General features: G+C 35.5%; 2 protein-coding genes and 1 long non-coding RNA gene across 3 annotated transcripts; 2 read left to right on the forward strand and 1 right to left on the reverse strand.

Moving 5' to 3' along the window:
- The first annotated feature begins 40,369 nt into the window (after nt 1-40,369).
- Nucleotides 40,370-41,807, forward strand: LOC116174149. Its single transcript, XM_031491971.1, has 3 exons — nt 40,370-40,940; nt 41,014-41,349; nt 41,394-41,807. The coding sequence occupies exons 1-3, from the start codon at nt 40,413-40,415 to the stop codon at nt 41,418-41,420; spliced, it is 891 nt and encodes a 296-aa protein (XP_031347831.1). The 5' UTR covers nt 40,370-40,412; the 3' UTR covers nt 41,421-41,807.
- Nucleotides 41,808-43,101: 1,294 nt separating this feature from the next.
- LOC116174713 lies at nt 43,102-44,604 on the reverse strand. Its single transcript, XM_031492683.1, has 2 exons — nt 43,575-44,604; nt 43,102-43,518 (listed from the first exon to the last, which is right to left on the reverse strand). Exons 1-2 carry the CDS (start codon nt 44,403-44,405, stop codon nt 43,192-43,194), a joined length of 1,158 nt encoding a protein of 385 aa, XP_031348543.1. The 5' UTR covers nt 44,406-44,604; the 3' UTR covers nt 43,102-43,191.
- A 3,804-nt stretch (nt 44,605-48,408) lies between these two features.
- Nucleotides 48,409-48,636, forward strand: LOC116173004. Its single transcript, XR_004145826.1, has 2 exons — nt 48,409-48,532; nt 48,586-48,636. It is a non-coding gene; the product is annotated as an uncharacterized LOC116173004 (long non-coding RNA).
- The last annotated feature ends 23,453 nt before the right edge of the window (nt 48,637-72,089 follow it).

A 72,089-nucleotide genomic window follows, 5' to 3' on the forward strand; every position in this document is an offset into this window, starting at 1 on the left:
GTTCAGAGTTTCCTTGATAGGATGTCCGAAATTTGAGGATGACCATTGGAATCTCGCAAAACGTAAAAGAAGTTTGGTTAAATGGTGGCAAAATTGCGAATTTTGGGTTCGAATCTAACGCTGCTTGAAAGTGAAGCATACTTTCGTAAAAAAACGCAATTCTTCATTTGAAGAGATTTTTGTTACAAACTGGCACGATTAGATTGTTCGCCCGGCGCTTCAACTTAATTTTTGCAAAATACGGACCTGAATTTTTAGTTTTTCTCACCCATATATTGCATTTTCCTGCTGGTATAATCAGATTTTACGTTAGACGTTTCGGTTTTTCGTTTTTTTTTTAAATACGGACCTGCATTTTTTGTTATTTTAAAACTGCTTGTCATTTTGAAAAATACATGTGTCCTAGTTACTAAATACTACTATCCTAAAGTTGATAAAGTAAAATTTACTACAAAAAATAAGGTGACAAAAGCATTTTTTAACCAATTCGGACATAATTTATTTGTTATAGTTAATTATTGTTTTCTTTGTTACACAATTCTAAATATTTCGTTTAAATAAAGTTTTATATTATTTAAAAAAAAACTAAATTTTTGAATAGCAATTTGTCTTGATATATTTGTGAAATATGAAAGCTTCAGTAACTTGTTGGATTTGATTATATTGTAGCAAAACGCTGTCTTGTAGAGCTCAAAAAGTGGCAAATTTTTAAATTTTTTGTATCTGTTGAAATAACACCAGGAAAAAATTAAAACGAAATCGACACATTTCGGTTTTTTGGCATATCTTCGGGTGACATCAGAATTTTGTGGTTTTCTTTAAAGAATGACAATTTTCTTTAATTTGACCATCGTCGTATCTTTTATGGTTTCGGAAGTTTGAAAAGTAGTATGTAACGGTCCGGTTACAAATACCGATGCTGTGTATATTCTTCTTATCCTTCGTTTCTCTGTGTCGGCGTCGGTGTTAAGTATTTCGGAATTTACCTTAATTATACTTTTTTACTTCCAGATAAATAAATGTGTTAATAATAAGGGATAATTTAGTTAATTTCGTTTCCACAGGTATTTCGTTAATGTCAATAACTTGTAATCAAAATTTGGGCAAAATGTTACTACAGAAATTGATATGCCTGAAGGAATTACGCAACTTTCATACTTCGGTGTACCTTTAAATTTCAAACTTGCTCCTGTTCGTAAAGAGTAGCTTTTGAAATTACGATTGCAATAGATTACGATAATTAGAATACATTTACTTTGAAACACAAAGAAAGCAAATATTTACGGTGGCCAAAGCAAAATCAAAATTTGACGACGAAAAATTCGAAAGATGAACGGCAATTACAAAATATAGCGTGTACCTGGATCCGCATTTTGGCGAAGTGGAATAGGGAATTTCCAGCTCCTCACTGTATTCAGTACTAAAGCGGTGCAAATAAATTCGATTACTCGGCCTGTAGTTATCGGAAAAATATAAGATGTACATTGGACTTCCCGTCTTTTAAGCGCGCTCATTTTGAGATAACTGTGAACGCCGTGCTTAAGGGCGGTACAATAAAGAATTACACAAAAATGACAACAGACAACTAACTCCTCGAGCAAATAGGTAATTAAATTCCAGAACTCTTTCGTAACTAAGCGACAAACTCGATACCGGGTGTTCAGCAAAGCTGATCGACTTCACAAATGTACGGTGCGGTCATAACTTCGGCCGTGAACTTCGGGGCGGAAAACGAGTGCTTCGTTACACAGTTTCGTTTTGATTGGTTAGATGCAATGGGAATTTGGCGCAAATTTCGTATTTTCTAGCGGGCGTTTTGGCGAAAGGAAAAAGAGAGAGAATAGTAGCAGCAGCTCAAGCGGAAAGATCGCCTAAAAAATTTTTCTCTTTGATAAACAAAAGAAAATCGTTTCAAACGTGTCGTGCAAAACTGTAAACGAAGTTAAGTCAGTTTTAGAGAAATATGTGGTAGAGTTACGAAGAAGAAAAAAATTTATTCCATCAACTTAACCAAAAAAGAAGTATGGCAGGAAAACCATAAATTGTAGTTCTTGATGTGCGCCAAGTCCTTTTCTTTGCTGTTTCACCGAAGAAATTTGTGAATAATTGGAAATTTTGACCAAATTTGGTGATTAGGAAAAAAACTTCTCAGTGCCGAGATCTCGTCACTCACAAGGACGGACGGGAAAACGCCCTTTATTCTTAGCTTTATTTCAAACCCTTTTGGCGTTTACAGAAAACAAAAGGTTCATTCATTTTCCATTTATAGCGGTATACAGGGTGACAATTTGAAAACTTACCACCCCCCCATATCTTAGTAAATAAACGAGATATTTAGAAAAATCAAAATCCGTTTCGGTAATTTGGAGGGGGAATCACAATGACATAGTTGGCGACGCACCCCCTCCAACCCCCTGCGCCCCAGCCACCCCAACTTTTAAATCTTAAATAGTGACCCCCCATGTGTGATACGTCGTTGGAAAGCTCTGAAAAAATGCTTTCCAACCATACCAAATAGCATTACATTTAGGTTAGTAATTATCGTGCAAATCAAAAAATAAACTAATATGATACATTTGAAATCTGTCGTATTTAAAACGCAACCGGCGAACATAGACGAACTAAGACAGAGAATAATTCAAGAATGTCGAAATATTGCAAAACCAACATTTGAAAAGGTTCGACAAGAGTTTGAGAATAGATTATAACTGGCGATCAAAAATGAGTTGCTGTCGAGTCGGCTTTGGAAGTTCAAGTTAAATACGATTTTCCATGTTTATTTTTTGATTTGCACGATAATTACTAACCTAAATGTAATGCTATTTGGTATGGTTGGAAAGCATTTTTTCAGAGCTTTCCAACGACGTATCACACATGGGGGGTCACTATTTAAGATTTAAAAGTTGGGGTGGCTGGGGCGCAGGGGGTTGGAGGGGGTGCGTCGCCAACTATGTCATTGTGATTCCCCCTCCGAATTACCGAAACGGATTTTGATTTTTTTAAATATCTCGTTTATTTACTAAGATATGAGGGGTGGTAAGTTTTCAAATTGTCACCCTGTTATTGAAGAACTCGCTCTAGTCGTAAATTTTTTTTCAGTGAGAATTAGAATAATTTCTATTTTGGATTTAAATTTACGAGAAAGTAACAACAGGTCAGGTAAGAAAGCTCAACTTTGAGGTACTTCTTAAATAACAACAGAATTCGTGCTTAAATCTATTCCTTAGATTTAAAACAGTAATGGTGGTTCGGGTAGGTTTTTGCGTTAAAATATAATGAAACTTAAATATACGTGACAGAAAATATCAATTAACTGAACTGTATGCTTAGTTTTTTGGAAAATTTGCTCGGCACACAATTCTGTGCTATTACATCTGCATTACAATCTACAACCAGAAGCCACTTAATTACATCTTTTTGTGAAAATATACTGTAAATAGGATGGGTCTCTAAATTCGTTTTCCCTCAGTGCTGGCTGGTCATTGATTTGTCTGTACCGCACAACAAAAGAATGTGTGTATCCACCGCGTAAATTTTGCTATAAACAGTTTCATACATTAAATAGAAATTGTATTTTAAAAGTAACAATGCGAACTTTTTTTCCAAAGAATTCAATCAACTTGATTGCCTTTGATGTTTGGTATTGTCCCGGCGTCATTGTTTGTGGGTTACAGTTTTCCTGTATTGCCTTTTAATGCATCTCGTTGTATGAAATCGGGGCATCTACATTTTATTTCCTGCAAATACATGATAAATTACAGTTCCTATTCGATTAATTCTTGTACACTTTACACATATGGAGTCAATAAAAGAAAGTACAAGAAAACGGAGCAACGCATGTGGCTGTACAATTCTGGGTTTTGGATTTCGAGCGGGATGTGAACTTCCTCCCACGTGCACGTTTTACTCCCTCCCTCCACGATTAGTGTCGTCCTCCTCCAGCGTATCTCGTATTTCGTAAACTATCTAAACAATTGCTTGTTCCTATCCATAACAAGCATTAATGTCTATTATGGCTGACATTTACAGTAATATTAATAATCGGTTAAAATCAGCCGGGCTCTTTATTGATGTCCAAAAAGCATTTGATTCTTTGAACATAAAAATACTTCTGTATAAATTAGAACAAGCGGGTGTCAGGGGGGTGGCAAATCATTGGTTTAAAAGCTTCCTTACAAAAAGGCTACAGGCTGTTAGAGTGGGTCAGACTGTGGGATCATGGCGAACAAATGATTGTGGAGTAGGAGTACCGCAGGGATGTGTGCTATCCACAACTTTATTTTTAGTTTACGTAAATGATTTGTGCAATGGAAGGTTTTGTGGAAGGTTAACAGCCTTTGCGGACGACACAGCGCTGTCGTACGGTGCTGCCGATTGGTCTGCTCTAACAACTCTTATTCAAAAAGATAGCAACAAAATTAGTAATTGGTTTACTGCAAATAAATTGAATATTAACATCACGAAAACTAAAATAGTATATTTTAATCTCAAAGGTGAATCTCCATCCGCTGATTTGGTAGTGAAGTGTCATAATCCAAGTTGTACTAATAAGCAGCTATGTCAATGCGAAATAATACAACGTGCAATTAGGGAAAAATATCTAGGATTAATACTGGACAACAAACTAAAATGGATCGATCATATTACTCACACAAGGAATTTGTTGTACATTATGATAAAAAAATTATATTATTTAAGAAACTTTTTGACTCTAGATGCACTAAAGACCGTGTATTATGCAATTATTCACTCACGAATACAATACGGAATTGCTTGTTGGGGCGCTGCTTATGATGCCTCACTACGCCCATTAATTAGTATAAAAACACGCGGTAAGAATTGTTACTTTTCAAAATAAATTAGCTCCCTCTTTTCCCATTTTTCGAAATTTACAAATTTTAACAATCAAAAATTTATTTATCTACAAAGTACTGAAAGAGTTCTTCGAAAGGTCCGAGTGTTTTAGAACTAAAAAATATGAGACATAAGGCCGCTTTACATACTGCAATTCTTTGTGCAATACAGTTGCAGCAAGTTTAATTGCAAAAATACTGTACATGCAATAATTATTACACTTTGGTTTTACACGCGGCAATTTTCTTTTTGCAATAGTTTGTTACCAACATTCGCATTTAAAATTGAACTAAAAGCTTTATTCTATTCAAAATTCATCAGGTGTTGTTATAATTCTGAATGCGTTTTGAGTAAAAATGAATAGACACTTTAATCGAAAAAAGGCAGTCGCAGCTTCAATTTGTGTAGTAATAGTAAACAAAGTCTAGTTTCAACGTTTGGGAATTCTAGAACCTGGCGTTGTCAATACTTTCCCCCAAAATATCACGTGCAAGTGCAATAAAAATCGCGCACGACCGCTAACCTGCAATTGCAATTGAATTGCCAAAATGAATCAGCTGTTTCTCAAACGCGCATGCTTCTGGGCGTATTGCATGGTCTTGCATGAAGAATTGCAGTATGTAAAGCGGCCTATACGCGAGGTAAAGACAAGGATAAAGTAAAGCCGCTCAAACCTAATTTTACGACCTTTCGAAAAACTTTTCTTTATGTCGGTCCCATAATTTATAATTACATAATTGATCATTGTCCGGAATTGTGTAGGAATGTAAAGCAATTAATGAAATGGTTGTATAACAACAGCACCATATATGATAGTATCCTAGCAACGTTATGATGAAAATATCGAGCCATATTTACCAAATTTTTTTTTCCTTTTTGTTGATACCGTATCTAATCAATTCAAATTATGCACTGCAGAAAGCGGCACATACCTGTTCTTTATGAAGTAGTATTTGTAAGTCGGTGGTGGAGTAATTTTTCCCACCATTTTCTCCTAGAGTTAGTTAAGTATAAATGTTTTTATAAGCTTTTTTACAATGGAGAATAAAATTGATTTGATTTGATTTGATTTGATTTGATTTGATTTGATTTGATTTGATTTGATTTGATTTGATTTGATTTGATTTGATTTGATTTGATTTGATTTGATAACCAAAAGCTATTAGTTCGATGCCAAACACGTGAATTTGAGGCACTTTTGTTCACCACACGTAATGTGATCAAACAGCGTTAAATTTTTTAATAAGATTAATTGATTCTAATTGCCTGCAGTCCGGTATTAATATCAAGTCGTTGGAACTGACTGTGGTCTTATATCGCTATAACATAACCATCTTACAATAAGTAAATGAAAATTCACTAGAAATACACCCCAGAAGACTCTTTAATAAACATAGCACGCTCATACAGATTTTTCTGACATTACTCGACTCTTAGGGTTAGCTGCAGGAATTGCTTATGAAAGCTTCAGGAATTGATCAATTTTAGCTAATTTATTTCTTCGCTGTTCGGCACTTTTTTTCCTGTTCTGTTGGAGAACCCACTATGGTATTTTCGTCAATTCTGAGATGTCTGATTTCAACATTTCAAACGACAAATACTGTTGGCGTATCTACAGACGCCGCTGGAGATACATTGACCTTTAAATACAATGCTGTAATTTTACAACAATGTCACAATTTTTCTATTAGCAATTTTTAAACAATGTTAGTATGTACGTATATGTAGGAAATAGTACTTGTTTCACTTTAAATGGTATCCTTATTTTGATTTGTTTAAGATTGGCCAGTTGTGAATGTTCCTTCGATGTTTAAACTCATTTAGTTTGATTAGCTACTTCAATTTTTTGTGTGTGAAACTGCCTTTTTTTAAATGTCGCTAACTGCTTCGTCCGTGCAGAGGGAAATGCTAGAGCGTTAAATTACTTCATTCATTCATCTCGAAATACAACTTCAGTTTAAGGCTACCGTATCCAGGACCTTCAGATACCTTCTGGACTGGTGAAGGTCCCGCTAATTAACAAAGCATTTCAGGTACTTTATGTAAGAGACTTGTGGGAATGTTATTTTTTACAAATGGGAAAATAGTGTATTTGCATGGCTCTTCGGAAATAAAATATTAGTCATCATTTGTATTACGCTTTTTTTACGAACGTTGTATATTTTCCCGTAGCAACGAAAAATGTGTAAATAATTAATAAAAGCGTAACATTATTCATATGAGACGTTGTAGTTACGTCACTGGGCGTGTTTCGAGGCTTACCTTTTGGCCAACCTCTTTACAGACTCCTTTTTTTCATCATCAGAGGTGGAGCATGTGAAGGTCTTCTACACGATCATTTCTTTTCTACTTGGCACTTTTCTGCAACGTGACCAAAAAATTGGCAATTAAAACAACGTACTGGTAGTGGCATGTTTGCTCTGACATTAAAACAGTAAAATGGCTAATGATAAGACAAATTTGCCCTTCTTATACCGTAAGTTACTATTAATGTACTCGTATATTGTATTAGCAAATTTCCACGTCATGTTAAAAAACAGCGATTTTTTAACTTGTATTTGGACTGAGAATATACGGAATAACGTCAATATAACTAATTGACGTGATCGCGGTCGAAATTGTAAAGTGCTTACAAACAACCTAACGAGTTTTTCAGCAGGGTATCCAAACGTACGGAAAAGGCCTATAATTCCCTCGGTTCGTAAGGGAGTTGTCTCAAATTACAGGTTCTTGTCAAGTCTCTCTATATCTTGCAAATTCTGGAAAATGAGTTGACTTTCACATTTACGTAATGCTACTCTACAACTTTTAATGTGCTGCTGTGAATTACTTCGTCAGTATGTAGACATATCGTGAACTGCATTTTTATTAGTAAATTAAATGTATGTATCACGTTTTGATGTAACTAAACTTTTAAAATTAGTAGTACGTGCGCCCATACTGTGGACTGTAAGTGTGTACAGTATTACTCCTTTTTAGCACATTTCCACAAAAATAAAAAAAATGCGCTATTGTGGCCACGTTGTCCGTCCGCTCGTTCGTTGCGGCGCTACTAGTTCTATCTTTATCTTAAGAGCTATTGTTCTACTTTTTTCGCTATTTCGTTCGTTATGGTGTGGAGGCTTGCACCAAAGAAGGAATTTTTCTGCGTTTATTGCTAAAAAAATAATTCTAAAAAAACCAAAAAACCGTTTTTTACATGTTCCATAATTTTACACTTTGGCCGTCTATTAACAATCCTAGAGATCGTTTATAATTTTGTATTGCTGTCTGTCGTCTGTCTGTTGGTCTGTCCGTGTGTTCCTTCGTCTGTCTGTCCCTCTATCTGTCCGTGGGAACCATAATTTTGTTTAGAAATGTTCGATCGCTTTTAGATCTCCGTTAGTTATGAACTGAATTGCATGAAATTCAATATGGGCATAGCTTTAGCCGTATAATACGCAATGCCAAAAGTTGAGTCGAATCGATTCAAAATTCACAGTGCCCTTTTCGCATCTCGACCATTTATAAACCGAATTGCAAACTTTTTTACTTATAAAAGTATTTGAATGAAATTTGATACATAGGCTCTTGGAATAAATGAAAATCTAACGCCAGTTTCAGAATTTGCTTTTGCGCATGCGCAGTGCCAAATTTTTTTATGGAAGCATTTAAACGAAATTTGATACATAGGCACTTGGAATAAAGGAAAATCTAACGCCAGTTTCCAAATTTGGTTTTGCGCATGCGCAGTGTCAACTTTTATATTTATGGAAGCATTTAAATGAAATTTGATACATACGTGCTTGGAATAAAGGAAAATCTAACACCAGTTTCAAAATTTTATTTTGCGCATGCGCAATTCCAACTTTCTTATTTAGAAAAGCATTGAAATGAAATTCTTCTTATAAACAGAAATTAAAGTAGCACGTCAAAAATGGATTGCACATGTGCAACGCTATTTTTCATATTTGTGGTCGGATTTTTACGATTTTAACAGAAGTTGCATCTTACAAATGGCAAATTAATACAAGTGGAAATGCCCTTTTTTTAAATGGTTTACGATTGCTTTTTAACTTGTTAAAAATTACCTTCAATTCACTATTCCGAAAGTATACGATAAGAACCACCATAATAATGATATTTTATGGAAAAATCTGTCAACAATAATATTAGGGCTGTTAAGCTGGCAGAACATTGCCTGCACACATTTCAAGACTAAGTGGATTGGTTAGTGCTACGTTTGTACCGGTTTGTGCTGTAAAAAGTTGCCAGCAAACGTACCGTTTGGAAATTATTTCGATTTTTGGATGTTCTGCTAACGTCGCAAACTTTTTTGGGTACAAATCCCGGAACTAGGTGGATTGGTTAGTGCTACGTTTGTGCCGGTTTGTGCCGCAAAAAGTTTGCCAGCAAAACATAGGTACCGTTTAGAAATTATTTCTATTTTTAGATGTTCTGCTAATAGGAAAATCATTGAGGATTTTTACCTGGAAACAACTCGGGAAATACGGAAATTTTGTAGGCTTGGGTGCGTAGAACTAAAATGCGCAAAATTCACACTTCTAAACTTGCCGCCAGCGCCGCCATTTTGCCAAGATGGCCGCCGAAGGCGGCTTTACGCAGAAATCTCCAAAATTGTGCATTTGTCGAGAAAATATGTGGTGAGCAAAATTAAAGAGAAGAAGATTGACTACAAAAAAATTAATCAATTAATCTATGATCAATTAATTTTAAGATTTTATATTAGTCTTCGCCACCTTCTATGGTGATAGACATGTCAATGTCAAAATGTCAAAATATTTCCTTGAAGTTATTGTTTTATAGACTAAAATCTCTAAAATAGATTACTATAGCATGAGAAGTTCACGGTCTCGGTCAATAACGTAAATTGACAAGTTTAAATTATTGTTTTTCCATTTATGGTTAGAATAAACACTTTCCATGATAGATTATGACTTCCAAATGGCTAAAAAATTTCCAGATAATTATTTAAAAGCATTTGTACGTTATTTGCAAGATCCCAATACCTTCGGTGTATAGTCCTCTTAAGTACGGCTTTACCCAGGGCGGTAGCCAGGGGTACGAGCCTGTCCTGAAAAATTTTAAACCTGACCTAGCCAGATTTCCGAATTTCTCATTGTAATTTACGAGTCGGTTAAAAATGTATAATAACACAGAAAATTATTACTATTGACGATGTTGCGGTTATCAATTAAACGAACATATCTATGTACATGTTTTTTAAAACCTGCAACGCTGCATTATCTATCGGTATAGAATTACGATTTTCCAACGAAGGCAAACATATCTCATATTGTAAACATTAGATGTGACATTCTGCGCAGTCCCAACTTCATTATTTATGAAAATATTTCTTCGAAATTTTAACCATAGATATGCTTCTAGTAAAGAAAAACATATCACATGTAGTAAAAATCGAAAACTACGAATGTCATTCGCAAAGGCAAACACATCGCACATAGTAAAAAATCAAATGCGCGCCTGCGCAAACTGCAAAATGACATATTTTTACTTATGAAAATCTCTGAGAAATTTTGTCTATAGACGCTTCTATTAAAAACAAACATATCACATATATTAAATGAGAATATTTAATCTGGTTAATGACCGCGGTCATTAAAAACTTTTCTCAATTTAAAAAATGCAATGCAAAGTACTACTTTATTTTGTTGTATTTTTTTCGAGCATATTATTAAATATAAAACGTAGAGGTGTGTTTAAAAGTAAGTGACATTTGATATCTATTATCGTCTGTGCTGTTTCATGAGCACTAAATTCATTCCAGGGCACATTTAATGTAGTAGTAGGTCATTTTGAAAAATTTAGGGTTTCATTTTAGATCATTATTGTAATTGTTTTTAAAAAAAAATTGCCACGTGTGTTCACAACCCTAGTAAATTTTGAATTTTTTGTTAATTTAGGTCAGCCGAGTCGTTATTTGCAAAATAAAAATTTTAAAAAGTGCTTATTAAAATAAAGCCAGTAATAGCGCATTTTGTAGGAATTAAAAAAAATGTGCTATTATTTGCGTTTTGTTCGTCCATCCATCCATCCGGATCCACTTCTGCCTTTTTGAACTACTTGTAGGGGAATGGTCCTAGAGTCCTGGAATTTTTTGCAGTAGGTAGCCTATACCTTCAAGGTGTGCCAGACGGCCATCAAATTTTGCTGTCTAACAGGGGGCCCCCACGAATTATTTCCTGAGATGCTGTTTTTGAAAGTAAAACGTGCATAACTTTTACATACGACAACCAATTGAATTGGTCTCAGATTTTGCATACGCATGCCTTTAGTGGTGCCAAAGTTAAACATAGAAAATGGGGGGAGGGGGGGAACATGTTCTACCCTTCATGGTATTCTAATGAAAGGTCTCATCGAAATAAATTGGTTTGCACAAAGTACAACTTTCCCGTGCGACTCTTTTTCGAGATCAGTGACAGATGGGGCCGGGGGGGGGGGGTTAAATCTAATTAAAGGTATCAACGGAAGGAATCGTTTTCTACCAACTACTGTCCTTCTTTCTGTCCTCTTATCAAAGTACGGAGAGGAGGGGGGGTGGAACTAGTTTTATCCTTTATGGTACTCTAATGAAAGGTCTCAACGAAAGGAATTAATTTCTACCAACCATAGCCCTCCTCCTCGACCTCTTATCGTGATTGGGTATATTCCCTTATACCTCAAGAACGGATTGTCGGAAGAGGGTACTCACAAAGGGCGATTGAGACGTCTGCAAGAAATATATCCATTGAAGATGTTAAAACAAAAGCTATTTCGGTTAAAAAAATGCGCTTTATCTGCAAAAGAGTTGTGCACAATTTTTTTTTTTGAGTTATTTGTGGCCTGTAAGTCATTTCAGGGACAAATAACGGGGCGAACTTTATTTTTATATTTTTTATTTTATTTATTATCCCTCAACAAGCTTTCGCCCAAATGTCAAAATGTGGGGGCATATCATTGGAACAAGTTTGTATACACTTGTAACGCAATTTTGACGTAATCTTGAACCAGTGGCATAGCAGTCACACGTTTATTCCAAAAATGGTATAAATGTATGCTACTTTTGTCATAGTTCAGGAATAGGCCGCCTGAATTTTTGTGCGCCTGCCCTGATGATACAGGCTACGGCCCTGGCTTCACCGGTTCTTTAGATATTTTGATGTTCAACCCTGTAATCCACCGCCAAAAAACCGTTCGGTTTGCATTCCACTTTCAAGCTCTTAAATGAGTATTTAAATTTGTTCTTTAATCAATTTCAATATCAACATGAAGAACTTTTTCCACACGGTAGCATCTTTTGAGACCCACCACTTTCCGTTTATTGTATTTACTTCTCATGCATCGCTTCGCCTTTTATTAAGCGAAGTACCTAATCGGTGTAGCAATTAATGCTGTCTTTTTAGATTAAAATATACAGGGTGTCTCACTAAACAAATGAGGTTAGGTCCGATATGCTTTTTCCTGACTCCGTATACATATCTTGTACTATATTGTATATTATACAATGGTGAAACCTATCTTCAGAGATTTTTATCTATTTCATGTGCTGCAATTGAACTTAGCAAATTTGGACTTGACACTTTAAACCATTTGAGGCAATTTAACAATTCGGCAAAAGCTAGATATTTTGGCAGTTCGAGAAACCGTGGAAACCTTTACTACTAAATTTTTTTTAGAACATGAATGGCTTACATTGCAATAATATAACAGTTATCCCCTGAGCTCAATCTAACGAATGACTAAGTACACCACATGCAGATGCTAATTGTAACTTCGATAATTTTGCATCAGGTACAACACGCCGCGAACGGCTGTGATTGGTGAAACGAAGCTGACACACACGTTCTTCTCCAACACAAGGAATCATCTGTAAGATGTATGGCATACAATTGCCAATAAAGGTGCCATCAAAGGCACCCTACACTTGTGTGAAAGCTAATCGCTATGGTATTAAAAACGTGCTGTGAGCTTTCACAAAGTCACTTTTTTGGTCAAACTTTTTACTATACATTACGGCACAAAGGGAACATTAATCCATGCGCAACATTAACATTAAACTTAGTTTCAATAGTATGGCGACAAGTGCACAAGGTTTCCAGAACATCTAAAAATTGTGATACCCTTCAAAGGAAATAGTGTGCTGGCAAACTTTTTACGATATACAAACCGGCACAAACGTAGCACTAATGAATTCCCCTAGTCACGATATGTGTGCCGACAAATGTGTGCAAAGCTAGCAGAACATCTAAAAATCGACATAATTTTCGAAGGGTATGTTTTGCTGGCAAACTTTTTGCGGCACAAACGTAGCACTAACCAATCCACCTAGTCTTAAAATTTGTGCCGCCAATGTTCTGTTACCTTCATGGATAGTATTATAACTAAAGTCACAAACATAATGTACAGAACATAAGCGCAAATAGGACAAATGAACTATAAATACATTATTTGCGATTTTAGTATCCTGCCCATTTTTTACGGGGTTCTACAATGTATGATAAGTATTTTTCAAATGTTTTCACATAATCGCTCTAAATACAGACAGACAAACAGTACTTTTATAAATCAATACGTTTAATTAATTTACTCTGCTTAATTACGCAAACTTATTATGGTCTGCCGTAATCATAGAACAAATATTAATTAAATGTCTGTTTGTCTTTACATAAACAGTAAATTAAAATCGCATTCAACCACTACTTGTTACTGCGAATATCAAGCACTTGCAACGTTTGAATATGTATATTAAACTGAAATAAAACAAACATTACTCCACTGTAATGCTTCTATTTAACCGTGAAATTTAATGATTTAAAATAGTTGAATAATACACGGTAGGTATACGATTTGGTGTGAATTGTTACAAAGAACCTAATGGTTAAAGTTAAATTCGAATACGACACTAAAGGCATCCCCGACATTTGACATCTACATATCACAAAATCCACGTCGTTAGACGTCCCTTTTAAAAGATAACTACTACAATTACCGATTTGTAAGACACCCTAACATAACTTACAGTCCACCCCCAACGTTATTTATTACTGACCACCCATACGGTTAGATACGCGCTACGCACATGTCTAATAGTAAATGATAATTAACGAATAGTACCGCAGAATTAATATTCTACAACGGGGAAATACTTCGTCTACATTTTTGGTTTAAATTTATAAGACAGCGCCATATGTGGAGTAAATCGGTGATCTTTCGTGTTCTCCTGGTTAGACGCATCACTAAACACGGTTCCCGTTTTACATTCGGAAATCTCAGCAATCTGGCAACAGGATTTATTACTATCCAGTTTTTTCGCAGGGACGTATATTCAATACGTGGATGTTTACCCAAAACTACAAATGGCACTAAAATTAATCTTAATACCACGCTGTACGAGTAAGCTACCATTCCTAGCACTAGCATAACTATCGATGTAAATCTTCACGGAAAATATATTATGCGGGGTGTAGGCACATTTATTTCGAGCAAGACTTCGAGCTGATTAGAGCATGTCAACCCCAAACTAATTGCCGTCATTTAAGAAAGCTTTGTATTGGCATTTCAATCGTAGTTAACATATCTCTTTGCATGTTGTAATAAGGACCACTGTTCTATTTTCATTTATAACGACGGGAGGGGTGGTTAGTTTTCTATGTTGTTTTCGTGTTTGCGCTTAATAGTAATAGTATGCCAACGCAAAACAGGAACAGCCATAAACAATTTCCTCACGTCAGTTCACTAGCCAGAATAAACGAGTTGACGCTACTTAAAAAGCCTATTGTGCTTACACGTTTTATAGATTGCATTTTCGTTGTCGCCCTTACGGGCTCTGAAACTTCGAAATCTACGAAAAAATCTTAGCTATTTATTTAAAATAGTTGCACGCAGTATTCGTGCAGTAAAACATTTACCTACTTTCGAAATAGTGCGTAGTGTCCTTTTGTTCAAGTAAAAAATGTAGGACACTACTTCCTTATACATAGATTGGCGACATTAGATTTACTTCTATAGGTGATATTCACTTCATAATCCCCAACGCGGGGAATTGTCCTAAATGCACTAGAAGAAAAGTTTAAGTAATTTTTATTGTTACAATTTAATTCCAGTCCTGATGAAGGGAGGAAACTATAGCACGAATCAACCCACTCAACAAAAAATGTCTCTATTTCTGAGTTTATGTAGTCAGTATAAATTTATACAGGGTGGTGACTTGCGTCGCGCATCATAGGGATTGCAATGTAAAATTCATAACATGCGATTATTGGCTCCCCAAATTATTTTAGAGCAAAAATGTATTAAGGTTTTTTATAGACAACAATTTTTTACGTCAATCAACCGCGTTAGTTTTCAATTTTTTACATAATGAAGACAGAAAATTGGAAAAATAAAACCTGCACCTTTTTCAATAATCTGTGATGCCATGGAATTTTATAATACAAAAACTACAATATCCGTCATGCCATGGAATGTCTGCTATAAAACAAATCAAATTCTATCAAAAAGTATATTTAGAACAGCGAATTCAACATAAAGAAAGACCAAATTACTAAAAACGGTTTGCTAATACAACAATAAAATTGACAGTAAATGTTCGAATAAGTCACCATTAACTATGCAAGACAGTAACCAAGTCGATCATAAAATCCAGCTGCTAATTGACAACTTGACATCTTTTTGTTTTACAAAATTCCATGGCATCGCAGATTATTCAAAAAGATGCGGGTTTTATTTTCTCAATTTTCCGTCTTTACTATGTAAAAAATTGAAAACTAATACGGTTTATTGACGTAAAAAATTTTTTTCTACAAAAAACCTTCATACATTTTTGCTCTAAAATAATTTGGGGAGCCAATAATCGTATGTTATGAATTTTACATTGAAATCCCTATGATACGTGACGCAAGTCACCACCCTGTATAGTGGACGAATTTATATATTAACACTGCTCTAAACTATATACAAAAAATCTTGCAATGACAGCCGTAATGCAAGCTAAGATGGTTTTCAGAAATCTTAAAGGTGCAGGTAATAACGAGAAAGTAATAGAATGGAAGAAAGTTGAGAAAAATTCAAAGGCTCTAGAATTAGCTTCAGAGAACATAAATTGGACGATAGCGCAATCATGAGTATGGGAAAGCTCGCTTTTAACTCACATTTTTCAGTAATAGAATAAATACAGGATCTAGAACACTGGATATTTCTTCAAAATTACATTTAAAAAAAATAGCTTTTTGTGGTATATAAAAAGTTTGCGTATTTTTATAAAAGGTTTTATTCAAGTGTTTGCGATAAGAAGTGTATCGGATGTAATTTAATTAACGCACGTGTTTTTTTATCGCTGTTAGAAGAGATAACGGGAAGTACAAATGCTCAACGAAGCATTCTTTTCGAGGCATTTTTTGTAAATACCGGAGGAAAGAGATTATTCTATAAGGGAAATGGTGTTCCCTTAAATACTAGTCAAACGAAAAAAAGCGACTGGTTCGCGACGGTTAGAAAAGAGTATACGTCTCTTCACGCTATTTTTATTCGGGTAGTTCGCCCGATTTGATTGATTGAAGACGAAGTTCATCATTTTTATAATAATTCTGTACAGAAAAAAGTTAACTCAAGTTGTTACAACGTTGTGAGAAGTTCAACGCGTCTCAATTTTCGGAAAAAATCTGTTAAAAAAGCGATCAGTTTAGGGCACCATGAGGTTTTCTTATTATCAAAGTTAAAACATACCGTTCGAACAGCCACCGATAGTGTAGTAGCAGGCAGCAACACCTTTGAGCTCGAATGGGTCAATTAGCTTACTTTTTTTTTTTTTAATTGCCTTTATTTTATAGTGGGCGGAGTGTTAGCTAATTAGCTATTCTCCCCACTCAACCCACTATACAATCACAAACAGCCATGCCTTACCTGGGATTCGAACCCAGGACCCTTGTAGCCAGAGCTAGAGCTACTAACGTAAAACTCATCTGAGCTACGGAGGTTGGCTGGTCCGCTGGAACGGAAGTTAATGCGAAAGTCGATGAGCCCTACTTGATAAAGTGCGTAAGAACATATAAGGAAAATGAAATGTATTACGCACGATAAACCAGGAAAAAACCGACACGGAAAAAACCTGGCATAAAAAACTAATACAAGAAATCAATGAACTATCAATATCAAAATCTCAAATCGTACAATTAAAATCAGGTAATCGAGTCAAATGTAGTTAAACAAATTAAATATGGACGAGATATAAGTGATATAATTAATACAAATGGAAGACAAGATAAATCCATTTGTTACACAAGCACATCTATAGTTCAATTTAGACAAAACAACTCGAAAAATGAAAAATGGCATGCACCTAAAAAACATCAAAATGGTATGGTTTTGCTCCGGCACTACCATTAATTTACCGCGAAAAAGTGCAGGTGAGAATGGAAACAGTGCTCAAGGTAAAATTGATTATGACAAAAACAAACCCACATACCAAACAGCATAAACGTTAATTAGAGGACCCCCTTCTCGCATTTCTAAGGCACAAAAGCTGTAGCGTGTATAAGACAAAACAGATACATCCGAGAATAGATTAGGTGCTTTCTTTATGGTACAAACGGTTAATAGAATCATAAAGAGCAAATCTCCTCTCTCATGAATACCTAAATAAATTCTTAATAAAATAAATCGATACCACGGAATATCGAAGGATCCTCAGTATTTATTTTATCCTTGCAAAATACCTATAGTAAAAAAAAGCATCAAATTCATGTCTTGAGCATTGAGATAATGCTCTTAGTCTTTTTTCCAACGATCTTGGTGCATAAAAAACGATCTTGACATGTTTTGATTAAGGTACATATGGTCAACAAAATTGTATCAAATTCATGACTTGGGCATTGAGATGATGCTCCTAGTCTTTCCCAGCGATCTTGAATAACGATTTTCAGAAAAATAACTTTGAATCAATCACAGTCGCTTATCAAGATAATGCGTTTGAAATCTTTTACAACTCGATACATGACCTAGCTATTAGGGAATGAAATATGTTGATTTCTATTATATTGAGCCGAGTTTTTCCGGTTCAGTCGGAGTGCTATAACTTCTTTTCCTGTCGAGTCACCTTCCTGAAAATCAATAGCGTTCTACCTTAATGTCCAAAGTACCCAATGAAAATTACAAAAATGTGTACCTGTAGTGCAACGCAACAATTTAATTCGGTTCACTGCGGCAATTCCCGGTTTTCTGGCGGTCCAATCTTCTACTAACCCCACCAACCCTTGTAATCTTAAGTATGACTCTCTTTGTTTGGTACCCATTTCCGACACTCTCTTCTGAAGCTATTTTTCCCAAAACATCACGCTAGTCTTACCTTGATTTATTGACTACAAGACACATACACAATTTTTGAGTGAAAAGAACATTCCTCGGATTGGATGTGTGTCTTCGCCCTCTCGCTATTGGGAGATCTGCGTAGCCCCACTGACTTCAAGTTGTAAACGAGCAAAAGGAAAACTGCATTACTCAGTATTGATAATTTTTGTTTGAATGGAAAATTTTTATTTTATTTTTTATTTATGAAATTGATTTTCAACAAGTAACCCAATTCAACTGCTAATACAAGAGGTACGATCGTATTGCCTAAGGCGTTTCACCATCCAATTTCCAAATTGCTGCTGCCTTCCAACGGCCAAGGCCAACTAACAATTGGAGAAAATTTCAACGCATCTATGAAAGTAAGTATTCTTTGAATTTTTGTATTGTATAGGGACCGATCGTTTTTGGGGCGTTTGTAGTTATTTTTATATTCCTGAAAAGGTTGATTTACGCGCTTTTAGCGCACCCAGACCGAAAATATTGGTAATCTCTTTTTTTTCTCATTAATTGTACAATTAGAATTTAAAGTTCAGCAATGCCGGTCTTTTGTATGGGTTTTAAATTTTTTATTTAGGATCCAAGAGGTGTGTAAATTTGTTTTGAGTATGAATTTATACTAGGTGTTTGATTAATTACTAATATTACAATAGCCCGATATTTAATTAGGTTCAAAACGTGATCACCACATAGGTTAAAGTATTAAAAATTGTCCTTTAATGAGTTGTATGAATTGCCAATAAAAAGAAAGCTAGAGTTGGAGTTTAGTCAATTTATATGAGAATTTATTTGAGAGCATCAGGTTTGAGTTTCAGATTATAAGACGAGATAAGGAACAAACGTTCCGCAAGGTAAGAGTAATTAAATGTTCATTTAGTACTGAGCTAGCCGTGGTATGAATTCTTTCATTGCATGAGATTAATTGTTACAGTGCCGTAGCAATTACATTTTATTTTAGGAGCGCAAGCTGTTCAGTCCATATAAGTTTAACTAGGCAGTTCAACTCTTCATAAAAGAATAAAGTTTTTTTGTGGTGTTAGTACCGACAAATTTTGAATTTTGGAATTAATTCAATACCTATTGTATGAATTTGTGGAGAACGTCGCGCAGTCGGCAAACTTCAAAGTAAAAGAATCTATAAATGAGTAGGAATACATTCCATTTCAATGGTACAGGCATACGTATAAAGTAACATGTAATATAAGTTGATTCATCGTTCTGCTGCTGTATCTTTACAGTATTAGTCACTGCACGGTGGCAAACCATTGGGGTTATAAATTTCTATACTGGAGCTTAAATTATTTTATAAATGCAACAAAAAGCATCTTTTAGCAAAAGCATCTTTTAGCAATTACTAGGGACCGTTTTATTTCTACCGCTAATTATCATAAGGGGATTCATTTTCGATTCATTGTCCGAGAATGGCAGTAACACGTTCACATTAACAATAGATGACGAAATTCGCCTTATAAATGATCTACACTTAGGTAATAATGAGTCACTGACAGAATATATCCGGTCGCCAAAGAAGCCCGAAGCGTTCTACATGTGCTTAATAACACCTTAAATGAGCTGTGTAAACCATTGTTCGTCGGAAAACGTCTAAATCTGCCATTAACTATCTCCACGATATACTAATACTCCATTAAATCTATTACGGTGGACAATTTATTTTGGGATATCCCTAACCCTTACAGATTCTATTCCTATTAAAGGGCATACGACGTGCATTTGAACAAAGCGAATTAGCGATCTAAATGACCGCTGAGCGGACACCTGGAATTGCCACTAAAACTTTTGCTCTTTAATGGCGTAAAAGGTAGATAATTCAAATACCTCTATTATACTAAGAAAAATTAAAAAACCGTCGATTGCTAACATGGCCATTAGTAATGCAACAAAAGACCATAATCGTAACACGATGATTGATGCAATGGGTGGCTATGAAAAAATTACTAGCCAGCACTTAAGCTTTATCGACAAAACCTTTTTAATAATCAGCGTAAGTTGTATTTAGGAGATGCACGTTTTAATAACTCTTAACTTACATAAAGATAATAGTTAATCGGTTTTAAAACGAACATACTCCGTTGAATATTGTACTGATATCGAGCAATGTGACACTTTGGCAATATTGACATCACTCACTCATAAAAACAGAACTAGCCGCTAAAACTTCAAATTTCTCATTTTAAAGATTAGATATGTACGTCATATGATCGTGGCAAGAAGTACCTATACTTACACGAATTACCTATATATTACTTACTTCCATCATTAGCCAAAAATGATCCATAAAAATTAAGTACGGTCGACTAGTTCACTAGTTCAGTTATTTTATGATCTTATCAAAAAAAGCATATGGGCACAATAAAAATAATATAAACTAACTACATTCAGCTTACAAAAAACATCAAACACCACTTTCTACAAGTAATTCCCATAAACTTCCTTTATGTAATTCCTGGCAATAAGTTTTAAAAATCATGCTAAACGTAAGAAGGATCCGGGAAGAACTTATCCCCTAGAGTTAGGGGTAAAATTACAACTCCTACAGTTAGCTTTATAATAAGCTGCAAGTATTACTAATGGCAAATTGCAAATAACTGGATCCTGAAATCTCTGTAAAAAAAGTATAGTAACGGCTTCTATTAGTCTGTCCGTTGGTCGTCTGTCAAATGTCAATTTCGCAATTACTGCTCAGTTTTCAAGATACCAACTTCGTTTTTTTTTTTGCATTTTGCATACTTATGCCAACGAATTATACAGTTTCGATTACAATGTACTTTTTGTTGAAATGATATCATTTTATAGAAACCATTTACCGTTAATTTCGTTGTACATTGTGAAAACGCCGTCTAGTGGGCGTTTTGTTTGACTTCAGCACCTACAGTAATGTTGGGTCACCCTCTATATATGCATTTCAATTATTATTTACGTTAAAAGTTGGGTGTAATTTTAAAATAGACACATAATTCGACCATATTCGAGTATCAGAATTGTTGGTTGTTAATTTGGTTTAAATAATCACCTTGTATTTTATTTATTTTTCTAATTTTATTATGTGTTAAAAGACTAGCGTTAAACATCTGAAAATAGTTGCGTAGTACTTGTAAAAGTTTATCTGATGTTTTTCTCCGGTCGTTGCGATAAGACATTCCGTTATCGCGGCGAAAGCTAAGTTTTAAGAGAAAACACAGACGCAGACTATAAAACTTTTTGAAAACTGATTTTCCATGACCACGGTGTTGTTTTGCTTCGCGCTGCCTGCTTCACACAATACAAACAGTGAAATGCATAATATGTAAACGTACTTGCAATCAGCCGACGTCGGCCAAAAGGCACAGCGATTTGGCGGACTTGCGCAATATACAGGACGCACGTGCGAGTGACCAGCGAGAGCCAAAACGCACAGTGTTTTAGCGCCAACCAATTAAGTTCGTTTACTTAAGGCCTATGGCTAATACGTGGTACTTTTTGTCTAAATGCTGCCGGGAAAATCCCACAACAAGGTCTCGAGTTTGCACTACAAAACAAGGCCACTCGTTAGTTACGCCTTTGTTTTTCGTACTTTCATTCATTCTAAAGAAATACAGTCTAATCCCTGTTAGTTTTCAATCGTCCGCACCTTATATGTAGGTAAGTACAGTTGCTTTTCTGTGAGAATCGAACTGTATTACGTGCCGTTTAATGGTAGTTTTTAGGGTTTATATTTAAACCCAAAGCAATTTCCGCGTCTCTCAACAAATTAGTGTGGTACACCGTGAAATATCCAATGACATTAACAATATTAGCCTCATTTTAAACAATTGGTCTTGCTCTAGGTAATTTTTTTAGGGGTACAAAGTTTCCAAAATTCATAGAATTGTTCTGGGTCTCCGTTCGCCGCGATTCTATTTATTTCACCATAAATAACAATTAAATTCCAAAAATCTTCATAGGTGAAACCACTGCGAGCCATTTTTCCATTATTGAAAAACTTGTGTTAACCCATAACAGATCACGGATTAGTGTTGCTAGATTGGTTTAAAACCCGATTGGCCGACTATTAAAAATAAAATCTGTAAAAAATGGTATCAATTCAAGTCTTTGAAATGTTTTAAATTTCGATCTCGTACGCAACTTAATTTTTTTTCAAGTACACTAAAAGAAAGTCCTATTCATCTCTATAGTGCGGGAGCTACCTCATGTCACGTGTGCAGTTGTATGTCCTCTAAGTTTTTGAGCGGATCCTTATTAAACGCCTATAGGAGCTTAAAAAACATTGGTCACGTGATCAAGATCTTGGTCGCTTGGTTGCCATATTTAAAAATGGCCGGCACGTTGCTATATTTTTTGATTAAGAATATCTTCCCACACAAGGCCTCGATTTTAATAATTTAAAGAAAGTTTTACTGATTTTTTGACGGCAAACAACATGAAAATGTATTACTACTGCTTCAAATTTCCTATGTATAAGAGTTCTAGCATGGTCCAAAACACTGCCTTTACGTTTACAAAAGTCACAACACATTATTTCCAGCTTTTTACAGGGACATATCATTTCTCTGAAGCACGTCTGGCAAGTGCATTAGTAAAATCTCCAAGGTTCTTTGGACCTGTCACTTGTGGAATTCAAATACCGTCATATGTAACCATAGTCCAACGGATTTTTTACACGGTTCTAGAGCATAAATCCATTTATCGCATTGTAAGTGGATTCATTTTATGTGAACATTGTTATAATTTAGTATTTTCTCTCTTTTTTATATCCTTACGCCATCTAGGTATCTTCTTTGTAATCCACTAGTTTAGATGTAAATTGTTCCTGTAGTAAATTTGTTATTATCTTAGTTTCTTTCGCATAGTTCTTGGTTTTGCCGACGGAGGTCGTGCAGAGTTTTCTTTAATTTCTTTGTTTTCTCTTGTTATTTTGCTTTCGACACTTCGATGACTCATTTGCAGAGGACACGTTCTAAGGCCGTTTTCGGTATGTTAACAAAAATTACGCATTTACCTTTTGACTTTGAATAATCATTTTTAGGCTTCTTATTTCTGGCTTACTTTTATCCTCATTATTACCTACCGGATTGTGCTTTCTACACCGATATTTCTGAGTAGAAAGCAGCACCGAATTTAGGATTTTCTCAATATTGCTCAAGGAAGATTCATTTGGGGAGGTCCACCGGCCATCTTATCAATTGAAGAACGCCATAGATGAGTTTCTACCTTACAGACACAAATTAGATTACTGGGTAATTTAATGAAATTAATCATAACAATATTGTAATTACAAAAAATCAACAAACTTTCACCAAGTGCATACGTGACATGGGCTGGCTCCTAGACTACTATGCATTGGTAGAAATGGGTTACCATAACTAAAACCGTTGTCAAGTAATCAATTATCAAGGTACCTAGGTACTGCATCCGAGAATTTTTTTGAAGTCAAAACAACTTGAAAACAAGCTTATAATCCATAAATGTTAGATCAGGGCCGTAGCTAGAACGAAAATTGTAAGGGTGCAAACGAAATGTTGGAATGTGCACTTATTGTTTACAAAAATGAAATCTCGAAAAACTTGTTTGTCAAAAAAGTAAAAAATATATTTAAAAAAACTAATTTTATCCAATATATATTATCTATATATTAAAAAAAACAAAAGATGTAACATAAAATGTTGCCAACTTGTCAAACAAGAAACAAGCCTAGAGCTAAAATGTCCATAACTTCAGATTTCTGATATATCTGAATCTGAGTTATTTAAACTTGTTACTTTTGAATCAAATTGCATCATTCTAAAAACCATTATTGTACTCATACTACAAAATGTAGTATGTAGGTATTATAATCATCAAGAATAATCATTTAATTATGAACAACAACAATATTGTATTGATTGAGAGAACGGTACTTAAACAAAAGCTTGAATACGCCACGCTTAGATATCGCCATTTTATGCAAAATGTAAATAATAACAAATTGTGACATGAAATTCAGTGATTAGTACAAGCAAGAATAAAATGTTTACTACCTGTAAATAGACCTTCAAAACAGAACAAACAAAATAATAATGAGAAAAACTCGGGAACGCGTGATGCCTCTCCATCGACACCATCACCATTCCCGTTAATCCAAAACGCTAGATTCGTAATGAAAAAATCCTCTAGTCTTCGGCATCTGCACAAAACGGTGAAAATCAAAAACACAGCACGATCTGTGAATATTATATTCAAAGGCACGATTGATGTATTTTTTTTCAGATGTAAAAGTGTGTTGCCTAACCATAGGGGTAGATTATCACAACACACAATCTAAAAATGTTTCAAATCGTAATTCCATTTAGAAGACAACGGTCGACCTCTATAGTACTAGCGGTATAACGGAAATTCTTGAAAGATACTGCATTTTTTTATACCAAGGTGCCACTTGGTACAGTTGTTCCTTAGAGCCATTTAAACGATTTGACCCGAAGAACACTTGACATTTTCCGTGTGGGTAGATTTTAGAGGGGGTGGGGGTGATTTATTGTAACATTTTTTAAAAACTAAATATGGCCTAGAGACGAGATCTGGGTGTCGATTTCGTATGATTTTAACCCGAGGATTCCAATGGTAGCGCCAAAAATGCAATCCGGATACCGGAAGTCCGTGAAAAGCCGCCATTTTTAGAAAATGACAGACTTTTGATCGAATTATATTTTTAAGGCACACCGGGTCGTGTAAGGTGTCTAGACCTATGTTTTTGGGGTCAGGGAATTCATTTTTGATAACAAATATAACCTGCTGGCATCGGAACTGCATAAGAGGCTTCCCTACTGCACTTTTTGAAGACGTCGCACGCGGTGAAACCCAAGATATTCCAAAGTTTTAATATATAAACTTATATTATTTTATTTAATAAAAATACACATTAACAAACATGGGGTAAAAAATGTATAAGCCTATGAAGAATCACCAAGTACATCGCTGACCTCCTCTGAGATTGCGTTATCACCACTGAAAAGGAATTTTACATATAAATATTAAAGGTTCGGTAGTAAATTATATCGAAAGTATACAATATTCTTACCCTTTGTTTGAGCAATCTCCCATACATTTTTGGCATGCAGGGGAACATGGTAATCCGTGTCGCTGCAGCACGAGTTGGAGGAGCACATAAGGAGGGCGGCGTATGTCGCTGGCCATAGGTATCTGGGGATGTGCAAACCAGGTGATGAGAAGCTCTACAACTCCAGAACGACGGGATGGACTTTTGAAGCCAAAGATAGGAAGGTTCTGTAGTCCAAGCTGCCACAAGTATAGAAGTAGTAGGTTATTTTTGTTATCATAAATGAATTCCCTGACCCCAAAAGCATAACTCTAGACACCTTACACGACTCGGTGTGCCTTAGAAATATAATTCGATCAAAAGTCTGTCATTTTCTGAAAATGGCGGCTTTTCACGGACTTCCTGTATCCGGATTACATTTCTGGCGCTACCATTGGATTCCTCGGGTTAAAATCATACGAAATCGACACCCAGATCTCGTCTCTAGGCCATATTTAGTTTTTTAAAAAATGTTACAATAAATCACCCCCACCCCCTCTAAAATCTACCCACACGGAAAATGTCACGTGTTCTTCGGGCCAAATCGTCTAAATGGCTCTAAGGAACAGCTGTACCAAGTGGCACCTTGGTATAAGAAAATGCAGTATCTTTTGGTATACCGCTAGTACTACTAGTATTTCAGCTACAACGACGTTCAGAAAAATTCACTGTCCATTCTCCACCTAAACAATCATCTGTTTGCAAATTAATACAACCTCGAACGGAAGTGTAGTGGTAAGTAATGAGTTTATTACAAATTTTTTGATTTCACAGAGAAAGTACAATATGGCACGTGATCCCAGAAGGACAATCGCAACGCGTGATTAGACAGAGATGTGTCCAGTTGTACCCAACTCTTCCCTAGACGATTTGCAGCATTATTCAATAATCCCTGCCCATAATTCAGACCGTGAAATAAGCTTTTGAGGAGCGTTGCCGGTAGCTGCTTAATGTGGATGGAGCAGGCGACATTGTAAATTCGCTGTCCACGTGATAATGTACGTAAATACATAATAAGGCAGAGACGTGAATATTTTATTAGTTAACTTTCAAGGGATTAAATTCTACGTGGCACAAAGAAAAAGTAATTAAAAACGGAAATGTAAGGTTCTTTAAGAATAAGGAATGAAATCCCGACTCCCGTTCATATGCGTAAATGCACAGTTTAAGGGGGTAACTTCATAAGTATAATTTGAAAAACGGCTTTGAAATGCATTACCTACAGATATAGTGACCCAAACGAGTATTGTTAATGTTCTGGCATATCTATAAGGAACTCTTTGACATAAGCTTTGACAAAGACCTACGCCCTTTAGTATTATCTGGGGTCATGTATGGAATGAACCGAAAGACAACATATACCTATACTCTATCCATGGTTGGGGTATATCATTTGATTCATATCTCAAAAATTAAGCGAAGAAAAATAAAAGCATTGCCCGTAAAATTTATATCGTACACACCCTAATATATCGAAATTGTGATAAATATTCGAGAACGCGTAAAGCAGTAAACTGCCGACGTTTGAAATGATTGAAAAATGATCCAAACAAGAGGAATAAGAATATATTATCCCGGATTCTGTACGATTTTTTTCCCTTCGTATATAAATGTAATCTGTGGTTCGATGCGCTTTCTGCATAGAGTTTGCAAAACGCGCCTTTACAAAACCCCTTCGTCACGCGTCAACAATGGAGAGTCATTTGAATATAATAAATATTGAGTTGAGATATCGATAATGAATGTTGAGATCTCAGGTTGAAGTCGAGGAGCTCAGGCGCTAATGTAGCGTCTAATACGTGACAGTTCATCCAGATATAATAAACCGCAAATCCGAGGCCAGTTCGACATTTTCCCGATCAAGTTACCTCCGTATTTCAATTAGGGTGGTTTGTTTTGAATGACACTTCGAATACTCTGTCGCGAAGGGCCGCGTCGTGTCACGACATTTACGGAAGAAGACAAATTATATTCTTGATTGCATTGCTTACTCATTACTGCGCGCATATTTACATAACGGAAACCTAAATTCTGTTTATTACTGGGATTGTTTAGGCATATTAGCGAGGAACGAAGGGTAGGCGCGCTGTATAAGCAAAGTGCGTTCATTATGCAAAATTTATGCCAATCATTACCATTCGGCTTGACACGTGGTTATGATATTTTGGGATATATCAGCCTACGTCCCCGATTATTGGGACCTGTGCGGCTGAACTTGCTTATCCCTGTTATCGCCTACTTGGGAGAAGGGACACCTGAGCACACAGTTATTGGCCCTCATAAACTCCACAACTATCATTTAGCTTCCGCTTTTATTTAGCATTCCTTTATTTTGTCGCTGGCAGCTTACGTTTCGCTCATTTCTCTTTTCACGGTTACCAGGATCATAAAACGCGCGAGGGAAACCTGCAAAGCATTTTTAAATCCATACATGCACGAATGTTCTCATTTTGAAACCCCCAATTGTAATTAGGAATATGTTCAACCGTGAAAATTTCTTGCCAACGGTAGGTAAATAACTAATAAAGGGTACCTAATTTCCTTATGCCCAGTTTTTTCTTTAAATAAAGGGTGCGCTGATTTCAATCTCCATCATTGGCACAACATAATGTAACGTATTTAGTGTATTACTAAAGACTTATTTGACAATATACTCAAATAGTTAGGATCCATTATCAATTTATATTATTTAAGGGGTGACTACAAGCAGTAATTCAGTTTTAAGTTAAGTAAGTAATGTAAAGCATCTTATCCGATGGCTTCAATTATTGGATGTTTGTCACGGTAAATGTCATAATTTCATTAGTAGCGGAAAGAAAATGAAGTGCAATGAGAAATCCATAACTGTCTGTGTATACAAGAACCCCCTTGACTTGCTTAGGTTTCAATACCATATGGCAAAACAACATAATTACGTATATCGCACCCTACGCGATTTTCTATATTTTTTGTTGTTACTATAAAATTACATAATTTAGTTTCAATAAAAAAAGGCTACAATGTGTAACAAGAACATGATGACACGTTTCGATATAAAATTAAGCACTACAGTTGTCAATTGCACCGTAGGTAGTACCCAATAATGGCATAATAGGTAGGAAATATATGAATAAAATAAGTCATTAAATGTAATATAATTGTGTTAAAATTGGGTAATAAATCATTGCAGTCACTTTAATAACATATAATTTTAAAACTAGATAGCAATAGGGGATTGTCACAGCGCAGTTGTAGTCAATCGGCTATTGACTCTAATGAGATTTTTTCTATGTGCCAGAATTCGTTACCTATATGTTTCCATAAACCTGAATGAGAAATTTACATATACAGTGATGTCACTTGAAACTAAGCAATGCAGAGCAAAATCCGAACGCCAGACTAGACTGATTCTTCGTTTTCTACAATTTCAGTGTCATTAAAAGAAATACCTACGTAAATTAGAAAAACATAAATAAATGCTATTAATTATAAGTTAGTGGTAAAGTGTGAGAAGAGGTGAACTACTGACCAAAAAAATCATTTTCGGCTGAGATACCAAGTATTGCTCATTCTACTATACTCTTACACACAATGAAATGTATTGGCGATCTTAATAATGCGTATATTTTCACTCTAGGACATCTAGCCATCTACTCTATTGTTACACAAATTGTAGTTATTTCTTTCGGGGTAAACGCTTCAAAAACTTTCTTTACACTCTTTCAATAAACAAGATGTTGTATCTTTCGAAATCATCCGCGTAGGGAAGTTTTTGCAGCAAATTGCATCATTAAGATCGTTAATGAACAGTAGAAACAGCAAGGGACCCAAATTAGACCCTTGCGGCACTTCCTACGTTGAAATATAGTTTCTGGAATAACCACACCATTTTGAAATTGATCGACAAGATTCGGTTTACTGTTATAAAGTTTGAATTCGTTACGTAGATGATGTTTTTGCCATCCTTGGTACCAATTTGTTCTCTTCTGGTTTTTGCTCCTCAATACATCCGTCGATAAAATTTACCTAGACACTGACAGCATACTGTAATTTCCCGATAGCTCAAGAAATGAAGAATTCACAAAGATACTACCACAACAGGATTCATACCAAACTATTCAATTTGTTTAATTATAATTTTCCACTTAAAACAATCGTATTAATCATAAACTTTTCCACCATATATTTGTAAGGTGATACATACTTAATATTATTCTGTATAGACGAACTTTGTCCATTCTTTTTTGTTTTTTTCTTTCTGTCCATGATACGCCTTTCTTTTGCAATGTTTGTGTGATCTCGACTTTCCTTATTTTTAATTGTCAAGCTTTGTGTAATATTTGTGCCATAACGAAAAGTAATGTACTTAATTTTAATTGTAACTCTTCGGCTATTATAACTAAGGGTAGGTAGCTCTTAAATTTGTTTGTAATTTAATTGTTTCACTGTAAATGTTATTCCTATTTTGATTTGTTTAATATTGGCCAGTTCCTTAGATGTTTAAACTCGTTTAGTTTGATTAGCGACTTCAATTCTTTGTGTATGAATCTCTGCCTTTGTTTAAGTTCAGTCTAAGGTTACCTTATCCAGGAGCTCCAGATACCTTCTGGTCTCTATTTATTTTCATTGCTCTTTTTCTTAGCTCCAGCTGCTCCCGAGTTCGTGGAGGTTATTGCCTTTTTTACATTGTGTATTTCCATAATAAATAGTATTGCTTTTGCTTTAATCCATCTTTTATCTTGCAGGTTTTTATTGTGTTGTTTTTCATACGTAGCTCCTATCATTTTTGTACAATATCTTTAGTCCCAGGCAAAACATACAAGTTACCGAGCGATATTAAAAAATACAAAAAAATTCCATTGATTCCAAAATTCATTAATTCCAAGAATCAATTCCAGAATTCCCCTCAGGTTTCTTATTTCTTCTAGGTCTGCTACTTTTATGTTATCTCTTATGCAGCCTTTTCCCGTACTATAGTGATCTTTCCATTCCTCCTGGAGAAGATCCTTCCATTCCTCCTGGAGAAGTTCCTCCCAGTGTTGTTTCCACCTAGCTATAATTAGGCATAGGCAGCCTTCTATAATTAGTAGTGCATGTTAGATTTTCTAACTTTTAGGCATTCTGGGTTTCTCGTTTCCTTAATGTCTTTAACACTATATCAAATAGTTTTTGGTTTGTCTTGCTGTCTTCTTCCATTATTGTACCGAATTCATCACATTTTTGTTTTTTTTGCTAATTCTTTTCTTTGCGTAGATATATTTTCCATTTTTATTTCTTAGTTCTTATCTCTCTCTTAATTTCTTCAATCCACCATCTAGTCTATTTTATATTTCTGATTTTAACAATAGCTCCACCAGAAGTCTAGGGTGGGTTTTGGTTACAAGATTTTTGAATTATTGCCATATTTCTTCAAATTCAATTTCGTCTATACCATCAGGATTTTTTCCATTTGGGTTTTAGTTTCCCATTTGAGCCGTTCACCTGTGTCCTCCGTATTTAGTCTTCAAAGACGGAGGTTGTTGTTTTGTTTGAGTTTCTGTTGCCAATCTTATTTTGCGTAGAATATTTATCACTGCATATTTCTGGCCCTCTTCTGGATCCGTATATATGACTATCTTTATGTTAGAGATTGTCTTCACCACAAAATACAAAGATCATACCATACCACCCCAGTACCCCCAATGCTTCGTCATCGTTTCTTCCAACTCCACTGTTTGATCGCCTAGTTAGACGTATCTTATTGTTGTCGTTTCACCCTCATCCTGTTGTAATTCTACTGTGAGGTCTGTTCTTGAAGTTAGTTCCCAGTTTTTTTTATTTTGTTGGTGTGTTTGTTTCGGATGATACATACCACGCTGATTAAATGGTGAAAACAGAAAAACAATTGGCAGTCGCATTCTCAAAATATTGTCAAAAACGCCTTTTACTACTCCTAATTTTTGTTTGTCATGAATTCCTAATTTTATTTGTTGTTGTCTTTCCAAATCGGCCCTTAATTTTTGATTTTGGCCTTCCTTTATTTTTTGAGAACGCGCAGTGTACGTCCGTACATTCGACGGTACTGTAATAGGTCCAAAATTGGTACCTATACAATGGGTTACCGCAAGGGTCAATTTTAAGTCCCATACTTTTTCATATACAGTGATATTCATCAAGAAGTAGACATAGGGATTTGGGTGTATTGTTTTTCCCTATGTGTACTTTTCAATAACAAAAATAATAAAATAATAATTATGAAATACGTCTAATTTTATGCAACCAAGATCATTTCATTAAACAAATGAAGATCTAGAGAGAATCCCATGCGGTCATAACAAACTTAGGAGAAAAATTGCGGTCGAATTAAATATCTCTTCATCATAATGACCGTCTGTGTGGCTCAGTGTGGGCTACACAGCCGGGAGGTCGGGTGTTCGAACTTGAGTTGAGGTGAATTTTTCATCTTTGGCAGAGATGGGAAGATCAGTTTCGAGCATCCTGCCGGCTACTCCGAATTAGGTTTTCCTACATTATTCCTAATTGGGGGCAGTTTAGAACAACTTAAAACCTTCTGAAGGAGCAAGCAAAAGCATTATGCGGGTCGCTCTGTAATTGGGCGAAATCCTGTTGAGGGCCCATAACAATAGAGGAACAATAAATAAATAAAAATAAATAACCTAAAATGATTTCCTTTAGTAGGATGCGTTAAACATTTGCTGAAACAGTGAGATTTTAAACGGAGCATATAATTTATCATACAGTTTGCATTGAGCGTTTGGAATGCAATTTATTGTAAAATCTGCAATGGTCGTGTAGAATACGTGCGCATGAGTTATTTTGGTTGCATAAAATTACGCGTCCTTCAGAAGGATTTTGTAATTTAAAAGTAGACATCGGGAAAAACAATACACGAAAATCCCTATGTCTACTTCTTAATGAATTTCTCTGTACATGTACCTACTGTATTAGTTAAAATGGCGGCAGATGAATCAGGTGACCAACCCGATGCGTCCGGAAATGTTGTGTAAAAACTGTGCAAAAGCTGCAAGAAAGTTGCTAAGAGTGGCTACAGTTGTTCCGTCTACGGAACCGGAACCGCATTTGGGATCTGTGAAAAGGGTCAAAGAATGTTACGGTATTTTATTAAGTGTAAATGACGACACATGTCGCCTGCGTCAAGATTAGCTATACTACCCTTCTAGTTTCTGCGTCGGAAAAAATGTCTGATTTATCAGACGACCTCCGTATTTGTTTAGTATCTAATGTGACATCCTGAAATTGTCGTTTTTATTGTTAATGTTTATTAATATCATATCATTTCCCTTAATTTACTGTCCCGACTTTTAAAATAAGTCAGTATAATTTTAAAAAATGGATTGTAAATAATTAAAATGATTCAGCTATACAGCGTGATGTGCTTGAAATTTAAATTATTATTATACAGTTGTTCATTTTATTCATTGTTGTGTAATTTAATTGGTAATAATAATTCTATGTGGTTTTTCACATTTTCTTGTGCACAGTCATATTTTGTTTAAAAACCATTATCTTGAAAATTAAAAAATAGAATTCTCTTGATACATTTTTAAAATGTTTGGCCTTTGTGCTTAAAATTGGAAAGGGTCGAAATATATAAATATAAATTTAAATAGTGCCATAAACCTATATTTGAAGTTCGTCATTTACGTTTTCTCTACGCAACTTGTAGTAAAGTACGTAGACACCAAAAATAAATATCTCCCGCGGTGTAGGCAAACAAAGGAAATTCCGGCATGCCGCATAGATTGACAAAAAATAAGTTGTTCTATTTATTTTGACGCATTCGACTTTTCAAAATGCACTAATTAAAACGTGAACGAGTGTCGCATTGGGGCGTTAGATTAGACCCCTGCTGTAACATCTTTCACCCTAGAAAAACAAACCTTTTATTTTTACAGCGCTAAAAGGTCTGACGGGATTTGTGTTAATTCAATAACTAAAAAAAAATAGAAAATTGAGTGTTTTATACTTACTACCTTTGTTAAAGTAACAAGTGGAAATCAAGCTATGCTCTGACAATGCTGCACACCTGTAAGTTAGTAATACCCAATTTAGTTCAACGGAAAGAATTGTATTACAATAGGGTGCACCAGCTTACAATGTACGTACATAGTGACGAGAATATTAAGGGTAGAAACAGGTCTGTTAGACAACATTTTGCAAGCGTAATTCAGACATAATAGTAGAATGACCCAAATAGATGCGATCCTATACCTGAAGTGGAATGTATTTATATTCGATGCACGTGTGTATGCTCCAACTACCGTAAAGAGGCAGTATTGTATAAAGGAAAAGGTTTATTCTCATTGGATTTTATTTTAAAACAGAGACAAAATAGGGATTATTAATTAATCTTGGCAATCGAGTATTGGGTATGGGCAGCAGTCTTTAGATGAATCACCCTTCCTCACTAAATCCTACTGTACAAATAAATAACAAAGAGTAACAAAGCATCCGTTCACAGTCTACAATTACATGTAATACCTTCAGGATGAACATTCCAAAACATTAAGCAATTTCTTACACCAAAATGAATTGCTATAAAAAGAATTATCGTTTGTATATTAAAGACTATTTATGTGTTTGTAACTGTAGAATAACTGGAAATTAGAAGGGTGGTTGCCATCATTTTTACAATTGTATAAATTAAGCAGCTTCGTTAAAACAAGTATTAAGGCACCCGTGTAAATAATAGCAACAAACCTCCCTCCTTTGACTTCCTCCACAGTATCATGGAGAACAACACAAAATATCCACTACCCGAGAAACAATCCTAAGAAAATATTTTGCGATTTACACATCAAAAACGGGTTTCATTAAATCCTAAAGAACTTCAACATCTTCGGAGATTAGGTTTTTCAGAAAGAGACAGTAGTCTTGGTCCACTTCTGTTTTTACTATTTGTTAATGGCGTAATTAATAATTGCAATGAACTAGAACTAACACCATGCAAGAGAAAAACATATTTTTTGAGCATCGTCAGCACTATCTTTTCAAATATCAATATAGACAATTGTAACAAATTATTTTCTCATGCGTGTACTAATTATTTTTGATTGACGATCAATGTTTGAGATTCTCCGGAATACGTAAATTGTAACTGTCATGAGGTTGGTGGCGTCACCTGTCTGTGTTTTTCCGCGTAACCCTCGCAGCGTGTTCTTGTAGGGTGTAATCAATGAGGTTCTAATTGCAATTTTCAAGTATAATTCTGGCGATTGAACCTATATTTTGTGGACCCAAGATTTAGTTTTGACGGGTTTCTGACGTCGAACCGATTCAAAATCCACTGTTACCGTGAATTCCTAATAAACCTCTCATTATCTGAGCTTTTATGGTTTCCTCCCATCGTCTGGACAATCATGGTGCCAATAACCTTATTAGCTCTCTTCACAGGGTTTGCATAAGGAGTGTAAAGTGGAGGTGGAGCCCATTCTTCTAAAACAGATTGAAATTGCCAAAACCAATCGATATATTATCTGCCCCTAAAGCGCACGGTTTAGGACTGCAGCTGCAGCCTCCCGTATAACTTTGATTTTCACCCATTTCTTGAACTTTGGTGAACAATTGTCACAGTTGCTAACGTACTTAATCACACTTCCAGGCCAGTATTGTTAAAAGATGCGGGCTATAGTTTTTGCAACTCACAAATATCCGCAGCAGGGTCATAGTGACATTCCTTCAACAGCCTTAACCTTTTATGACGCGGACTGCAAAACTTCCATGACGTGTTCAACTCTTCAGCCATTTTAGGGGAAGAATCCGGAAATGAATGATTTCTCTCCGAATCTGATACTCCGGATATGCTTCTAGGTCAGACTGTACCCTGCTTATCAACTGGTAGCACCATTAATCTCTCTCATCTTCAGCCTACACTTCCTCCACAGTGGCAATAGGGTGGACTTCATCCTGGTCTTCATATCTCCTCGATAATACGTCCACTACCCGGTTTCGGGATCTTTTCCGGTACACTACATCAAAACTATAATGTTGAAGTCTCAAAATCCAGCGGGCCAACTTGGTTCTCTCTAGCCATTTTAGTCTGTGGCAATCCGTAATTATATACTTGGAAATGGTATCCTTCCAAGTAACTCTTCAATTTTTCGATGATCCAGGCAAGAAACTTCTGCTCTATGGGGGAGTAATTATTCTCTTCCGGATTAAGGGCTCTGTTTACACAGGCAATCACTTTCTCCTCTCCCTCTTGCTTTTGGGTCAGGATTGCACCCAATCTTGTAGTACTGGCATCGGTTTGGCAGATAAACGTTTGATTAAAGTCTGGGCAGGCGAGGATCTTTAACCTTTGGAAGGCATCCTGCCTCCATCTTCTCCGGGTCGGGTATACTATTATTCAGGCCGACTAAGTGTCCTAGATATTTCAACTTCGGCCTACAAAAACATGCACTTATCCACATTTAATTGCAACCCATATAATCCGTAGTCGTAACACTTCTTGTAAGTTCATCAAATATTTTACCCGCCACTATACTATCACCCAAGTATGAAAAAGCTTTCTCCTTCAATTCAGGCTCAAGAATTCTATCCAACAACCGCTGAAACGTGGCGGTCGCCGAGTGAAACCCAAAAAGAAGTACTTTAAATTGGTACAGTACTCTTCTCGGAACCATAAAGGCGGTTATGGACTAACTGATATTACTTAAGGGTCATTGCCAATACCCTGATTTTAAGTCGGTGGTACTACTACACCTAGTTTTCCGTAAATATCGTAATATCCCTTGGATATGGGGTAGAGGATAGGCGTCCATGACTGTCATCTGGTTGACCTTGGGATAATCGAGGCAAAACCTATATTTTGCTGAAAATGTCTGCTCCAAGGCAATGGGGGAGCTCCACGGACTACTGGAAAGTTTACCCCAACTTGTAACATTTCATCCTTATTAGTAGTGGCCTACATTTCTGGATTACGAGGATAATACTCTCTTCCAGGAACATTTTTAATCGTTTAGCTGTTGTTAATCTACTCCTTTCATACCAGCTAAACGTGGAACCTCCTAAGATATCAGTTTAGTTATCTGGCCCGGAAAGTGTAAAGTCCGGCGATAGGTGTCAATAATATTCCGTTTGGATTCCAAAAAATCTAAACCCAAGACCACGCCAGTGGTTAATGTTGGCAGATATTGACATTTAAGTTCCAAAGGATGGTTTGTTGGAATACCCGATGGATCCATGCGAAATGGTTCCTTGTTCACGTTCTGTCGCCATGCACTGTAAGGGACCCTGATTTATCCCTATTAGAGTCTGGTGTTTTCCGACGTGTGCCTCAGAACCGGTTCTTGGAATCTACTGAAGGCGGTACGAATTAAATTAAATTGGCGAAGGATTGGCGTAACGATATGAGGAAACTGGCGCGATTAATAATGAATATGTTTTGGGTTACTAACGGAAAACAACAGGCAGGACACGATGTAATTCGGGTTTGAAGTGAACGGTTTGCACAATAAGACTCAAGAAAAGGTTGTCAAGCAAAAGGTTAATAAGGTTTTAAGTTATTAAAATTGACCATTAGTTTTAAAACGCCCTGTAGAAGGGCGATCCAAATTTATATCATTCTCATGTAGCATCAAGTCAGTATTATTGATTTTGGAAGTCAATGGAGTCATAGGCGCTAAAGAAAAGCAGTCAAACGTCAAAAATTTTCAAAAATCTTCAATAACTTGAAAACCTTTGATTCTGGGTATAGGGAAATGAGGTATCAATCGACGTAGATTTTCACGTAGGTTTGGAAAATGCAATAAAATATGGGATGTTCCATTTAAAATAAGAAAGTTGCTATCTACAAGACCGGAAGTAAAATGATCATGATAATATTTTCTTTTGATAGATCATGAAAACCATGTTTGAATGCAGATTTTCAGATTTAAATCATTAATGGGAATACTTTGAAGTAAACGGTTAGCGCTACCCTGAATTTTTCTGTACAGCGGCCTAATCAATACGTATTCTAAATTAATATTTCCTCAGCTATTATCTTTCGAAATATCACTATATATGTTTAGTTGCCATATTATTAAGTTATGTTTCCTAAAATTTTCAATACATGAATTTTTGATATTTCCAGTATGATCACCTATTTATATGTATCTTGGTACATTATCGGAACAAAACAAATTGAAAATTTACTATGTGACTTCAAAATTCAAACTTTGTGACCATAATTAAGCAGATCAAACTTGGGCATCGGTCATTTTTTTACCAAATAATTCACGCCACAAGAGTTAATACCTAGTTTAAGTTGAGATGATGTAGTTAATGTAATTAGTGGTAGTTAGGTGGCAATATTACATTCATTAAATCTGGCGTTAATTTCAACTAATGACCCATACGTCATTTGCGACGAACGCATAAATCTGGATGAAGTAGAACACCGCTGCGAGGTAATTAAAGAAAATAGCAAATTCCCGAGGGAATAAAGATATAATGTTATAGAATAGACTTTTTGTCTGGTTTTGCATAGAGATATCGTTAAAAGGAATTAGCCAGCTGTAGTAATTAACTAGGGATCCCTTCGCGATACTGGTGTCTAACATCCAACGTGACAGCTCGGAGGTGACTCTCGCGATGCCAGATCATTAATTTATTTTACAAATCAGCTTATTCGAACCCTCAGAGCTGTTCTGCATTTTTAGACGGGTTCTTATTATATATAAAAGGGAGCTGTGTAAATGAGAAAAGCGCGATAATCCCAGAGACTCCGCATGCTTCAACTAATTACCGAAGAACGCAACCCTTTAGTGTGTGCATCAAGCAAGTTTCTCCAGCGTGTAATTGTAATAATTTTGCTTCCGATACCGTAATTGTGAACGTCACCCCAATAACTAGTCAAGAAAAGGCTTCTCTACGCTTCGGTGAATCACCGCATTTAAATTATTAATGTACCTAATCTCGCACCGACCAATGTCCATCAGCGCTGCCTGACCATCTCATTTGCATGTATAATAGGTAACCCTCGTTTAATTAAGCTTAGCTTTGCAGCCATATCATTGTCCATCTTAAATTTGCTTAAACGGCGCACATGAAAACAATCCTTGACCACTTATGAGTTAACGGTTGAGTTCACAGCCAATATCAATAAAAACGATAATTAAAAAAAATTTATAGGGATCGGGAGTTGATTTCTACTGAAAGCGGGTACGAAGCGCCACTGACAATAAAATTTTCTTTATTCACATTTACTAATTGTGAATTTTCACAGTTAACATCTATGAATGTTATAATTCACACTTAGCAACTGTAAATTTACAATTAGTAACTGTAAATTCACAGTTAACATCTATGACTTTTATAATTCACACTTAGCAACTGTAAATTTACAATTAGTAACTGTAAATTCACAGTTAACATCAAAGAATTTTATAATTCCCATGTAGTAATTGTGAAATTTTAGTAATAGGCTGTTGATTAGTAAACTTGGAAGTGTAGTTGATGTGAGAGAAGTGATTTATAAATTAAGGTTTTTATTGCATGTATACTGTTCTGCAGTTGTGCTTCATTGTGTAGAAAATGGCAGATTATTTAGAAGTAAGTATTGAATGAAATATTTTCATCTATTTAAATTAAATAAAAATCGTAGTAGCAAACAGTGAAAATTCAATGTTATGTATTTATTAAAATATGCTGTTCACGCTTATTTAGTTATTACTTTACATCCCGAATGCCGTATGCATATATATTCTGATCATGAGATTGTGTACAGCTTTGTGTTGTGTGATACAAATATACCTATGTGTCGGATGCTAAAAATTAACAAATTTATTAAATTATTATTTTTAAGGTAAAAAGCGATATGGATATGTCGTTAGAAGACTTCATGAAATCCAGAGGCATTCCTTTCGAAACGTTGGAGTATATGAAGAATGAAAAGGTGAGTTAAGTATAGGCATATTCAATAAAACTATATCGGTCGCGCTATAAATGACATTTGATTTACTACTATTTAATGCCTTATGTTACATTGCTCAGCTAATACGGACTATAGGTATCACTTTCACTATAATCCCACCTAAATTTGCGTACCTTTCATCATGCGCTCAAATGCGTCGTAAACAAAAATCTTTGCGCTATTATAGTTTTTTACAAACACTTTGGAGTATACAGTGTCCAAGATAATGAATAATGATGTCTATCATGGGAATCTCGGAATCTGGTCAAACTAGCGAAAAGTTGCGCAATGAAAGAGTTATTATCACGCTTTAAAGTAAACCAGAAAATGCCGATTACTTTCGAAGATATGCCAGAAAACAGAAATTTGTGCCGATTTGGTTTTAATTTTTTGATGTTACATATTTGAACAGGTACAAAAAATAAGAAACACTTTCTCGTGGCCACTTTTTGAGCTCTACAAGACACCGTTGAAAGCTTTTCTATACAACGTTTAGTTTCAGAGAAATCATCAACTTTACAAATAAATTTCCTGGAAAATGAAACAAGTGTCAGATAGGTATTTTCGACCAATTAGGGCGTTGTGCGCGGGTACGGATGTAATTAGAAGGTTCTGGTTATCTTTAAAGTATGATAATAGCTCTTTAATTACCATTTCTTTTATGGTTTCGGAGATCCTCTGCTCGTTTTCTTGGACACAGTATATATGGATATGGGGTGATGTTATGTTCTAATTATGCGCTTAGTTGTGCAACTTTAACTTGGTTTTAGTTTCTTTATTTTTAAAATCGACAGATACTTAGAACTCAAAAGTTGCAGTGTTGCCCTTCAGTGGGTTGAAATTATACCCCCATATACCTAATAAATTATTCCTTGTTGCTTGTATGTATAATAGTAAATATTGAACAATAATGATAGGAGGGTAACACATTTTGCAAATATTTATTTTAATTAATCTATTCATCTTGATCACATAACATTTTTGGATTCTTTACAGATTGATTGCACATCATTGGTAGTAATGCCCGATGATGATCTAAAAATCATCATACCAAAATATGGAGATAGAATTGCAATAAAAAACTTTTGTCAGCGAAAAGGGAGTTCCAGAAAGCAAAGCTTAATTGAGAGGTTGAAGTTGAAAATGGGAACAAAAAATGCTAGCAATAGAAGCCATTCTAGTGCTAACAGCAATGTTAGCAAAGGTAGTAAAAAAGCAACACGATTAGTAGAAGTGGGTTGGTTATGTATGAGCCCGATAGATAGTAGGTTACGACAAGTCAGAACAAAAACAGGAGGGGGCACTCGTAAAATATCGGTTGATCAAAATAGCAAATGTCAAGAAGTACTAACAAGAGCAATAGATTTGTTTTTTCCATTGGGAAAGTCATCGAAAGGTCCTCTGACTATCTTTGAAGTAGAACTCCTCGACTATAAAAGTAATAAATTTGACACGGACCTTACGGTGAAAGAAATGTATGATATCTCAGCCTTATCAATTTTACGATTCTATTTGGCCACGATATATAAAGAGGGTGTAGAAACACGTGGAAAAGGAAATGATGAAGATGACGTCATTCCATCAACAATAACAAGCAAAGAGGATCAGGACCAGGCGGATATTGCTGAATCAGGATCTACAATTGAAAATACTAATTGTTCGATAACTTCAGCACCACGCCGGTCTGCACGTTTAATGAATACATCAACCCCTAACGATAGAAAACTTGAATCTGGCCTGGTAGAGTTTCTCACGAATTTTGATGGCAGTAATATTGTAAGTAGATGTCATATTCTCTTCATAGCAAGCAATGGCAACCTGCCTATACTAAATAACTATTTGTTTTCAGGACTCTGATGTGATTTATACCACTGACTACACATACGCAAGTAGCATTGATGACCTAAGGCATGAAGATTTGTTTCCACAATTGGATTTTGATGTTACTACTAACCACTCCAATAACGAAGAACCTAAGAGTAATGATACAACCATTTTGGTTATTCATAGGGGAAAGGTATTGGAAGAATTAATTGAAGCTTTCCAACAAACCTTTTTCAACATCGATGATGTCAAAATTACAATGATTTTGCCAAACGGCCAAACTGAACGTGCTGAAGACATAGGCGGAGTGTTCCGAGATTCGTTGTCTGAATTCTGGGAGAGTTTTTACGACAAGTGTACGGTAGGTACACTTCTAAAGGTTCCATACCTCAGACATGATTACAGAGAAGAGCAGTGGCGCGCCGTGGGTAGGATATTGGTAAAAGGGTATAATAAAGAAAATTATTTTCCTATTAAATTGGCACCTGTTTTTATAAAAAGCTGCCTTCAACAGAATTGTGCCGATGAGGAAATCATCTTAAATTTTCTTCAGTTTATCAGCCAATCTGAAGCTGAAACGGTGAAGGCTGCTATCGATGATTTTGATAAAGTCGACTACGATGATCTCGTAGACTTTTTTTCGAACTATGATGCAAAATGGCTTCCCACAAAAGAGAATATAAAGCGGTTAATCAGAGACGTCGCACATAAAGAAATGATCCAGAAGCCTGCTTACGTTATGAAATGTTTTATCCAAGAATTTATAAATACTAGTCTGAACATTGCCAATTTAGAAAGCATTTATAATGATATTAAACCCACGGCAAAGAACTGCATAAAAAAATTCATTGTGGAAGATGGCGAAATGAATGAAGACAAAAACAAGGTTTTAGGGTTTTTAAAGAAGTTCGTGAGGGAAGGAGACGATAGACTTCGATCCTCTTTAATGCGATTTTGTACAGGTTTAAATTTACCCGTAAATCCAATTACCGTCTCATTTAATGCATTAGATGGACTGGCAAGGACTCCCACAGCTCAAACCTGCACATGCCTTTTAACGTTATCAACAACGTATGAGAATTACGTAACCTTTAGAAGCGAGTTTACCAATCTTTTGGAAGCCAATGTTTGGGTTATGGATGTGGTATAATAGTGTTGAATTGTCAAGTTTAGCTTTTCTTACGTACATGTCAATTTTTTTCTTTTTGTAAAATAAATAAATGTTTTTTCAATGAGCAGAATTAACTCTATGCCTACTTTACATCACCTTCAAGTTGAACTGCTTCAAATTGTCGGTAGGTAGGCAGTAGGATCTGTTTTGTCAATAAAATATCAGACAAGTTAAAAAGTCATTATGCAAATACAAATGCAAATACAAATGGTTTATTAATGTAATAAAACAAAAATTAGCTTGATTTAGAACTTTTGATAATACCCAATTGTGATCATAAATACGCTTGAATTGGTTTGATGTTTTACATTGATGATTGCTGAAGCACAAAGAATATTCATCTCTTGTACTCCATGGACTAAAACAACGTGTTTTGTCTTCCATTTAAAGGACTAAAGTAATACTTTTTATACCAGAAGGAGAAACACGCGACAAGGGACAAGAAGTGATAGAACACACTGAAATGTCAAAGTGGTTACTTTTATATGCACATTTTGGATATTGCACCACATTTTATACTTATTATACCTTTTTCCATATATCTTTTTGAATTTGAGAGGCAGTGGTTTTCCCATAGGTCGTTTTGCAAAGCTTTGAACGATCATTTCTGCGCCGTTAGTTTTGAACGAGAATCTTTACTTAAATGAGACTGACTTATTATTCTACGGTCACAATTTGACATGACAAGGTATTTTGATTTTACAATCAATTTTTTCGCTCCAATATGGCGAATTATGATAAGTTGTCGCCACTATCTTTATAAAGTCACTGTATAGGCTGTACCTCCTACTTGACACTGAAAAGGTTGGTCGAAGATCGGGAAGAATGGAGCACTGCCACGCCACGGACCAATCCGAAGTATTGTCGACTTAAAAGAGAAAGCTGTTCGAAAAATAACAATACTTTACACGTACTATAAACTTTTACTTTTCATGCCACAAATAATGAAACAAAGTATTACAGTATAAGAGTTGTGTAGTTAGCCATAATCTAAGATAGAAAAGTAGCATAAAACAGTGAAGTACATTAGCATTATAACACATTTAACAGCATATCTCTCAAAATGATGTATAAATCTACCGCATCATAGGGATTCTCCGGCAATGCTAACTGATTTTCCGCCATAAGAATTGCTGAAAGTTCGTAAACGTCTGAATCGCATGGCTTTTCATCGATAACAGCGCAAAATTCTCGACAGAGATTTATATGTTCAATACTGACTTTGCATAAATAATCTCTCGATTGGTATATTTCGGGCATGTGATACATTACAAAAGGCCGCCCCCTAGGAGAAACACTATTTCTTGATGAGGAGATACGATGCATATTCCACTCAGTGGCAACAATATCAAGTTCTTTCTAAAAATAAAAATTTATTTAACAAATTACGTTTTCCATATGTCATCTTTACTAACCTGGATTAGACGCAAAAAACAAAACTGTATTAAAGACTTATCAAGATAAGAGCCAGAAAACTGTCCATTATCCTTTAGCTCGTGAAAAAGATTGATCCAAAATTGACTGTACTGTTTTCTAAGGATAGCCCACCATGCTTCAATTCGCTGATTTGCGGGACTTGTTCCATATAAGAAAGGAGGTAAACTACAAAGTGGCTCTGAATGCCATTTGTTTTCTCTTAGATACAGTTGTAATTGTTCGACAACTCCATTCTCAGTTCCTAAGTCGGCCCTAACTGTTTTTGGGCACCCTTCTATTGATAGAACTACATCTATGTAGTATGACGCAATTACTCTAGGGTCATTGCTGTTGTTACCCGCTCTTAACCATATTATGTTTCTCGAAAAACCATCAATGCACCCACTTATGCAGATACCAAATGGTTTCAACTTGTCGTAACAATCCATGTGCCATAAGAAGTTCGGTCCTTTATTTCTATATTGCCTGCGGCGTAATCTTCGACGAGTGCGTATTTCAACACCCTCTGGATCAAGAGTTTGTAAAAGTATCCTTACCATTTGTTGCGTCACAACAAGTCCATTTTGCAGACACTTAAGGTGCATCCACCTATATCCATGTAGTTGTCCATAAGTTTCAAGGTTTCTCTTGATAAAAGTAGCAATTGTGATGACATCCGAAACATTCTTTCTTCTGTACAACCCCATTGCTTTTAGTTTTCTTTGTAATGTACGCTTACTAATAATTTCGTTGTGAATAAGATACAGACAAGACAGAATCTCCATCTGCCGAAATCCCAAAGTAAAATAAAAATTAATTACTTCATCCATTAGACAGGTATAACGGCACTGTCAACTAACACTTCTCACACTCTCACATCAACACTACAGTTGCGATTTTACCAATGCACAGCATATAACTAAAATTTGTAGTTAGTAAGTGTAAATTCACAGTTAACAATTATGAATTTGATCATTCACACTTTGTAACTGTACATTCACAATTATTAGATGTGAATTACAAAATTCATAGATGTTAACTCCGAATTTACAGTTACTAATTGTAAATTTACAGTTGCTAAGTATGAATGATAAAATTCATAGATGTTAACTGTGAATTCACAATTAGTAAATGTGAATAAAGAAAATTTTTTGTCAGTGGCGCTTCTACGCTTTCGTAGAAATGCGAGGAAGCAGTCAAAGGAAACGGAGCGTAATATTTCACTTCCCTAGTAATTAACAAAGGGGATCAATAGCTACTTAATTACTCTTATATTAGTTGTAGGGATCGCGGCGATGGTTAGTTGTGGTCATATAATGTACAGTGCTTCGTTGCCATTTACGTTTGGTTGAACGTCGCCCAATTTAATCTCAAATTTAACTCTCCCTGAATAAACTGGGAAATATAAGGGAAATAACAATGAAATCCAGTAACGAAATATCAATTTATCAATTTTATCCAAAATCAAATCAATAAATGAAATTAAATTTCACTCTCAAGACGAAATATTTCCCGTGAATTCCCCAAGATTACGTTAAACTTCAAATAAAACTCGCAGTTACTTCCCTGCAAAAATTCGCATCGCCCATAACGCCAAGTAGCGACCTCAATTCCAACGTTCAGTCTGAAAAATCTAGAGTAAATCGAAATTCCCAAGTCACATGGGTCGGTATCTAATTAACTGATTAATGCCTGAAGGGCCTTGATCCACTCGTAATTCGCATCAGTACGTTTACAGTTATCAATTATGTAACAACTCTAGTGGCATAGTGCCCCACATACCTCAATCCAATAAGAGGGCTACTCGTAAATCAATAAAGGTAGTGCAACAATTTGCAATATTCAGCAACATTCCTAAATGAATGCCGTACCACGCGGTATACATAATAGCCGTACTCACGTACTCAATAAAAAATCACATAAAACTCCGCCACTCTGAGAAAATTTCAGAAAACCCGTCCGATTCAATTGGAATCAAAAAATACATATTATGTTTAATCGCCGAAGTTATGCTAATTAAATGTTGCATTTACGACCACATGGTTTTTCACTTTTTAAACTGCTGGACACTGCCTTAAAGCGTGCTTGCTTGCCATAGAATTAATGAATTCCGGAAAAGGAAGTTAAAGTACGAAATGGTCACCTGTGCGAAAAAATCCCACCAACAGGTGGCGCCAGTAACGAGAGTTACAATTTAAGTATGCCAGAGAATACCAAACAATAACGTACGGTATGGTGCCCATAAAACAAATGCAAGTGTTTGCGTAAGGCGAAAATAAACTGTTACAATATCCGTTTTTTTAAGGGAGTGATATTTTGGGACCCAGTTTCACCGCAAATAAATGTTCATACTAGTCATGATGCGTGCACTAAACAAAAATGCGACTGTGTTGCGAATTCCATAATAGGTAGTTGAGAAAATGCGCGTCCTCCAATTACGTTTTAAACCTGTATAATTTATTGGCCTCGTTAGTCATTAAAAACTTAACACAAGCTTTTATGATTCCTAAAAATCTGCGTTTGCGAATAAATATCAACATCTGATCGAATATGGACATGAATTGTGTTAAAGTTAAGCTTTTGTAGATGCATTAACATTAATTATCACTGACTAAAATCAAAGAGAATATAACGTAAATGGCGAAAATCACTACTCTTTGCTAAAATTAAGCCTTTGAGAAATTATGAATCCAGTTAACGACAATTATGTTGTAAGTGAAACTAAACTGCGATGAAATGTGCGAGCGTCTAATGTAAATTATCAAAGTGTAAATACCCCTTCGCTTGCCTGTTTTGTATTTAACAATTATTTTTTAATTTTATCACTCTACGAATCTAGATTATAATGGGCCGGAGAAATGTGTACTGGATGGAGTAGTTGGGAAATGTTTACTGCAACTTGCTTGGTCACTGGTTTACCATAAAAGGAAAAGGTTTTTAGCAGTTGAGTGAACCTTTAGTAAAAAAGGTTTTTTTTTATTTTCAGGTTACCTGTCAATCGAAATTTGTAGTTCACGTTTACATTGCACGGATTAATTTTAGTGTCTTAAATTGCAGCGACTCTAGTTTGGTAAGATGAGTAAAATCCGTTCCACCCCATATCTCAACCAGTTTTATAACTATCAATAAAATACAACTGGCAAAGATAGCAAGTACTTTCCCTACGCCTGTATACAGGGCTCGGATATACACATGACGTTTGCTAAGAGGATATTTTATTATTTATTTTATTATTTATCATCTTATTTCATTAGGTCGATAGTATCGATTCTTTAATGTGTATATGTGGGAAATAAATTTAGGTTACTTTGCTTTACTTACTTTACTTATACTTATACTTATGCTTTTGCTTTTCCTTTGCTTTTGCTGATTATTATGGACAATGCGAATTTACTGGAAAACGTGCCGAATTCGTCCTGGACTAAAGTACAACTACACAAAAATGTTGAGTTTCCAAATCATGCATTAAAAGTGAAATTGCTGGAGATTGTTGCAAGGTTTGTTTCCTTAAATTCCATGCAGCATGGTGTATTCGTAGTAGGTAATACTTTTAGTTTCGAGCCTAAAAATTTGTTATGTCAGAAACAAACCTTCAATACGGTATGGTGCTGATAAGGCGGCATTAGAAAATGGGCATACGGTACTATGATTGCTTCCCTACCATTTCGTTTTATATTTCAAACAACACTATAACCGACACATTGGCGAAAAAGGTTAAGCAGATAAAATTATTTAGATATGTGGCAACAAGCCACATTGATGCAGTTACACCTGGAAGCACTGGAACTATTTGTGGCTGTTGAAGTTGGAAAAGTAAAACAAAGACATCAATAAACCACATTAATATATTAAAAGCTCGAATGCGTTTCGACAGCAAGACTGTCATTATTACAAATGATACCCCCAAGCAGCACTATCTGTATGGCTGCCAACATACCATTTGTTGCATCTTTGAATAAGGTATAATAATTAAAGGATTACATGATGCTACGTAAACATACTTAGTGGTGACTTCATAATACACTGATGACGCTGATGATTGAATAACGCCTTGTAAATGTCAATTATAAAATTTTTTGAACTGTTGTAAATGTGGAAAATTCCAAATTCCAAAACATTTTTGAACAATGAATAATTTCCCTAAGGGAGAGGGGGGGCACCTATAAAAATAGGGTTAGACAACAATACAAATGCCGAAAAATTAGGCAAATATTCGAAAAATTGATAGAATTTTTTAAAAAATCCGAAAAAACAAAAAATCAGGATTAGACAAATTAAAAAAAAACTGTCTGTTATTAATAACGTTTGGCGTATTCAATCAGTTCGATCAGGAACGGCATAATTTCATCAATTTTCATGATTTCTGTAGAGGGATATGTATAAAAGGTAATGTTCGCAGACATTCTTTGTGAAAAAAATTATTAAAGTAAACTCAAGAGTAAACCTAATTTGTAAGTTTTTAACAGGAATCCCTAGTTAGTATCCCGTTAAATGAATAGTTTGAAGGGGTGCCGTGTTTCAGTTTTAGATCACAGCCAACCATCAACAAATAGTTATTTACATAAAAGTCCGGAAAATGATACATTACTGGGGAGGCAATATTGAAGTGCGAGGTCTCAGTCAGATAATGACATTTTACTGACGAGTTTTGTATGAAATTTTACCCAAAATCGTTTTCAATACAAAATTTCAATTTTTATATATAACTTTTTTGTGTCTCCCTGCTTCAAAGCTTTGTTTTCTGTAGCCAAATTAGTCCAGAAAGTTATGATTTGCTGGCCTAGGCCGGCAAAAATATCACTAAAAATTGGTTGGTGGAATTGATTTAATTTGCAATGACAGTTCTAAATTTAAATTAAATTGTTAGAATGATAGGCATATTTTTTGTGCAAATTCCATTTTAAGCACTTTATGGCTTGGTAGGTAACATAGTAATACGTATATGTAAATGCGGTAGGTAAGTATACCCTAATCAAGAATTGTAAGTTTCACTTACAAGTTTTCGTTTAGTGCGGTTATGACACTTGTACATGTTTACCGATGGTAAACTTACGGTTTATGGCAAAAACAGAGAGCTAATTGAAAGTATAGGAAATTGAAGTTTACCTACTTCCACACTCGATGCCAGGAATGCCAACAAATGGTTTCGCATGTAAATTAACGCAGTCAAAAAACACAACACTAAACGGATGAAGAGTAACGACACTATATGATTTGTAATTATTATTATTTCTGCCATTGTTAACATTAAACTGTATACATTATTCCATAAATTATACATATATCTACAAGCAAGTATATTTCTCTGAAGATGACAGTTTCCGAAAAGGAGGTGTACGCATATGAAAACGGTTTCTTGTCGATATCTATGCTCATATCTATAATGAAAATTTCCGACATCAGTTACTTCCGTGTAGTAAGACGATAATAATCAAACGACACTGCATACACCAAATTGTAGATTTGCACGGAGCAATCATCGGCCCTCTTGCTGCTCTCCTCGTAATCGACAGCCAACGAGAAGTAGATATCCAAACAAACTTGTTATCATTCTTATAATGTAATGGAATTAATATGATAAATCAATTTGCAAATGAAAACATTGCAACCCAATTCTCAAAATAGGTGTAAGCCGTAAGCACTAGCTGAAATTGAAATACATTTCAAGGTTATGTTTCCCATTGAAATCAACTTACTACTTATTAGTTTTAGCGCAGCTTCTTTTAAATGTTATGAACTTCTTAAGACTGGGCTAAGCGTTTTAGAAATTTGTAAAAATAATTAAATTAACGTAAATGCTTTGTTTATTCATTTAATCACAATTAATGTGGAATAAACACTGGTAAATATCGGTTGTGAATTGACATGCTTGTGCTACCAACCGCCAACTGTCTGTGCTACCAACATAACATCGAAATATTGGAAATTTGAATGCAAGTATGACGGCTTATTATAGGAGGTAGAAATATAAATTTTAAAATGAACGTTGTTCCCTCAAATTTTTTACTTCGACACAAAAAATCTTGTGTATTACACGTCCATAAAAATGTTTTGCGAGTATTCGTATTGCAACCTTACTCACACTCGCAAACATCCATTTTCTGGACTTGATACAAATAACTATTGATTAATGTCAATCTGTCAGTGACGTCTGTAAGGTGACGGTGCGGCCGGTAAAGTGACAGGGGCGGCCAGTAAAGTGACAAGCGGCAGGAAACGTAGTCTGCTCTGCCTCTGTCATGGAAACTAAAATTTCCTAACAGAAAGTAGGCATGAAAATGAAGGTTTCAGGACGATTTTGGGTAAATTAAATTGTGTATTAAAAAGATGATCGTTCCAATTAAAAAATTTTCAAGACTAATATAAGGCGAATAATTTTGTCTGAATCAAGTATTCCGTTTTCGATTTCTATGATGCGCGCGCCTACCAAAATAATACGAAAGCACTTTTTTTTTCTTGAAAACGAACCTTTTATAATGTTATTGGAAATGTAAAACGGAATCAGAAACTCAAATAAAAAATAAGAAACCAGGCGTCCATGTCCCGTGTAACTGGAGGTGCTGCCGTATTGAAAATTTAGTTAAATTGAAAATGATGGAATATCGCAACGCAACACGGAAAATTATTATAGAAATTAGATTTACGTATCGTAATAGCAGGTGCGCAGTTGAGCGCTCTAGAATTTGGTATCTACATAAAAGTGGTAAAAATTATCGATGAAACTCTTAAAATTTACGACCCATAACTCCTACGTTCACCACATAAAAAATTGGATCATCAGCCGAGCACATAAAGTCTCTGGGACACGAAGGCCGCCGTATGTCACGACAAAAAAATTCAGACTCGAGAATTTCAGCTATTAATAATATGTGACATATTTCGCGGTACGTTACCACCAGAGTGCATGTTTTATTTATTTCTGGAATGTGTAGTAACCTAAATTTACGCGGACTCTTACAGAAATAAGTCGGCGAATTTATACTTGGTTTTGTTCGCAAATGACGCGCGAAGCAGAGCTCTTTTGCGACATCGGTTATCGATTTTGAAAGTTCGACAACGGCAGCGCCTCTAGCGAATATGTGCGAAAATGTGATACGCCGACCGGGTCAATATTTAAATAGTTTGTAGTTAAGATCGTGCGAGGGCGACACGTGTATATGCTGTAGATGGAATGTAAATCGTTCTCCCAATGTAAGGTAGATGGAAGCATGAATCAGAACGAGGGTGGTTTAGTTTGAATTTGTTCCACGAGAAGGAATATGCTTATCAAAGTGTGTAGATGTACTGCTTATTTTTATACGAGTATTATTCATAATTTCCACCAGCATAAAACACGCCATCCATACCTACGTTAGTTTCTTACAACAGAGTATATAAGTTGTAACTTTGTGGGTTGAAGGATAATTTACTTACTACCGAAATAAAATGCCTAGTCGCATGCATTTTCAATAAAATTTTACGAACACGGTTACTGAGAAAAAAACTGGCAGATGAAATTAGTCGCGCCTATTAGGCTATTAGAAATACTTGAAGAATTTTTGTGTGTGCCAATAAAGAAAAAAAACCATATCATGAACTATAATACTGATAAAAAAAATGTTAAAGGCTCCAGAAAGTAATATATTATGGGGAACGAGATAGTAGAAATAACAGGATGAGATAGGGGGGGGGGGGGGGTGCACTGCAACATACTGCACATATAAAGGAATGATAACATGATGGTGACTATGGTCACATACAGTGTGGCCCTTTCATAACTGAAAATGGCTATTTTGTTTACTAAAGAAATACATAAAACAATAAGGTTTTCTTTCCAAATGAATTATTTTAAAGTATCGCCACCTCCTATTTTGAGAATATAGCTGACGCAACTGGATACTAGTGTAACTGTAACGTATAGCGGAAGGTACAAATTAAGGGGAAACGAAGACGATGACGCGACACGACTGGAAACTTGTTTCTTCTTTATTCACCAACGATTTAACCATATTACGCAAAACTCACGGGCAGCTGTTTAAACTTTTTTTGATAAACGTGCGCGCTGCCGTGACTTACAGTCAATTTTTTTTCCTTTATTCGCACCTTGACGCACATTACCCCGCGAATATTGTTCCACTGTCTAATCCTCCACCATCTTCAACTTAAAAAATACTTACGCCCAACTACGGCTTCGAACCTATAGAATTCTTTTCTTTTCACCAACCACATTCCCAGAACAGCAGTTCCCCTGCTATAACGACGAATGTGATTCAACCGGACTGTCACGTACATCCCATAGATTTCGTCTTATGGCACAAAATTTGGCGTTTCTAAGATTTCACATTCAAAAAAACATAATCAGGACCCTAATCTATGATTATTAGTACGAATAAAACAAATCGAAAAAATTTAAATCCGTTATGGGGCTCCCGTTACAAATAGAAACAAATGCAAGACGGTGTGTATAAAAAGGGCCATATAGATCCCCAAAATATGCGTGGTTACAAAATAATATATTTTTGGAGCTTTAGCTGTATAGCGAGGACAATCTTTAAAACAATTTAAAAGGAATTATAACACTTTTCTATGAAACGCCGTTTTAACATTTAATGTGCAACAATACTATAAACTTAAAGTAAAGTTTTGCCAGAATTTCTATCTTAATGATAAAATTAAATAATTAAGTTCATCTTAATGATAATTTTAAATCATTCTTTTTATCTAAATGATAATTTCAAATCATTTTGTTATCTTGTTGATAAAAATAATTCACATTTGATAAAATAAAATAATTATTTTTATCATAATGATAATTTTAAATTATTTTTTTTATCTTGTTCATAATTTTAAATAGCAAAATTTAAATTATCAACAAGATAAATTTAATTCTTCCGCCATTTAGGATTATTTTAGATAATTTTAAATAGCCACATTTGCAAGTCATAGCGAAATGGAAATACGCTGTTTTATAGGGAAAAAGAGAGAAAGGCAGCGTACAATTATCTCAGATAATTTTAAATGGCGGAATGGAATTACAATTATAAAGATAAGAATAATTATTTTTTCATTATCAAGAAGATTTGATTGATTTAAAATTATCATTAAGACAATAGAAATTCGAGCAAAACTTTAAGATTATAGTATTGCTGCACATTAAATGTTAAAGCGGCGTTCCATACTTTTCCGCGCGGCAGACGACAATTAAATCGCTTCCAGAAAACAAAAACAACACTAAACGAAAATACAAAAATACGAGAAGGGAAAATACGTACAAGAGAAAAACGATAGATGACGCTACCAGGAAAATTATATAATCGGACACAAAACGTAAAGTGAATGAAAAGGGAGCGTGAAAGTATACGATATCTTAAGAAAGTAAGGGAGTAAAAAATACATAGGTAAAGGAGGAAAATAAAAAGATTGATACGAGAGATGATTGAGTGGAGTGCATTATAGAAAGGACGAATTTACCTTATTATTGGTCTCGAAGTACGTAGTCACTAGTCAATTCTATCATGGGATGGTTCTTTTCGTTCGGGCTGGCTGAAGTTCATTGCTCTTGGAGCTTATTGAATGGAAAATCATGGATCTCCTTTGAAGAAGGCGAATCGGTCTTTTTCTTAGCAATTGCTACACAAAAAACTGCGTCACGGAAGTTTCTTATTTCCATCATACGCAGATCTGATGTCAAAAGTTCGTAACTGCTAGCAAACAGGGTGACGTCAACGTTCAAGTTACACCGTAACTTAAAGACAATTTACCTCTGTTAATTTCAGACAGCGTATAAAATTTTTCGTTGATAAATTAATTGCCAAGTTTTCTCCATTGAAACGGTCCAATGTTAATGGCTCGCTTACTTAATAACGTATCATGTGATTATTGTCCGGGTCGAAAAAATTGATCAAGACAAGAGTTAATCGATAAGCTATTATTGTACTGTACTGTACGGACTCGCAGTTACTCGCGCAATGCCCCCAAAAAATCGCTCTATACTTTATCCCTACTTTCTCAATTTTTACAGATTACGCCTACAAAATAGCGCTCATTGGTTACGGCCGCTTTCTTTACTCCTTCATCCAATAAACTTTGTCCTCTCTGACAATATAGGCATTGCCAGAAACCTCCACCTTAAAAATTGCAACTTAGCGATTCTCATTACCTAATTACCAGCGGATTCAAATCGTCGGAGAATTGCACGTAAAAGCTATTAATTGCTCGTTATCGCGCGCCAGACGGACACTAACTTTTTTCGAATGCAATTAAACTGCCAACGACGCATCCGATAAACATTAACTACAAAAACATGGAGAGACCATACACATTAGAAAACCATTTACTTTAAAAAATCTCTCTGTATATCAAAAAATTCAACCCTTAGCCCTTAATTTAAAGAAGCCACCAATCGTTCCAAATGTCAAAATCTCAAATTACTTAATCAGAAGCCATTTATCATTTCTTTGCGGAAACTAATTGCTTTTCTTCGTACATTAACGTCACTTAATAAACCTAACCCTACCTTATTAAAGAATTTGAAATGAGCAAACTTTAATAATTACGCCCATGTTTGCCTCTATTAAATTAAAATTGATGTAGTTATTCTATATTCACAAAAAACCTTGCAAAAAAAACTTATACCTTGGAAATGAACCAACTCTTTGTTGTGTTTAATTCCTTGATATTCAAAGATATACAATTATAAACAATTATAAACACTTGACGGATAATTAAAAGTCCCGAGCTTGTGTACATGACAGCGTGTACTGTACAGCGTGTCATATGAAATCAAGGGATGGTATAGTAGTGGGATAGATTCCTCAAGTTAGAATAGTGCGAGTATTCTGAATTTGAGTGTCAAATGTAATTAGAGAGACGCCACTTGTTAATAAATAGTTTAGGGCAAGGCAAATCGTTTGGAAACAAATGCAAATTAACATCCGTAACTATTCAATGTATTCTACATTTGTCGCATTTGATTTAAACAAAAAAGGTACTTGCATAGGCAAATTGTTTGTATTCATTGTAGTTATAGCAAAACCACCGGATTTCGTTCATGGACGAGTTTTAACGAATTCCAGCTTTGCTAAGAGAAATGACAATTTCGGCTTTCCAAGAATGTTGAATAGTAATGAACCCCGTGATTAATGAATTTATTGCCGCGTTATTTATCATTAAACTCAGTGCCTTAATTCCAGATATAAACTGTGACACTAAAGAACTGCTAGCTTTCGCTTTGGTTCTATTTAGTTTGTTGCTATCGGCAACACTCGGTTATTGTATAAAAACAACCAGCGATGAAATTACAGAAGGACGATTTATATCTTTGTTCACTCTAACATCATTCATTAATTCCTCATTGTTCTTTTGTCACAACTACCGTTTAACAGTATTCGCATTGAAAACCCTTTGTAGAGCTTTTGTGAGGAAAGCTGTTCCATTACAAGGTATCATCAATCGTGCCTTGCTATTATTACAACGTCCAGTGGAGCTTTTTTGTATTAGAAGAGTTTTGGTAAATAAATCAAATGTTTTCCACCTAGGAAGCATCTTTAGTACCCAATTGAAGATGATCGAGTTTACATTCATTTCCGTTTAAGTTATTTCTAAAAATGCTGAAATTACGGTTTCCTTTTTAGTTGGCTAAAAAATAAAAAAACAAAACGCCCTCTAATCAACAAATTACACCTTCATTGTACATTTAAACTACGGTGCTTCGTGTAGCACGGTCTTGTGGAGGTGTCACGGAAGCGCGCTGCATATCTCTGGTACCGGCGTGTAGTACCATGTCCTGTGAAGGTTACGCCTCACTGTGGAACAGCTCGACGTCGTTGCCTTCGTGCCTCACTATGGGACAGCTCGGCTTGATCCTAACTGCTTACTATAGGATAGTGCGCAGTAGAATGAATTCTTAACGTATGCGTATCGCCTTAAAAACCCTGATCGACGGTGGGGATGATTGTATCGCACTGCGTGGGGAAAAATGCAGTGTTGATTTTATTGATACCACGCTGCGTCCGGTCGATGTGGTATGATGCGTATCCGTTACCATATGTACCACCACAAAACAACATCTTCAACCAAATATCTCATGCCCCATCTAGTACTAGGCGTTTTAAAACTGACCTGGCTTTGGGAAGGTTTTCTGTTCCACGAAACTGAGAGAAAACTCGTATAAAAATGGTACGGCGCCTATTTTTGTGAATTATTTTACTTAATGCTATGAAATTAAGAAGACTAGTTCTTATTAATTTGGTTGTTAGGGATACTAAAGTATCCTGCCAAATGATATTAGAATAATTTCTGTCCGTCAGTATTTTGAGTTAAATAAAAATGTTTTATTAAAGATCACGTGAGCCTTTTTGGAACAAAACTAGGAGCCATCTTGTCGCTACAATTTTCAAAAGCAGAAGGTGACATGTTTGCTTAAATTATTAATAAATGTATTGTTCTTAATTCGTTTTTACCGATAATATCGCCTGCATCTGTGCGACTTTATTTCTACACTGTTCCGCTGGCAGTATATCGTTACCTACCAATTCGAAATGCCAGTCTGTCATTTAAATAAAAGATAAGGTCTATAACAATAGATGTACTTGTTTAAAACTAAATCTATGTGGAGTTTAACATGGCACAATCTGATTCAAATTTTTACCGCTACTAATTCGAAGATATTTCTTAATTAATAGTGTTATTTATACTTTCCCAAGTAAAGTAGGACAGATTGTCCGTTGGATAATACTCGAAAATATGCAAATTACATTTTTTCCTACGTTATGCTACAGAGAATGTACCCTGAAAACCCTTAATATACATTTTTGGCTAATAATGCACTACCAATTATAAACTATCGGTTCTTGAACTACCCTTCTTCGATCGTCATCATTATTGACGTTTAGTTTACAGGCTAGCACCTAGTTACCGGTGCATTACCAATAGTTATTTACATAAAAGTCAGGAAATGACACATCAAATAATGTCATTTTACTGACGAGTTTTGTATTAAATTTTACCCAACATCGTATTTTAATAAATAAAATTTCAATTTTCGTATAGAACTTTTGATTAATGCCAATCTGTCAATGATGACAGGAGTCATTATAGACATTTAGCAATGTGACAGGTGCGGCAGGTAAAGTGACAGGTGCGGCCGGTAAAGTGACAGGCGGCAGGAAAAGTAGACTGGTCTGCCTCTAACACTTTCCTGACATAAAGTAGGCATGAAAATGAAGGTTTCAAGACGATTTTGGGTAAAAAATTTGAAATTACGTTTTCAATGAAATGTGTAACCGAAAATCGATCGAATAATAACAAACACATTCTGTCGCCGATTCGTAATAGAAAAATCACGATTTTACGATACTGCATTCATAAAATGGGTTTGACATTGGAAATGAGAGATTAACATGGATAAGCAAAACGAAAAAAAAGCGACAAGTGCAAATCTGCGATAGATGCTCCCATCATTATTGTAATTCCACAAGGCTTCAGTTGTTATTTAGCAGCACTTCAATGAATATACCAACTGATTAATATTAAACGGCACGCAAGAAAAATCTAGCATTATATTATCTTTTCCTCCATATTTTATGTTTAAAAATAAAACTCAAAGAAACTTCTTAGTAGTAATGAAAATAGGAAATTGAAATGCAAAAGCTTGCAAGCGAATACATTTCCAATCCGTTCAGAATTATGAAATATCCCATTCCTATTAATGTGAATTTTTTTCGTTTTTATTAACTACGCATAAAGATATACGATCCGAGGTGGATGGAAACCAAAGATCTCCTTACGACACCATTGAAAATACGACTCCATTCAATGTGTTTACTCCAGAGACCACTTTGGATTTTGGATTTTGAGCGGAGGGTGGACTTGCGCCCACGTGCATATAAGCCTCTCCTGCATCCATGGTACAGGCGTCCGTCCTCAGCGCTATTTAGGTTTGAGGCAAACTTGAGGAGACCTGCAGGTGGAGCGGCTCTAATCTTGGACATGTTCGGGCAGGATTCTCCCAACATGGACGCTCTCATTTGGACGAGTGCCGGACACTCCCAAAGAATTTGATGAACCGTGACAATTACGAAGATACTCTATAAAAACGGCGAAAATCGGGCACCCTGTACAATTAATTGCGTATTGCCAGAAATAATTGAATTTGGAATCTTTTGGAACTAGATTAAGTTTGCAAACTGTAACAACTTCAGATGGTTGTATACAAAAACTTTTAGGTAATCCAAAATCGGAAATATACAAACAATTTGTAAAGATTGTAATCAAGTATAGCTACCTATATTGGGCAAACAGAAAAATTACTGAAAATTAGTTTAAAAGAGCACACGGCTCACTTCAACAACAATTTCTGTTATAACTCTAGCGTTGCTGCACATATGCTCGAAGGTATAGTCATATACTAAATAATTCGCCTAGTTAAGCAAGTAAATAGTGAATTAGATTGCTGTGAAAATTTAGAAATTCGAAAAAACAATCGCTTCTCAATTAATAACGACGAAGGAGACTCATTAGTCCAAAAAATAGCACCAAATTGCTACTGCATCTTATACTTGATCGCTGATGATGGCAGCTAAGCTGTTGAAACTAGTTCGTTCGGTCTATTAATATATTATTGTGCTTTATTGATGGTTTTGTTTTACTATTTGTATAATTTGTTATTTATATAATATACATGGCGAATTTTTGACAGATACCGCCCCTAAGGATTTCCAAATATCTTTTTTTTAATCGTTGTCATCTAACTATACAATAGGAAAAAACTTACCTATGGGTAAAATCTCATAGATTTGGACAGAGAGAATACTGCTTACCTGTAACAGAAAAGAACATATTAGCAATTAGCAACTGTGAGTTTCAAAACACAAATTAAATAATTGTGTACTTCTACAGCTTGTACCGAAAGTGTTGAATATTTTGTCACACGCCCAACCAGGATCAAAGTAGGTCGTAAATGTATTCCTTAATATTGTCATTTTGAAGTTATTTCCCTCACAAAGTATGGGGCAACACTTCTAGAGATCGATGGTAGTTCATACACAATTTACCTTGGCTCTCGGGCCGGATCCAATGCCCACCGAAGTATCGAGTGTGAACATGTCGAGTTTAAGGCACATGATGCAACAGATGATATGAAATCGGAGGAAGGTAGACAAGGGGTCCGTTAACTTGGCCCCGCCACTGAGAGATTTGATAGTTGTATTATTTTAAAATGAATGCGCTCGTTATGCGCTCATATGCGCCACCGATAATAACTCTTGCGCCATTATCGTTTTTTAGAAATCCGAAAAAACATTTGGGGGGGGGCCAAGTGAACGTAGCCCCCCCCTCAGTACGTATTTTGTCCCTTGTAACTAGGTCACCTGATACATTTGGTTATGCGCTCAATTGCGCCACTTGAATTAAAGCTAGCGCCATTACGGTTAAGCCATAAAAAATTTTTTAAAAGTGGGGGGGGGCTAACTTAACGTTTTCAAAAGTTACGTTTTTTAACATGTTTTTTCTACTACATCGTACCTTTCATCATGCGCTAAAATGCGCCGTAAACAAAAATCTTTGCGCCATTATAGTGTTTCAGAAACACTATACAGGGTGTTTTTTTGGGAGCTTTAGTTAAACGTTTCTGGGAAAGTAAAATAGGTAGGTCTTTAAAAATTTGTACTTAGGAGTTACTCCGAAGGCCGAATCGACGTAAAATATTTTCAAAATGGACGCACTTCCGGAAATACAAGAAGTGGCTAGTAACTTCGTTATTTTAAATGGCAACCCCTATTTTCTATTACATTTTTGGATTCTACGTGAAATTTCAGTTCTTTTGATATCCACATTAGCATTACTTTTACTTTTACTCGAGGTGCGTACATACAATTTCATTTAAATAACTTGACAAATACAAAAATTAGATTGCGCACGCGCAATATTATTTTTTCATCTTCAAAATTGTTTGAGGTTTAATGAATATTTACTGACACAGAAAACCGGGCATTTATATGTTCTTTGTAACAAGAATTTATTATAAAAGATACCATTCTTTGAAGGTTCGAGCAGTTTTTGGGCTGTAACTGTTTGGCCCGTTAGTCTACGTAACTAAAAAAACAATAGCGACTTTTCTGATATCCTTAAGAACATGTGTACCAATTTTCAAAGCGACCGGACGTTTCTAAACAAAGTTATCGTGCTCAGGCAGACGGGCAGACATACAGCAGTACAAAATTATAAACTATCTCGAGGATCGTGATGAACTACATTGCGGCATAATGCATCAACTCCAAACCAAGTAAGTTAATACCTATGAGTTGTTGATTATTGCAAACCGAGTTAAAATTGCACAATTAGAACATAACTTCACCGCATCCCATATATATACTGTATTCATTATAAGAAGGTAGTAGATGGCGCTGTGTTTGAAGATCGACACACACAGGAAAAATATAAAACGGCACAAAATTTGGAAAATATAATTATAAATCAAACGATATCACGCTTGGATCTTTGAAATTGACAGCTAATGACAGTTCGACAGTTTAGTTCGTAATTGAAACTTCTAACAGACAGAATTCGTCACTCGTTTTATTTTTCAGGGTAATAGTGACTCGTATTTTAACCAATCACAGTGAAGGTTAAACTGTCTCTATGCTTTCTACCGCTACTTTCTTAAAATGAATAGCGTTATAATAGTTCTATAGGTACTAAAAAAGGTTCTCAAAAACTATAATGCGCAAAGATTTATGTTAACGGCTCATTTTAGCGCATGATGAAAGGTACGATGTAGTAGAAAAAACATGTTAAAAAACGTAATTTTTGAAAACGCTAAGTTAGACCCTCCACTTTTTAAAAATTTTTTATGGCTTAACCGTAATGGCGCTAGCTTTAATTCAAGTGGCGCAATTGAGCGCATAACCAAATGTATCAGGTGACCTAGTTACAAGCGACAAAATACGTACTGAGGGGGCTACGTTCACTTGCCCCCCCCCCCAAATGTTTTTTCGGATTTCTAAAAAACGATAATGGCGCAAGAGTTATTATCGGTGGCGCATATGAGCGCATAACGAGCGCATTCATTTTAACATAATACGACTATCAAATCTCTCAGTGGGGGGGCCAAGTTAACGGACCCGTAGACAAGAAGTGATAACAAAAATAGAGAACGAAAGCTAGAACAATGGGAAAATCAGTAATACCAATAATAAATAATGAATAGACAAACTGAAAATTTCAAGGCCCATTTATAAACCATTTCTAGTGGGAACAGGAACAGGAAAAGTGAAACGACACTAAAACGAAAGTGCACCACGTCTGGTAATGAGTCGAGAAGAACATCGCGGAAATGTCATTGAGAGACCAATCCTATGTAGAAAATGTACTAATACACGGACACGGACCGTCAACAGAATCCAAGTGATGCAACCTAAATCCCAGCATCCTGGGACACTCCCACTGGGGGAACTGTGCCGCTATTTTCCGTCGACTAACATGGAAACCTCACAGACTAGAGAGGCATTTGAGTTTGGACAAGTCTTCTATAACCCAAGCAAGTGACTGAGACGTCTCGTTTGGGCTCGGGCAAGAAGCAACCCCAGTACTTTCCACCTTTGCAGTCCCGTCGGAGCTGTGTATGGTTCCACACATCACAATGCAATAATATGTACAGTTCAAATCACGAAATGTGAGCCCTGCGTCACTAGTTCGTGAAGAAATTTGTCTTTATTCTCTATCACAATTCACATGTCAACACATAAGCAAGAAACAGATGGTAACAATTTGAAACAATGGAAATTGGTTCACAAACTAGTGACGCAGGCTCACCTTTCGTGAATTCAGTTGTGTGGTATCTGGTATACAATAAGTAGTGTTATTTCGTTAAGAAGGAAGCAGCCGCTTAAGCATTCCAAGACATACAGCCTCAAAAAGTCCCTCCAGTTCCATTACTCCGAGTTTCAACGGGCACTTCATTTTTCAAAACATCCCGTTATATGCAAAGAAATCACAGCCACTACGCCAACTACGGCCACGTCATGCAAGAAATCCCGGAAGATCAAGGAAAAATACAAAAACTCCTACACTCATGGACGGGGGGGCCTTGAAGGCAACAACAACTCTGGAGAGGCCTCGAATTGTTCACAATACACATCACTATCATAAAACCGTGCCCCCAAACATTCCACGTTCGGCCTCCACATCGCCATTTAAGTTACGGAAGATTATAGTGCAGCCGTATTTTGTCATTTATTACTATTTGTACAGAAGACACATTTTCCTTAAAGAAGTATCATGATTATTTGTCACTTTGACCAACCAATAGCTTACTTGAAATTTTTTTAGATTGAACGAGTATGTTCTTCTTTTATCCTTTCCAGTTGCATCATTGTATTTTGTTCCAGCACGGTCCGTTGATATATTGATATGTGTACAACTAGTTTTGAAAGTGACACTTTGCATGAATTTTCAGTTTGATTAATGAGAGAGTTCTGTCAATTGCATCTGTAGAAACAATGGTCCAGTGCTACAGAAATGAATAAAGCGTGCATCGCAAATAGGTTGCACAAGGTGCTTATTTAAGTGCACCAATATTAACAACCGAGTTCATCATAAATCTAAAACTTTCCATTCATTAGTGAACATCCATCCAAATGAACTGCAAATTAATTTTAAAGACTGCTGCGTGTTCTCCTTTTGAACCGTAGAGTTGAGCGGCGTGGGATATCAACCCCCGAAATCAATCTGCAGGCGTCGTTAATTTCCCAGAAGATGAAACCTGACGTACGAATTAAGTACATCCGATGACTGACACGCAGATTAAACCTGACATGAGAAGATTTCAAGGTACTGACTGTCTTAATCTTGGTTATTCCCGATTTGTGCGAATTATCGGTGAATTCAACAAAACCACGTACAGTTTCGTACGTTTGAACGAATGCTATTTAATAATTTGAGTTTGCATATTTAGAAGTACTTGTCATATTGTTTACTAAAATAAATTTCATTACCCGTCCCGGTAGGTCTATTTTTTAGTTTAATTTTAATTGGAAATTAGGTTTTTTCTTTTTTAGAGGAATTTGTTTCACTCAAGTATTCAATTGTGATAAATTTGTGCAGTTGGGAACGATTTCTTATAATTTTAATGACAAATCTTTACACAGGGAAGTAAAAAGGTTTGTTTCAAGGACGCGTCAATATAGAAGTGGAGTAATCTCTCCAAATATAATCGAGCATTTCAATTTCTGAATACTCTGCCAATTAATTGTAGATTGTATTTTTCCAAAGATTTTATTGTTTTAAATCGTCCATTTGGGTCCAAATAACATGTATTTGAAGAGTGCACACAAATTTTCCCCGGCACAACTTTTGGTAGCCAAAAAAACCTGAAAATGTTTGGCATTTTTTCAGTTTTTCGCTTAAAACTCGAAAACGGTCCATATTTTAGGAATAACACTTCTTTAGTATATTAAAGAAAACAAAATTCTGCGTCGATAAAAAAAACAAACAAAATCGGTCCAATAGAAAAATTTTTACAAGCGACCAAAAAACGCCCATTTTTTCCAACGAATTTTAAAAATTGGTCCAATTTTAAATTGTTGGTACTTTTTGAACCCTCTGATTGATGTTCTACAATCTTTAGGGAGGGGGGGGGGGAGTGGATTTTATCGTTCCTTTAGGACGGGGGAGTGGATTTTATCGTTCCTTTAGGACGCATTAAAAAAAGGTTAACTCAGTTTTTTAGAAAAGTTGGAAAAAATGGCCGTTTTTTGATCGCTTGTAAACATTTTTCTATTGGACCGATTTTGTTTGCTTTTTTTTATCGACGCAGAATTTTGTTTTCTTTAATTTCAAAAATTTTAGTTAATTTGGCATCTACGGTTCTAAACGAATGAGTTGGTAATATGAAGAAAAAGATCTGAGCACTATAAAATAGGAAAAATCAAAATAGTAGGCATATTACCAAGGGACTAAAGTGTGTGTACCGAGGGTGCAGTTAATTGCACGAAATAAAGTTGAGGGCAACAAAGTACCCGAGGACACTTTAGTCCAGCAGTATACAGAAGTGGTGAAATTTTGTTATTTTAAGAAACTGTTCGACAATCCTTAACTCATCCGGCCAAGAATTGCAGTGGAACTTTTTTTTCGAATTTTCAAAAACTCATTCCAGATTCGTCATATTCATGTTCAAAAACCCCCAGATACCATAATTCCGTCGAAATCAGAATTTTTTTCGCACGCCCAAGTAGAAGAGCCCTTTTGTGGTAAGAATTTTGAACACATTTTTTCAAAATCGGATAGGGCACACCCGAAAACCTATCCAAAGACGTACCGTTCTTGTACGAAACAGCGGTGCAGAAATTATAAACCAAATCCCCGTAGAAGCAGTGACAATGATTGCGTCTCTACTCTCAAATCCAAAAAGATGCGTGGAAAACAGTATAATGTAAAGGTGCAATGGCCAAAATATTCATTTGAAGATAACTGTTAATTATTTAATTGTGTTTGTACTGTCACTTTTTGTCTCTCATCGCATTTTAATATCTCGGGAGAAAAATGTGACACTTTAGTCCCTTAAATGGAAGACAAAAACTACAATGTAAAATAATGTATAAAGTTGGCAGTAGCAAAGATAAATTTTTGTAATATTTCGACTATTTTTATTAGGGAGCTTAAAAGAGAAGTATTTATCTTATAAAGAGCAATCTAAATGCAAATGTCAATATTTGAAATTCTCGGGCCAGCTTTATTTATTCTACGTCGTTTATTATAACCGTAGTAGGAACGAAAGACATTTGTTTCACGAGATCGGACACGAATTCCTTACAATTTTTACATTAATTGCTTAAAAATACCGTGTATCTGGTCCGACGACGACCGTCCATCCACGCATTCGGCGCTGAGTTCTTCGCTCCAAATTGGCACGTTCGCTACCCTTTCTTCTTAAATTGATTGAGGCCATGCTTAAATATACCACCACTTCATTTATAGTTCCAAATTATGTATCGCGTAGGTGCGCTGTAGAATGATAATAAATATGACGGGAAAAATTCATAAATTGTAAACCGAGAGAAAAATTCGCCCGAATTGAAGTCGCATTTGACGCACACGCGGCTGTGGATCTACTAAATCTTCAGATTAATATTTGAGTGCGAGTTGGCAAGATAATTTCAAAATAGATAAGTTACGGTGACAATTACTAAAAGCGGCACTTTCTGGATATCACGCCCGCTTTGTCTTTATTGTGATAAGTACTGGTGACAATCTGCCGCACAAGATTTTAGTGTTTTTAAGTTACATTGTCTCTATTCAGCGGGCTGTCGCAAACGCGTTTAACCGTAAAAATGACAAATATGTGACACTTGTGTGCTGATCTAAAGCGAGTGTAATAAAAATATAGATACTGTACTCCTTTGTTATTGTTAAAATGTTTTAATTGACTCAGTAACCAATTTGGCACGAGTGCCCTATTACGCAAAGTTGTGGGTTTTTTCAAGATCAACCCAATTCTTTAATGGGATGCCTATTTTATTACTCATCGAAAATAAATCTTATGATTTGTGTGGAATTTTTCTTTAGAAGTAATTTATAGTTTCCGTCGCACTTTTTACTACGTCTAGCCGACAGAGAGCTTTAATTATGAAACTTGAATGTGCTCTATATTCTATGTACACGATGTAACTTTTAATCAATTTTTTATTTTCCAAGTCCTCCTTCCGCTTCAGTAAGCATGGCACTATGCAAACAATATTATGAGAGAGAATGATTGACGCGAAGCTAGCGTTGTTTCACTGTAGGGATAAAAATGATTTTTTTGTCTTGCCTAAGTTGGGATCCATCCGTTAATTGCTCGTTTATAATTAGTAATCAGTCTGCAATCCAGGTACCTACACGAAGTTTGGAACACCTACTATTTCGATGGGTAAAACTTGAGGGAAAACTGTTATACTGATAGTTTTTACTCACTAGTAAAAAGGTACTACTACTTATTACTTAATTCTTATTAATTAGTTATTATTACTAAATTATTTATTACTTATTCTTATCACTTATTATTAGTTAGCATAAATACGCCTTAAGAGTTCACTTTAGCAAAAATATGCTGCATATACATCCTACGTATGTACGAAATTTCGCCCTCTTTAATTTTACTCTCCACATCTTTTTTCCACAAATGCACAGTGTTGGAGATTATTGCGAAAAATCGTTTTTGGCGGTAAAATGCCGGCACCGGCGACAAGTTCAGAATTGTGCATTATGTAAATTTTAGTTCTACGCACCCAAACCTAATAACCTGCAAAATTTCACAACTCCCCGGGTTATTTCCGGGTAAACATCCCCAACGACTACACAGTCTAAATCTCAGAATCTGTGTGTCCAAGATAAGAATGAACTGCGTGGGGAAAAAGGAAACCATAAAAGATACACAATCGGTTAAAATAAATACAATCATAATATTAAAAATTCGGTAATTCCGACCAGTTCCGAAGATATTCGAAAAAAACCGAAATCAACCCAATTTGATTTATTTTCTGACCGTTTGAAACGATATCAAAAACCATTTATAACACTACGTCATAGGCACTTTTTAAACAGCTCTAGAAGATGGCGCCCACAGATTTTCACTGCGAGGTTTCGTCTTTGAGAAATCATCATTTTCATATTTTTATATGGACCGGAAAAAAGTAGGTACATATTGTACTGAGTAGCATTTTTATCACGAATACAACGATGTGTGGCACAATATGATTCTTTCTTATATCATAAGAACCATCAATGGATTATTTTGACATTTTGCCAACTCCTACTATTGTGCTACTGTGTTGTTTTATACATTTTTTTTGTTACAATATTTTTAAAATTATTTCATATTTATCTGACGCGACCAAACAATTGTAATTATTGAATGGGTCAACGAAATATATTACTATAATACCCAAATGTTAAACATTGTTTATTTAAATCAGAAAAAAAGACCAGTTATTAAATTGTTAACATTTTGGTGCAGTAGGCATTGAGAAAATATCAAAATAATTCGTGGATGGTTCCTATAAATGATATACATAATAAAGAATCATATTATACCATAGGCTTTGAATATACCTAATTTTATATTCAAAGTCATAGGTAATTGTATTCGTAATTAAAAAATGCACACAATATGTACTTTTTCAGGTCCATATAAAAATATGAACTTGATGATGGCCTCCTAAAGACGAAACGTCCCAATGAAAATCTGTGGGCAAATCTTGTACAGTTTCAAAAGTGCCTATGAGGAAGTGTTATTTTTTTATATCTACAGTCAAAAAAAAAATAAATAGTTTCGGAATTTTTTAAACATCAGTTTAGTATGCCCTCAAATACGCAACTTGTTTTTCTAATTTAAGTGACCATGTATCCCTTATTGTTCGAGATTTCTCCATGCAGTTCATTCTTATGTTGGACACACTATATAATATATTAAAAAAACAATCAAGTCTGCCAATCTGACAATTGTCAGTGGGTTCCAAAATGGCGAGTCAGCTGTCTTATATACAGGGTGTTTTTTGGGAGCTTTAGTTAAACGTTTCTGTTAAAGTAAAATAGGTAGGTTTTTGAAAATTTGTACGTAAGGAGTTACTCTGAAGGCCGAATCGATGTAAGATATTTTCAAAATGGCCAAACTTCCGGAAACACTGGAAGTAGATAGTAACTTCGTTATATTAAATAGCAACCCCCTGTCCATTTCACCATAAATAACAATTAAATTCCAAAATAGGTGAAACCACTGCTTCGATTTTTGAAAAACTTATGTTAATCTATAACAGTAGGTAGGTGACGGATTAGTGTCACTAGATTTGTTTAAAATTCAATTGTTATAAAATCATGGCCGACTACTAAAAAAAAATCCGAAAAAAATAGTGTCAATTCAATAAAATGGGAATAAGTCAGAAACTGTTAAAGATAGCTATAGGAACATGTATTGTCAAAATATGCCCATTTCGATTCTTTATCTCATGCAATAGTAATAAAATGGTGATTCCATTAAAAAAAAATGAGTTTTTAGTCTTTGAAGTTTCATAAATTTCAATCCATAGGGGCGGTCGTACGCAACTTAACTTTTTTAAGTACACTAAAAGAAAGCCCTATTCATTCTATATGCACTGATAAAAGGTACCATCTGCATCCGCCATTTTTTTTCTTAAAGTCAAAATAACGTAAAAACCATAAATGGCAGATATCGACATATGGGTATCAAAAGAACTGAAATTTCACGTAAAATCCAAAAACCCAATAAAAAAATAGGGGTTGCTATTTAAAATAAAGAAGTTACTATCTATTTCCGGTGTTTCCGGAAGTGCGGCCATTTTGAAAATATTTTACATCGATACGGTCTTCAGAGTAACTCCTAAGTACAAATTTTCAAAAACCTACCTATTTTACTTTCCCAGAAACGTTTAACTAAACTCCCAAAAAACACCCCGTATAGTAACTATAAAGATTACGTAATCTGATGGCCAGCGTCAATATCATTAAAAAGTGTTACCTCGTACTTACAGCGCTTCACGTTAATTTCTTGACTCAATATAAAATTCTGATAAAATTACTGAGTGGTGGATTTAACTGCTCAACCCAACTAAAATTCAAATAACACACAATAAAATCCACCGTGCGATAAATTTCCCGGTGGCTCCCTTAAGTGCAATTTCGGATTCACGGGAATTTTGCAATATACATATATAAAACACACCCTGTGTACAACTGATTAATTTTCGTTTGGCCGCTTCACACTAATTCCTAGCCGTTCACAGCGCGAATTGTCCACGGCTTCCTCTGAATTACCCCACACCATAATTATTGCCACTGCTTTTGTTTTTTAATTCATACCTATATTCTAGGACGTACATCCTTCTATCTATAAAACCCATTTTTTTCTAGCCAATGAGATTTCTTGATGCATAATTCAACTCCACGTTGACCGCGCATCTGCAGTCATCTCGCAGCCGATCTCCGACGTGGTCGTCTCGTCCGCTGCTGTACACTAACCTCAAGTTGCGGTTGTACGGTACGCAGCGAATGAACCTAACAATTATTGAGCTAAAAAATACATGATATTTATTTATTTTTTATTTATTTATTTATTATGTTCTGCCCCCTCAATTATCTCCATTTTCGTTGTCCGACTAAGAATTGCAGTGGAATTTTCTTTTCGAATTTTCAAAAACTAATTTCATATTCGCGATTTTCATGTTCAAAAACCCCCAAATACCAAATTTCGTCGAAATAGAAATTCTTTTTCGCATCATTTGGGGGTGCGCCCTTTCGTGGTAAAAATTTTGAAAAAATATTTTGAAAAAATTTTTACAAAATCGAAAGGGCCATACCCGAAAACCTATTCAAAGACGTGTCATCGGTCATTCTATAACTCTTATGATTGCTGAAAAAAAAATAAAGAAGAAATGTAAATTTGACCACTTTTGATCCCCTCTATCGCCCAATTTTTTTTACCACTAGCATACAGGGTGTTTTATATAAGTATGTAAAAAAATTGGGTGGTAGAGGGGATCAAAACAAGTACTTTTTCCAAATAAAGCGAGGGTCCAACGTGTTTTGTTTGGGAGCCACCCCCAAAGAAGTGGTGAAATTTGGATTTCTTGTTTAATTTTTTTCTCAGCAACCATAAGAGTTACAAAGATGGGTGGCACGTCTTTGAATATGATTTCGGATATGCCCTATCCGATTTTGAAAATTTCTTTTCAAAATTCCTTCCACGAAAGGGCGCGCCCCTACTTGGGGGTGCGAAAAAAAATTCTGAATTCGACGAAATTTGGTTGGTTTTCGAACATGAAAATGACGAATCTGGAATTAGTTTTTGAAAATTCGAAAAAAAAGTTCCACTGCAATTTTTGGCCGGGCAACGAAAATGGAGAGAATTCCACAAAATTTGTTGTGTACATACTTGACGAGTTAGGGAACAAAATTGTCGAACAGTTTTTTAAAATATACTCATTTGAAGATTGGGCCTTCGGGTTACAAAGTGTCCCCCGTCTACTAGTGAGTGATCTAATTTCGCATGTGGTTAATTGAAAATGTCGCAAATAACAAAAAAATAACGATTTAAGTCGATATTACAATACGTGCAATAATTGTTATTGATTGTAATGGAACTCACCACACGCAACCACGGAATTTTTGGAATCGAATTTGCAGACTTGAATACCATGATCGACATCGAATTTTTTGTGATCATTTAGCAAAGAACAGCAAAAATTACATTACTTTCGAAACAATAATTTATAATTCAGTTCAGTTCATTCAATCAAGTTGAGAGTGGTTTGTCTGAAAGCGCGATTGCAATAGTCGCGCTTTCCTTTCAAGACGACAAATTATCCTTTGTGACGTAATAAAATTAGCTTTTCAGCTTTCTGTCCCTAACTAATACTTTGTTAAATAGATTAATCGTCTTAAACTTCACGTTCTCGAGAAATGTTAGAGCTTTTAGTTAAACCGTACCACCCACACCCCGAACTGTATGCTAAACTCTCCATACGACTATATAGCGCATATCTCGGTGCATACAGGGTGGCGAGCAATTCCTAACCATAACATGCACGCGAGTGCACGGCAGAAGGTCTGTAGAATCTCATTTTATTTTTGGCTTTTTTATATTTGCTACACTGGGAACAATGGGAACACTGGGAACTCTCTTACAATCTACTCTACTTATTATAGTGTACGGCGCGACGAAGAGATGGTGTAATGTTTTTATTTCGGGCAATTAAGCGCAGTTTCCGTTTTCCATGTCATTTAACTTTCGAAAAGGTACAAACGACGTACTATTCTAAAAGTTAGATGCAAAAGTTGTTGGAGTAATAGCTTTGCGATAATGTTGGAGGTTTAGTCCGTTCCGATACGATTAGTAAACCTTTACTTTATGAATTGCAATACGACATGCCAATGGGATAGATACGATAAAAGCTGAAACTGCAATTTTACTCCGTTCAGAAGATTTAAATAACTTAAATAAATAGGAACGCAATCCTGATTGCACTGTGCTTAATTTGATAGCAAAGATAAACTGTTGGTTGTACATATAATTTGTCTCTTTTATCCTAAAATAAGACTGAATTTTCGCTGGGGGATTGGAGATTAAACAGAACTGAATAACTTTATGAACGTTATAACCGATTTCGTTACTATTTAACTGGAAAAGTAACCGCGGAAGTGATTGAAACGTGCCGTATAGGCGAGGTAGTAGCCTAAATATCACAAAAAAAACTTAACTTACTAATTCTCGTACTAATTTAAATTTTACGATGACCATACCAATTGGCCAAACAAACTAGCGCCGATCAGGTTCGCCATGGACACCTAAGAAGTGCCAAAATGGGGTAAGAACTGCCACCGATTGAATCCAAGGCCAAAGGCTCGTAATTCTTTCCGACAACTTCGTCCCCGAGATCACGGAAAAACCTACCCAAACTCTGGACAAGGACCTAGACGTTGCTGTATCCAGAAGGGGGATGATGTAACAACCCTTTCCTACGCTTATCATACTCCACCCACATAACACCTCCCAGGCCCCCGCCAGATGGCGATTCCTCAAAACCAGACACATGATACAAACAACCACTCGAATTATACGGTTATAAGGTCGTCTTTTCGAATACTGGATAACTAAAAACAACTTAGTTCGCTTACACTAGTATTAATTTGTTTTAATTTCAAAATTTGAAAAAAGAAATAACCATAAAGAGCCAAGATGATTAATATTGCGAATTTAAATGCAGCTCACAAGTTTGCGTTAAAGGCATTAATCTGTATGCATGCTTGCGTCCATCTAACAAAACATACCCGAGCAAATTATATTTGGTGGACCTGTAAATGAACGATACACTTCAGCATATTAAGTTAATCTCTACAAACTATGAAAACTCGTCGGAAGTTAAATTACTTATTGCACTAAAGCCTCTTTCGTCGACAAATCGAGATATCGCATTCTAAACTTTCATGTAAATTTCGAAACAAATCCCCTGCACCTAAAGCGAATGTGTTGTGTTCTTCAAGATTAATCTGATAAAAAAATTATTTGTAGATGACAATTACTACAGTCTACTGAATACCATTGCAAAAATAAAATTTAAATGAAATTAGTAGATAACAATTTATGTTCTCCATTACAAAGCATTATTATTGTTTATGGTTTATTACTTGTTGAAAGATCCCCGTAACATTTAAAGCAATTTGATAGATGGCTATTGTAGGAATTTAAAAACGCAATTTTGTCGCGCGTACGGACGATTGTCACTTTCTTTTCCTTTATACGCCGTATTGAGATACAAGTCGTTTAATTAAACAGCTCAAAGCGTGAGTTGGAACGCATGGAATTTTATTTGCCATCTTCCGTGCATATTGATCACTGACGATTGGATTCTTAATTTGGGGATTCCGAAGTAATTAGTTTGGAATGTATTTCACCTATACTCCGAGTAAGGATATACATTACATTTTTTTCTCTTTATCTTAAGTACCGCCATTTGCAATTCCGTTTACTTAGAGTGTCTCTTCTTTAG

The sequence above is a fragment of the Photinus pyralis genome, unplaced genomic scaffold (genome assembly GCF_008802855.1).
Source record: "Photinus pyralis isolate 1611_PpyrPB1 unplaced genomic scaffold, Ppyr1.3 Ppyr1.4_LG6, whole genome shotgun sequence".
In the NCBI taxonomy this organism is placed as follows: Eukaryota; Metazoa; Arthropoda; class Insecta; order Coleoptera; family Lampyridae; genus Photinus; species Photinus pyralis.

What these genes read in the sequence shown, in the direction of transcription:
- LOC116174149 (XM_031491971.1), top strand. Translation starts at nt 40,413, where the DNA reads ATGAGCCCGATAGATAGTAGGTTACGACAAGTCAGAACAAAAACAGGA. An exon ending in ATTTTGATGGCAGTAATATT is followed by an intron (nt 40,941 to 41,013) that starts GTAAGTAGATGT and finishes ATTTGTTTTCAG; the next exon opens with GACTCTGATGTGATTTATAC. An exon ending in GTTTTTACGACAAGTGTACG is followed by an intron (nt 41,350 to 41,393) that starts GTAGGTACACTT and finishes ACATGATTACAG; the next exon opens with AGAAGAGCAGTGGCGCGCCG.
- LOC116174713 (XM_031492683.1), bottom strand. Translation starts at nt 44,405, where the DNA reads ATGGATGAAGTAATTAATTTTTATTTTACTTTGGGATTTCGGCAGATG. An exon ending in GTTTTTTGCGTCTAATCCAG is followed by an intron (nt 43,519 to 43,574) that starts GTTAGTAAAGAT and finishes TTTTATTTTTAG; the next exon opens with AAAGAACTTGATATTGTTGC.